The sequence below is a fragment of the Akebia trifoliata genome, chromosome 7 (assembly GCF_017979445.1).
Source record: "Akebia trifoliata isolate Shusen 1 chromosome 7, ASM1797944v1, whole genome shotgun sequence".
NCBI lineage: Eukaryota > Viridiplantae > Streptophyta > Magnoliopsida > Ranunculales > Lardizabalaceae > Akebia > Akebia trifoliata.
In genome coordinates this window covers 24,136,650-24,208,738 of record NC_141381.1, presented here as the reverse complement: position 1 = coordinate 24,208,738, position 72,089 = coordinate 24,136,650, and the positions used below count along the sequence as shown (strand labels likewise).

Below are 72,089 nucleotides of genomic sequence, written 5' to 3'. Positions count from 1 at the left end.
CACTGATTCAAAGTTTTCCAAGAGGAAACTTCAAAGAAGTCAGTCCTTATCCATGTACTTCAAGAACTTATAAATCAACTACTTGTGGGGTTCAATTTTAGGTATACAGCTTATACTCTAAATAAAAAACTCTCCCTCTTTGTTCTTTAATAATGGAGAAGATCAAGAATTTTTTCTTGAAATCAAAGCAATTGACCATCCCCTATTTTAAGCGACCATGCCTCCGAAAAACACAGGCACCGTTAGATGCCGAAACCTCGATTGATCATCTTGATGCCCTCCCACGACTTTCTTCTTCTCCTACTCATATTTCTCCTACTATGGTTAAGTGGGTCATGGTTCATTCTCGTTTTTCATGGTTTGAGATACTCATAGCTATGTCATTCAGCATTCCGATTGCACTTTTGAGTGTCTCTTATGAATTTGTTGGGGGCATTCTTGTTCCTGCTAAACTCTTCACTTCCAATCCGAAGCTCTTTCTTGTCTTCATTATCTTTGATGCTTTAGCTTTCGTAGCTTCGGTTATCGGATTTTGGCTCAATAATGTCCATAAGAGGATCAGTAAATATCTGTTTCTATCTGCGTTCCTTCTTTTGATGATTGCGTTCTGTGTGTACATGTGGGTTCTCCTCCCAAGTTACTTCAATTGGTTTCCACTTCTGTTATTCTTCACAGTTTTGCTTGTGTTAGTCTACGTGTATGTGCGTAAGGGAAATGATGATTATCTCGAGGATCATCACTTGGATTCGCTAATTTCATTGCCTTAACTACTAACCACTGATCAGGTAAATCTGATATTTCACTGCCACAAAAACAACTACTAGGGTAAAATTTGAATTTCTATTTTAGAGTAACTATTTGGTTGTTGTATCGTGGGGTTGGTTCTAGTACCTTAGCTACTACGTACATTAATTCCAAGTTAAATTTGATTTTTTTTTTTTTACTATAGAAAATTATTAGATTGTACTGTTACTTAGATAAATTTAAATTTACATTAAAGAACAATTATTTTAAATTACACGTAAATCTTTTATTTTAGAAATTATGGCACTAACCTTTGAAAAATATCACCAACCTTGGTTTAAAATCTCTTCTTGAGAGATTTACACGTAAATCTTTTATTTTAGAAATTAAAATATCACTAACCTTTGAAAGATTTACGTGTATTTAAAAAATAACCACCGGAACTTCAATACAAGATATCTATTGGCTCAAGAAGAGATTTAAACCAAGGTTGGTGAAGTTCCGGTAGTTATTTTTAAAATACACGTAAATCTTTTATTTCTTGATTGCGTTTCATCACTTACAACCCTAGATCTAGCGTTCTATGCTCACACAATCAAAACTATTTAAGAAAAAAACCAATTTTTTGGGATCAATGTTTTGCTCCGTTTTCAATCAAATTAAGAATGTGTCAGCTGGATGTTTACAAGACGCACTGTAGCAAACTACTGATTCTTAGGTAAATCTGCTTCTTTTTTTTTCAGTTTAGAACAACCATTTGATTTATAAATGCTACATTATTATTTAAATTTAATTAGCTAAAAATGCATTGTTTTTTATTAGAATAACTATTTGATTGATGTTTTATCTAATGTTTAGGTGATTGGAAAGATGGATAACTGTGATGAAGCGCAAGAACTTTGGATTATGGGTACGATGCTAAAGGTTGGAGATGGTGGATTTGGATTTGTATTTGGTTAGGTTATGGTTACTTAGCGACTTGCTCGTTCCTTTTTGTGGTCTGCTGCTTTTGAAAAGATGTTGGCCTTTTACTTTAGTTTTCCTATACATTTAAATAAATAAAGCGTGTTATGTGGGTGATTTTGACTACAATAAGATAAAAATAGATTTTCTCTGTACTTGTCTGTCTTTGCAATTTTTGGACTAGTCAACCATACCTTGGTGGTGGAATCGATTATGAACTGATCCATATCTTAGATGTCGAAGTAGATCCAGTTCCATATACTAAAAATGAAATTGGAATACATATATATATGGTCAGGTTTGGTAGCCAATGTTAGGAAGCCAACATATTTGTCCTATGTGGCTTAAAAGTTTCAGATTGAGCTGATTTTTGATGAGAATGATCTCTATGGTGAGGAGATCATTCTCACCAAAAATCAGCCCAGTCTGAATTTTCTAAGTCCATCAAAAGTAGTTTAAAATTGTGAACCGTCGATTTTTTTACTAAAAAATCTGTAAATCACTTTTTATGGGCTAAGAAATTTCAGATTTGACTGCATTTTTGTGAAGATGATCTTCTCGCCATTGAAATTATCTTCACAAAAAATAAGCTCAATCCAAAACTTTTAAGCTACATAGGACAAATGTGTTGGCTCCCTAACGTTGACTGTCAAAGTTGACCTATATATATAGGGGAGCGTTCACAGGTCCTAAAGAGAGAACATTTTTCAAAACTTCTAACCTTAATTTACAAGTTGAAGAATTGTGGACCGTCTTTTGTAAATTACTTTTGATCGGGTTATAAGTTTCAGAATGATCTGATTTCTTCTCATCATAGAGACCATCATCACAAAAAATCAATCAATTCTGAAATTTCTAACCCATGCTTTGAAAAATGTTTGGCTCTTTTTAGGGCCTCTGAACGCCACTCATATATATATATATATATATATATATGGGTGGCGTTCGATAGCCAATATTAGGGAGCCAACATGTCTATCCTATATAACTTAAAAATATCGGATTGGGTTGATTTTTTGTGAAGATGATCTCTTTGATGAGAAGATCATCCTCACAAAAAATAAGCCCAATCTAAAATTTCCAAGTCCATAAAAAATGATTTAGAAATTATGGACGATTTCTTATCAAAAATTTGTAAAACCATTTTTTTTGGACTTAGAAGTTTCAGATTAGGCTGATTTAATTTGAGGATGATCTCCTCACGATAGAGATCATCCTCACAAAAAATCAGTTCAATCCAAAACTTTTAAGTCATATAGGACAACGTTGGTCGTCGATCGCCACCTTATATATGTAGGGGTAGAGTTTGGTGGTCAACATTAAGAGCCAAAATTTGTCCTATATTACCAAAAATTTTAGATTGGGCCTATTTTTTTTGTGAAGATGATCTCTATGGTTGAGGAGATTATCCTTACAAAAATCAGTTCAATCTACAAGTACTAACCCCATCAAAAGGGGCGTACAAAATAATAGTAAAAAATTGATGGTCCACAATTCTAAACCAATTTTGATATGGTTGGAAGTTTCTGATTGGGCTGATTTTTTGTGATGATGATCTCTCCACCTTAATGTTGGTTGTTGAACGTGGCCCATATATATATTAAAAGCCTTCATCATTGCCGCAAATTATATATATAATATATAAATAACGGAAGGGGAAGAAACCCATTCTCTTGTAAAGGAAGCTCAAAGCAATATCATTGGGTAGGATTGCAATGAAGAAGGGGAAGATGGGAAATTTAATTTGATCCACTATCAAGAATAAACAAAAAAAAAAAAAAAATCGAGGAGAAATTTTTTTTTTGTGATCCTACCTAGGTTGCCCAATTAGTGAAAAATCTAGATTAAGAAGACAATCATTTCTATTTGATTGAGATCCTCGAAGATTTTTAGTTTTCTTTGCGGTGAGCCTATTAAATTTCAATCCTGGTGTTTTTTCATTTTCTCTCTGCCTAGTTTGGAGTGATCCTTGGATATTCTAAAGTCCATGCATGGCTTGTTTGCAGTGCTTTGTTGGGCCATGTCCTTATATTTTATATTTTTTGTTTGTATTAATTTAAATCATTTGTTTGCTTTAAATTTTTTTTTTTGTTTGTATTAATTTAAATCATTTGTTTGCTTTAAAAAAAATTAAAAAGAAAAGGAAAGATTAAAAAAGTTCATTAGAAAGTAATTATTTTGAAATTGGATACAAGTACATAAATCATCAATAATTATCAAAATCTATATAATAAAACATGATGGTTGTCCCACCCCTTTGTCTCATTTCCTTCATAAATGTTATGGGTTGGGATTTTATTTCAAGGAAATTTTTTATTTTTATCGTCTTTCATCTTCTCTCCTTTTTAAGAATACCCTTTCAATTTTAATATCTTTCCTTTTCTACACCTCCCTTCCCTCTCCTCTACCGATACGAGCAAACTCTAGTAAAAGGGTTTTGGTAATGTGTGCACACATTAAAAATGCATCAAATACACCTTGGGAACAAGTACTTAGGGGTATTTTTGATCAAATTTTGTAGGGCATTTTCAATATGAAAATCAGATCGCAAGATGTATTTAATGCAATTTAACGTGTCCCCATTAACAAAATCCTCAGTAAAAATAGAAGACAACCTTACTTAACTTTAAGTTTTCCAAGTTTATTGAAAATATCAAATCATGACAACCACCTTTGCTAATTTCATCATTAATATCATTCCACCGTCTTGATATAAAGACCCCAATTAGGGATGATGATAGATGAATCACAATATCACTTTTTCCATTTCACCATATGCAGCTAATGTGCTAGATTGCCGTTACCGCCATAATCTGGCTGTTAATTGACTTAATTACTTTTTTTTCTAACAAACTCTTCCAAATCCAAAATCAAAAAGGCAAAGTCTTTCTAATTGACTGGAATCTTAGACTTTAAGATCATAAGTCTTGTCTTTGTGAACCCACTTTTGTATTCCCATGGATCCATTGTGTCTAGTATGACTTCTCTTTATATCTTCGTCTCCACGCACATGTTTTATGCGCTCTTCTCTCCCCTCCCCCTCACAATCATAATGATAATAAAATAATTTTTTTTTGGGACAGCCAGGTCCACACGTGATTCGAGCAGCGGATTTTCTATTTTCATAAACAAAAGTAACTTCAATATCTATTGAGCGCTAATATTTTCCACATCATTATGTTATTAATAAATATGATAAATTATTTTATTATATGACGTGATTTTAGAATGAAATCGCTTATGATATTTATTCACTATATAATGATGTGCTAATAGCATACTGTTAAATTTTATGCATTTAAAATCTTAAATATAACTTTAATAAACTGTGATTTTTTTCAATAAAATTTAATCTATCATATACTTCAAGCATACTATTCATTTAATCCAAAACGAGTTGATAGTACTTACCTTGTGCCATCATAAAAGTTGTTGATTCAAAATCGTTGGAGGTGTGACTTTCAATCCACGTGTTCCTCAAAATTTTTGAAATCCCAATCAAATTGATCATTGTATTTTAGACTCATCTTCTCCTTTCTCTCTCTATATGGAACGGATTGGGTACTAGTGATTGATGGTTATCACCGATATTAGAATTCTCTTCTTGTGTATATTTTCCACACTTCTATTCGTTCTCTATTACTTGTCAAAATGGGGTCGCCGATCCTCTTTTATAAATGAAGGTTGATGGCCTAGAGTTATTCTTTTAGTGAAATTCCTATTCATTAAAGTCTCTTATTAATTTTAAAGAATACTAACTAATTCTAACGATATTGAAATTCTTTTAATATTGATATCTTTTATATATAGAATTCTTGTGTAATTAAACCACAAAATCATGAGGTTAATGGGTCATACGATATAAAGTTCTAACACAGAACCCTATCTATTTCATGTTGGCAATCTAGATGTTCAAATTATAATCACTTGTTATTAATTAGATTTTAGAAACTAAGAAGGCATATAATTAGCATAAAAATCCATTCGAGAACATGGTAAAAGTTGACCAACTAATTAAGGAAAACAATCTGTAAACACTACTAGAAAATTGACTTAGACCGACGGATAGATCCGTCGCTAAATCTGCATAATTCTGTCGTAAAATAATATACCGACAGAGAGGTTTTTCGTCAGCACTTGTCGGAGTTGATAGTGTCGGTAATTGTTTTAGCGACGGCATATTAAAATTTCCGTCGCTATATCCATTATTTTCTGGAAAAAAATTCTTGTGGAAATTTTGTTTTCATTTGTTATTTACATCTTTACCGACAGACTTTCTAAGTCCGTCGGTATATGCTATTTTGTTAAAAAAAAACATTTACTAAAGCTAGCCCAGCCCATATATCAATTATATCAACTTACCACCCCCACACTGTAAATTGCTGAACCCCCCACACATCATAAATTTACAAAAGCCAGCCACCCCCCACCCCCACACTGTAATTGGCTTTCAGGCTCAGGTATCATATTTGTATGAGACATTGCTGCTGGTTCTGGTAGTGGTACCATAGGGTTATTGCTGAGAGGAACTCCAAAGAGCTTACAGTTACCATCACCTTTGGACTTTACGGCCTCGTATTGCTGGAACATGGTTGGTTGTGGTCTTACTCCTACCAGATGATGGAGTGTCTCTGAGTGAGACGGTGAGAGCAGAGGCATCAACCAGTTTCCTTGATGTTGTTGCTCCACCCTAAGACTACTCTGCATCATAGGGTAACCACTCTGCCCACCACATCTACTGGTGCCTAGTTTTTGATAAGATATCTCGCCAGAATGTGTGCCCAGTTCTCTGATCCAAATCTTCTTTGACTAGAAACCATTTCCATCTTCTCATCATCTTGAGATGGAGGCCATGAGATGGACTTTTGAGCAATGTCGGACTCATTGTGTTCAGCATAAGAGCCTCTCAAGATCAAGGATGAAAACCCATTTGCTGAAGAAGGTTCCACAGTGACCTTAGTTGAGCCTAAGTAAATCAATGTAGAATATACTTAGCCTCTAAAAGCTACCAACCAATTACAGTATGATAGTTTAAAAATTGCATATGGATGTAATAGATTGAATATATCTTAGTTCAAGATACAATACCACCAACAAAATGGTAAGTTGATTCATCAGAAAATTGATAAATTATATTTATAGCTATGATTGACAATTCAATCTAAGGGACCAAATATGTAAATTTTCTATGTGTGAACTGCTGAAAGCAGAGTTACCGTTACATAGAATTAAATGTTTCATGAATTACCATACAGAACAGAAGGCATGTGTTCCACACAAAACAACAAAAAATATTAAATAAAATAATTTACGTCGAGTGTCATACCCTTCCCAACCCCTTGAAGGGCACTTATGGGCTGCCAAAGAGCTGAAAATGTGATGCCAATGCTAAACTAATGGACTGTGCTTCCAGCCATCCATATCATGAAGCCCATCATGAACAAATTCTTGAAAGGGGCTTGGGCACTTCCCAAGCTTTCTATTCATGCGGAAAACAAAAACATGTTAACTACTTGTACTTTAGGTTACACAGAATAACATATATTTTGTTAAAACTCATTTAACAAAATATAGCCGAATAGGCGGATCTGAAGAATATCACATGCACAAAATTAAAAGAAAAGATGTGTGAAAGCAGTTGATCACTACCTACCTATATAAGCATGAGTGGCATATACAAAAAACTAAATGATATGGTTTGCAGAGTTCTTCGAAATTGAGGGTCAATGTAGAACTGTTCTTAACATCAAGGAGAGCATGCACATCATAGCATGTTCAAATAAAATAGAAAATTCCACAAAATAGAAACTAATCTCATTAGGAGATACACTTCAGTGTCATATTTCAGTTGACAATCATGGCACAGGTAGTTCCATTTGGTTGGAGTCCACATAACTTCACCATCTAAATTTACAAATGTAGCTATCGAAAGGAAAAAAGAAAAGAGAAAAATTTATAAACATAGATACCATGCTTCTGATCAACAAACCTCCTCTAGAGGATTCCTTTTTCCTCATCATATCATGCGTTGAGTTTGAATAAACCTGGAAGAGCAATGAAAGCATCAGCATGTTTCGCCATTTCCAACTTCCTTCATGCATATCTGCAACTGTCTTCACTTCTCCAATGGTTTCTCCTGAAATCTGGATTTTGAATTCAGTTTATTAATTATATATAACTCAGAAAACAAGTGAAAGTGGGGATAACACAGTACCTCCAATAAAGACTTTATTGATGATGATGATCGTCCAATTAATAGATCATTTCCTCTACTTTAGGACTGTTGTCAATGACCTTTAAGGCTTAACCTCAATTGTCATAACTAACAGTCCCAAGTGACAAATTGATATAGGAAGTGAAATTCGTGCACACATACACACATACATACCTTCAAATCATGAATCTCCATTCTGCCAACAGCAGGCCAACTGGCTGCTGGACGCTTTTCTACTATGACTTCTGGGGCTTCAGGAGGAATGTGCATGTATTGGTTTAGCCTTTCGACAGAAATGATGCATCATTTATGCTGTCACCTACCTTCAAGGGGACACTAGATGTGTCAGTGAGACAAACATATTCATTTTCTCAGTTCTTAAAATGATAAGAGAACTGTTTTGATCCCCTTTTTCAACTTATAGAATATCTAAAGGCTACATTTTCCAAATACCAATTGCACCAGAGAAAAAAGGAGCAAAAAAGCACATGCTAATGACTCATGGAATAAAATATTTAATTGATAAATACAATGTAAAGTGGAATGAAAAGAGAAAGAAAGCCTCCAACTTCCAAGCAAATAAATTACACAGTCCCTCTTGCCAAGAAACAATCTAACAATGTCATATAACGCCTGCACCATGAAGCCCAAATGACACCTCAACCCTCTAGAAGTCATGGTTTAAAAAAATGAAAAATAAAAAATTCCCTGGTCAGACTTCAAAAATGGACAGACTTTGCACTCCCAGATTGTTAACAAATATCAAGTATTTTTCATAAATGTCAATTGTATGAAGAAACCAAAATCGGTCTAACGATTTGCCCAAGTCAAAGAGGTCCTAACTCACATTGGAAAGTGCACCCAACTCGTCCACCATGGGAAGAACCGTGCCGCCATGGGAAGAACTGCACTGGCAAATAGACAATGACACATTTCTAAATTAATTCGAGAACAATTACATCTCATTTCTAACCCTTCACTAGTACGTAGATTTGAAGACCTTTCAAAGTATAATTACAATTGCATTTCCATGTAGTTGTAATTATACTACTGAAGAACAGACCAAAAAAATAATAAGAATTTACAGAAGCCAGGTCCAAATTCAAAAAAATAATAAGAATTTAATGAAGCCTTGATCATCACTAAATGGGCATCACTCACTAATTCAACTTGGTAGTTAAAAAGTGATCCATCATGCTTTTCTCTCTCTATTGTTTCGATAATTTGAGTTGGAAAATTTTCTTTTTCCTAATATAAAGGTTCAGCTTTACTTACATTCCCTAATCTGTAAAGGTTGGATCAAGAATTTCATGAAGATGCATTAAAGACAAATAGAAAAAAGTGAAAAATTATTTAACAAGAACAAAGATCCTTTTTTTTTCTTCTTTTCTTGGAAGATGTAACAAGAACAAAGATCTAATCAAGAATAAAAGGTAAATTCACTAATCTAAGTAAATGTTTCACACCATTTTGAAGATCGATTCACAGGATGACGTGATAATTTTTCTAGAGTTTGATGTCCTCACTAGTCACTCCACTGGAAAACAAAGATGCTGATAGGTTTATAATAAAATCTATCTTCAGAACACAATAAAATCTCAAATCCATTTTCTCAAGCATGTATTTTTCTTTTTTTTTTTCATTTGCGTGAAACAAAACTAAATTTTAACTCTCATTCACACAACGTTTGGTTCACAAGATATAGTTTTCTGAAAATAGTTTCACGAAAAAAAATAAAATTTAGATTAAATTTCATTTTCCACGAGAGTATTTTCCAGAAAATTACATGCTGCAAACGTAATAGCACCTTTCTATAAAAAAAAACCAGAATTTCTTTAAAGAATAAACATTTTTCCAGAAAATTACATGATTTGAACCAAATAAAATTAGAATTTTCCCCCAAACTACTGCTACACATTCAAGATCGAATCCAAAACAAAAACATTCAATCAGAAACAACAATGCTGAAATTAAAACACCAAATAAATCTATAAAAACCTACTTTTAAGACCAGGTCTACAAATCACCATCATGAAAACGAAAAAAATACAAAAACAAAAATCCAACCTAGCGAGAATGGCTGCAAGTCGGATCTAAGATTCTGTGAGGATAAAAATCTCTCTGAATCAGAGACTCTTGATCACCACCACCTCATTTCCTTCTCCGTAAGAAGAAATGCAGAAACACAGATACGGAGAAGAAAGATTCTAAAGAAAGAACGAGAACGAAAATGAAACGAGAGTGAGTGACGAAGGAAACTTTCATAGTGTGAAATTCTTTCTTTCCAAATAATATGTTCATGGATTTACCTTGGTTTGATAGATGATAAACCCTACACCTCTAGTCGAAAATCATAAATTGTTGAACGAATCGATCTTTTTGTCCCTAATCAGCTCGATCTCTTCGGATCGTCCCTAATCAGCTATTTCTTCGGATCAGATCGATCTCTTCGGATCAAAAACGGAGATTGAGAGTTCATTTTCGACAGAGAGGCAGAGAGAAATATACGTTCTTCTCTCAAATTCGACAGAGAGGCAGAGAGCTCGTTTGGTTGGAGGGAAAACAAACTAAGAAAACAAAAGGAGAGGGAAAAAAAAACTAAAGAAAATGAAAGTAGAGGGGAAAAAAAACGAGAAAATAAACTCTATACCGACGACATGTTTTTATCCGTTGCTATATAAGTCCTCTGCACCGACGGATAAAATTTTACCGTCGCTATATATCAATTTTCCTATAGTGAAACCCTTCAGACTTAAAGACTAGAGCTCAAGGATTGAAAATACAAGATGGATTACTCCAATAGAACTCGAACCAATATCCCACTACAAAACACCCCCCTCCCCCAGGTTCTTAAAAAAAATATATGCCCATTAGGAACGGTTTTAAGCCGTTCCTAATGAAGTATAAAAACGGTTTTGGGACTGTTTCTTATAGGGGCGTTGTTAAATACTTCAAAAGTTTTAAATTATTGATAATTGGAATGATATAAAACCGTTCCTAATTTACAATTTTGGAACGGCTATAAGTCGTTTTTTATTCACACAATAAAATGGCTTAAAACCGTTGCATTCCTTAAGACAAGCCCAAATACTGGAACGGCTTTTAACCCTTCCTAGTTTTAAACCCATTGAACCACAAATATACATATGGGAAATGTTTAGCACCAAACATTTTTGGCAAAACATTTTTCAAAACATGGGTTAGAAGTTTTGGAATGGGCTGATTTTTTGTGAGGATGATCTCTACGGTGAGGAGATCATCATCACCAAAAATCAGCCCATTCCAAAACTTATAACCCCATCAAAAATGATTTACAAAAAATGGACGGTCCACGAATTTTCAACTTGTGAACATAGGGCTAGAAGTTTTGGAATGAGCTGATTTTTGGTATCATCCTCACCAAAAATCAGCCCATTCCAAAACTTCTAGCCCATGTAGGACAAAAATGGTTGGCTAAAATGTTGGCCAAAATGTTTGGTGATGATATATATAAGCATATCCTATTGCTCATAAAAAAGGTGTTACAAACAACAATATATGAATAAAAATTACATTTTTATATTGTTAAAATCATTTGTTCCAAACCATTAAGATTCTCAATCTCCCAAACTAGAAACACAACTCTCTTTAACATGTTATTTACAACAAAAAAAATAATAAACATCCTTGGGAAATTAAATTTTCAAGGCCTGGTTTCTAGAAGCTTGATTCCATGATTTGGTTGGCCGTCATCATCAGAATTTGCTTTCTTCATAAATATTCAATAGAGAACCTAATCACCCATTTGATTTGGAATCCTGCAAAAAAAAAAAAAAAAAAAGATAAATGAATCAAATAAAATGACATAATGAAAAACAACTCTATATAGGTGTTACTAAAAATCTTCCATTAATTCAAAAATAAGAAATGGATTTTCTTCGTATCTACAACCTGATTGGTTTTAGAATCTGTAATTGTCTGGTCTGACCTAATAGCCATCCAATAATTAAAAGTTGACACTCTATCGGGTCAGACCTCCTTAGTACTGAAAAAGTACTTCACTTTCTTCAAATCACCTAAACATAAATGAAACACTCCTAATGAAGTTCATAAACTATTGAGAAATATTCTAGGGATTCCCACTTATCAGGCAAAGCCCAATAACATCATCTTGGAGTTGTTGTTGTCGATGGTATGAGTGGGAAGCTTATGTCGTCATTGTTCGATACAGTACTACCTAATCAATTGCTATTGTTGGTATTGCTACTATTATTGTCATTGCTACCTATCATAATTAAAATAGTCATGACAGATGATAGACTTATGGTGTTCTACATCTACAGAGAGTGTTGATGTTGTTATGTAATAGTAAGAGGAGAAAATGAATATGGGTTGTTATACTACCACCACTGCAATCATTTAAAACACAGAATTGAGATTTATCTCCAGTCATATATCTAAAGCAATCACTATCAAAATTTCATTTAGACGATTCAGAAGTTTTAAGAGCAGTTTGCATAACAAGACATTTCAAAATTTCCTTTTTTAACCCATTTCTTAGACAACCATTTGTGATTCATTTCTTTTAGGGGTTATAGTTCTTATTGAATTTTTCTAATTTAGCTTTTGAAGTTCTTTTCTTATGATTCTTGATTTTTTGTTTAATTCTTGTATTCTTCGATGCATTTTTTTATTTTTCAAAATTTTTTCTCTTTGAATTCTGAGATCATTTCCTTTCTTTCTACAATTCAAATTGCATATGATCAGTTATTCTACAATAATGACAAATGATATCAATTGAAATTACTATAATGAGGGGGGGGGGGGTAAATAGGTTTTTTTTACCAATATTTAAAATATTAAAACACTTAATGTCTCATTCAAGCAATCATACCATACATTTAATAAGATTTTCTAGAATTAAAAATAGAGTAAAACTTAGAAGAAAAAAAAAGTCAAACCATAAAAGAGAAACGGATTTTATAGTGGTTCGGTGACCTCAGTCCCTACTCCACTATCAGAAAGCTCAGTAACTTGAGCTGGGTTCTTTTATTCAATGCTTTCGGATTACAAACACTTACAAAGAAGAGCAAGCACATCGCAACGACACAATGCTTGGGACTTACACCCGAGCCATTTTGAGACTTCTCAATAAGAAATCTCTGTAAAAAACTAAAGATGAAATAGAACAACTCTTTAACTCAGAATGTTACTAAATAGATCAGAGGAGTAGAAATAAAACTCAAGAGCTATCTCTGATATAAATTATACTTTTCTTGATGATCTTCTCTTGAAAAAAACACTTCTATTATAGAAGAAAAAATAGATTATGGTTAAAGAAAAATCCTAATAAATAATGATAAAACTTTAAAAAGAGTCAAGAAATCTAATAACAACCAAGGACTAAGTCTTTCTTGAAAAAATAATGTTAGAAACAAAATTTGAAGGAATTGCATAAGCTGAGATTCAAGCACTCGATCAGCCAAACAAGTCTCGGTTGATAGAGTGACCAAAGTCAGGAGCTATGAGACTTTTGGGTTCGATCGACCAAATAGTCTTGGTCGCCTGAATGAGTATAAACAAAGGTCCAAGAGTTTGAGCTCGATAGACTGGAAGGAGTCAGTTGCTTGAGTGAGTAGAAATAAAGGTTTGCAAGTTTTGGGTTCGATCGCCCGAATGAGTAGAAAATAAAGGGTAAAAGAGATTCGGGTTCAGTCAATCATAAATAGATTGGTTGGCCGACCAAGGACACTCACACACACTCTTACCTTTTTTCTTTTTTTCTTTTCAGCATGTGTAGATCTCAATTGGTCTTTCATTCTTCTTTTCAACCTCTTTAAAATTGAGCTTCAACGAATTTGACTTCGACACAATTCTTCAAGCTTGAGACTTCCCAACACGATCTTAACAAGATTGATTACATATAAATTAAAAAATATTTTCAAGAAAACATTTACAAAAGAATATAATTCATGGATGAGGACAAATACTTCTACAGGTGTAATAAGTAAAAGTTGGGGTGTCAATAGCAACTATCTTTAATTATGATTTTGAGCGATGACTCACTCAACTTAGGAGCACTGAGCGACCAATAGTGAAGCACATCCACTCATGATATTTAGGGTAATCGTATTCATCCATTGCTACTCATATAAAAAGGATATATGAAACAGATCTAAGAGACTGGCATAGAGGGTGCATTACTGCATATGCAAGCCCCACAAAAGGCCTCATTTACCACTATAGATCCTCTCTATTATTAGACACTATCCATAAGCACGTTCTATGTTTTAGAAAAATTTTCATTATTAATTGATCCAATTACAATTAACAAATGGATTTAACTAATTGTTCCAAATCCAATTTTGATAGTTTCATAGACTTTTGATGGACATCAACTATCAATTTTTATCTAGGGCCCATTACAAGGTAGGTTTGTTGACTCAATGATAGACTAACCCAAATTTATTGGGTTTATGGCCCTATAAGTGGATGGATCTATCACTTGGACTTGTTTGGTTCACACGTTTTATCTGCAAAAACCCAAACCAAGCTATAAGAAGCTTATTCATAGACAATAGGTCCATTTTGCGTTGTTGGGCCAATTAATGAATAATAGGGACCATTTTGCAATTTTGGCAGGGATGAGTGATGCTATAGCCCCTACTAAAGTTTTTTTTTTTAATAAAAAAATAAAAAAATAAAAAAAAATAAAAATTGATATACCCCTTAACGCTTTTTCAAGGCAAAATATAAGAGACCCTCTGTTTTCACGCACTGTTTGACTTCGACCATCACTGTTGATAGTGGACGTGCAAACGGCAAACTCGTTCACAGAAAAAAAAAAAAAAAAAACAAAACAAAACCATCCTTCTCTCTGAAATTACTAAAATACCTGTATGTTAGTAAACGAGAGATTTAAGTTTTTCTTGCAATTTTATTATAAAAAGTCCCTTACTTTATCAAGTTTGTCACTTAACAAACCTTACTTCTATGAATCAGGCTAATGTGACTAACTTAGTAAGATTGAAAATCTTACTAAGACTCATTGGGCCCACATGAATTATTAAATTGTTAATCCCACAGCCTTCTAGATTTCATGGAAAAACTCAGATTCAAAGAAAAAATAATAATAAAAAAATTATTTTTGAGTTTGATCCAACATATTGAACTCCCAAATTTAAAACTAAAATTCAATAGTGAATTTTTTTTTTTTTGAAATGTTTTTTAAAGTTCTTAGAATTTTGTCCTTTATAACCTTGTGACATCAGATCATGTTTTTAGTTGTCACAAATTGATGCGGTTGTATCCACTCCATGGTATGTTAAGTAACAAATTGACCATATCAATTTGACTTCTAAGATGTGGATCCTTACTCTAAGGTTTGCTGGGTAGCAAACTTGATGAAGTAAGTCTTTGGAGGGTAACAAACTTTGAAAAGCAATGTTCCTTTGGAGTTGTCAGAACTCCAAAGGAGTTTTTGTAATAAAAATGCGACAATTAGGTCTGTCGGGTAAATCTCTCTTATTAAATTCTTGAATGACTTTTACCTCCTCGAAGATATCAGTTGAAAAAGTACCCTTTCCTTGTCAATTTGCAAAAATATCTCTTCATAGGCTATTCACGTGTAGTGTCATACCATTTGTAACAATAGAATGAACGGCTTAGATCTTTATATAATACCAATTGTTGGTTTACGTAAAGTATTTAAAGATCTTTATTTTGACTCGTTTGTGATCTATTATGATTTGTCAAATATTTTGAAAATATCGAATCAAAAGAGTTTGGCTGAAAATTTTAAATTATTGATAAAGTCATCGAATGTTAAACATTTTAACTGTTAAAGATGATTGTTTTGAAGTCTTACCATGTGTTTGGTATTTTTATGGATGTTCATTAATTTAATAATTTGACTTGGAATCTATCATAAGTCATAGGATTGTAACAAATCGTAACAATTCATTAGTTTCTCTATTCATTCAAATTAGTTGTTCCTTAGAGTTAAGAAGCAGTTTCAAATTGTCCTATATTTTAGAATCTCAAATAAATGTTTGTTATCCAGTATGTGTATTTAACTACTGCTGAATGTATATGAAAAAGAATAGAATTGATTTTCTCAATCTTTTATGGTATCAGAGCTATCACAAGTAGTATAAGCTGATCCAATTTTTTTCCCCTTTTCTTCAACACTCATGGCCACTGAATCTGACCATGCAACCATCCTCAATACTAATGAACCACACCAAACTCTCATCAACATCAACATTGCTGCTCAAGCCACTCTCAAACTCACTTTTACCAATTATCTCTCTTGGAAATTGCAGTTTCAAACACTTTTCATTGGCTATGACCTTCTTGACTATATTGATAGCTCCAAATCATGTCCACCAGCCACCTCCAATACAACCAGACCCAATCCCAGTCACACTCTATGGACCTGACATGACCAGTTGATCCTCAATGCTATCATTGGCTCCATCTCACTCACCATTATTCCCTTTATAGCTCAAGCCAAAACCTCTAGACAAGCCTGGACAATTCTAAAAAACACCTATGCTAAGCCCTCTCGTGACCGCATCAAACAAATCAAAAACCAACTCAAAAACATCACCAAAGGTTCCCTTGGCATCACTGAGTTTATGCAAACTATCAAAACTCGAGCAGATGATCTTACTCTTCTTGAAGCCTCAATTGATGAAGAAGAAATCATAGACAAAATCCTAGATGGTCTTAGTGATGATTACAAAGAATTAGTCTGCGTTGTCCAAGCAAGAGATACATTCATCACCTTTGAAGAACTTCACGAAAAACTCCTCAATTTTGAAGCCTCTCTTCAAACAATCCCACCCGAGCCACACCATTTTCCAGCTACTGCAAATCCCACATACCGAACCAATAAACAAAAATTGGCGTTCTTTTCAATCACAAGGCACTACCACCACCAACTGGCGTCCATCCTTCAACTCAACCAACCACCCACCTGTTGCAACCAAAGCAGGACCTCATTCCAACTAGCCTACCTCTGATGTTAAAATCAGGCTCTTCTTTGTCTGATCACATAGAGTACAGGACATTTGTTGGCAGCTTTCAATATCTCTTGATTACACGACCAGACCTTGCATTTGTGGTTAACAAGCTCTCTCAGTACATACATATTCCAACAATCGACCATTGGAGCTTTGTTAAACGTCTATTACGTTATTTCTGTGGCACTATTAATGAAGGCCTCCAAATACATCGCTACTCCCCATTGAACTTACACGCCTATTCAGACGTAGATTGGGCAGGTGGCAAGGATGATTTTTCATTTACCAGTGCTTATGTCATCTATCTTGATCACAATCCAGTCTCCTAGAGTTCTAAGCAGCAGAAAACTGTTGCAAGATCTTCCACTAAAGCTGAATACAAGTCAGTAGCTAATGCAGCTGCTGAGCTCAACTGGCTGTGTTATCTCACTAACTGATCTTGGTGTTCAACTACCTTGCTGTCCTGTCTTATACTGTGACAATGTTGGTGTTACTTAACTTTGCTCCAATCCTATGTTTTGCCATCGATTTTCACTTTATTAGGGACCAAGTACAAAATGGTGTCCTTCGTGTTGGTCATGTATCTTTAGTAGATCAAATTGCCAATGCACTCACCAAGCCTCTTCACTGTGCCCGCTTTCTTGATCTCAAATCCAAGATTGGACTTCTATCTCGAGCTCCATCTTGAGGGGGCATATTATAAGTCATAGGATTGTAACAAATTGTAACAGCTCATTAGTTTATCTATTTTTTGATTCATTCAAATGAGTTATTCCTTAGAGTTAGGAAGCAGTTTCAAATTGTCCTATATTTTAGGATCTCAAACAAATGTTTGTTATCCAGTATGTGTATTTAACTATTGTTGAATGTATATGAAAAAAAAAATAGAATTGATTTTCTCAGTCTTTTAGAATCATGATAGATTTTTTTTTATAGATCGGCAATGAATTTTTATACAATAGCCTATGATAATTAATGTGTAGTCTAGTCATCTTGGTCTTTCTAGGCACGTAAGCCATAAGCTTCACTTGCTCCTCCTTGGCGTGTAAAATATTTCCTTGGACAGCTAAATATTAGGGTCATGATGGTGTTTGAATATCAGACAATTCGTGTTGGAGAATAAAAACCATTTGTTGTAATAAGCCCAACATTAGCATAGAATGAAATCAAGATCATTGATCGACCATTGTTAACACTTAGACCCCTCTTACAAAATATTCTGGCTCTACCCCTGGCTATTGGGACCCTAACTTTTACTTATTACATACCAATTAAACATAAAGAATCTAAGTGAAGAGTTGAGAATAAGTAAAAGTTGAGGTGCCAATATAAGCTCTCTTGTTTTTCTTTTTTGTTAGATTTCTATATTTATGACTTAAAGATTTTGAGTATAATTGTAAATAGATATTGAAATAGTTTAACGAGTGTTAAAATGTTGACAAAATAATTTGAACAAAACCTTTGTAAGGTTTGAATGGTGTGTTTTAATCTTTAATTGAGCTGGGCATGATAAATACTTTAAGAAATTGAGATGTTATAAGTAAAAGTTGTGATGCCAATAGTAAACTCTTTTTTAATCTTTTACATTAGAACAGCTAATCTTTTTTTCTTGCATATCACCTGAGAATCAGTATTTCCTTGAATGAGGATTAATTTAAGACCTTGTATCTCCATCAATATTCAAATATCAAGAACAAAATATGATTTTTGGGAAGTAAAACACAATCAATTTCTTAAAGAATAAAAGAAAGATATTTTACTAGATGTCAAAGATGAGATTGAACTGTTGAAGAGCTTGAAAATAAGTGATTTTTAAGAATAAAAAAATCAAGGTTTTTGTTTTTGTTTGCTAGAGGTTGAAAATAATGGTGTTTAGGTCTTTTTCATTAGTCTTCCATAGTAGATCAAGATCAAGAGACAGTTCTAAAACAGGCAAATATTTAGAGAGCTATTGTTGGCATACAACTTTTCTTATTATTACATCCCAAATTCTTAAATTATTTATGGATATTTAAAAAAAAATGCTCAACGTATATCAAAATTTTGGTTTTTGTATATTGTTAATTTTAATTCTCAAAACATGTTTTTCTAATAAATTTTGTTGAAAAATTACTAATAAGATAATTGATATGACAAAATCATTAGTATTTTATCAACAAATTCATTGATTGATTATAAACATGACGAATTCATTAAAAAAACATGCTTTAGGAATTAAAATGAACAATATTCCAGACTCAAAATTTCTTCATAATCAGCCCATGAAATGGAGATTATATTTTCTTGTTATTATAGAGAGATTCTATTGCCACATTAACTTTTGCAAACGCCACACCAATTCAAATGCAAATAACAAGGGATTAACAGGTATCTTGGAGTGGCATTACTAAAGGCTGGGGTGCCAATAGTATATCTCAATATTTATGTAGAAAAAAACCCATGTGGGAAAAGACTTTTTTAAAATGGGAAACAGTTCAGTGGCCCTTCACTTTCTATCTTTTCAGTCTCTTTCTATGTCTCTACTTTCTACAATTTTCTCACTTCTTCCTTAGAAATTAAGTTATGAAACATCTCCTTTCTGCTTTGTAAATAGTCTTCCTCTTCATCTTCCCATTTCAGACATTTTCTTCTCAAACAGAGAGAGAGAGAGACAGTGAGTGATGTCGGACTGGGGCCCAGTGTTCGTAGCGGTCGTCCTATTCGTGCTATTATCGCCAGGTCTACTGATTCAAGTACCGGGTCGGAGTCGATTCGTAGAGTTCGGAAACTTTCAAACCAGTGGTGTTTCGATTCTGGTTCACTCCATTCTCTACTTTGCCCTCATCTGCATCTTCTTGTTAGTAATTCGGGTTCACGTTTACTTCAATTAATAAATCAATAATGGAGGAGTTTGTTAAGTCTAGGGTTTCAAATTTTCTCTTCTTTATTTGTATTCAAGTTCCAATTCTCATTTTAGTTTTAATTTTATGAACTAAGATTGCGTTTGTGTTCTATGATTTGTGGGTACAATTACAATACTTAAAAGTTTCAATTCTAGGGTTCTTGCGTTCAATTTCTAGATTTCTGCAATTACAATACTTAAAAGTTTCAATTCTAGGGTTCTTGCGTTCAATTTCTAGATTTCTGCAATTATGCTTACATGGGTCTCAAAATGGTTTGTGCCTTTTAGTTACTGGTCTTGTTAACAACAGGCTGGAGTGACCTCAAGATTGACCTCATTTCACACTTTTCTGATATGGAGGTGCGCACAGAACCACAGATGCTTTTTACTCATACCTCAATGAAAATTATCTATGGTTCCTACACACTTCCACATCAGAAAAAGTTTGAAATGGGGTCAATCTTGAGGTCACTTAAGCATTATTCATGTAAAATACATCACCTACATGAAAACAGTGAGGGTATTTATTTTCTTTGTTCTCAAGTATGGGTGGTGATTATTAAATTTTCTCTGGATGTATTAGTCACATTTACTTGATGTTCTGGATTTATTATGAAGGTGTGTTCTCTGCAATTTTCCATTCTTGTATTTTTGTTTCAATGATTTTGTAGTATTTCAAATTGAGATGATTCCATTTCCAGTTGATCATTTGATTTATAATGGTTTGGAACATTTGTCAGGTTGTAGAATGCCTACAAAATAAGGACTTAAGAGAGTTTTTTTTTTTTATTCTGAACTTTCCGTTGATTTCTAATTAAGATTCATGGAAATATGGAATAGGTTTATCTTTTTGTGTAGGCGAGCCGGTTGGCAGAATATGACAAAGATTGTAAGGTATAATACTGTTCTTAATGAAAAGATGAGATATTGCATATTCTTAGGTGTTACGGGCTTATTATGCAATCATTTAGATGGTTATGGATCTTGAGTCATTAAGTGTTGATGGCTTCATCGTCCTACTTAATCATTTTCATAGTATTTCCGATTTGTGTAAGAAATCAACAAAATGTTGTTGCTTTTTATGTGATGGATGCCTATGTTAGCTAAAAAAGATGATATTTAGTCCTGTTTTATGGCTCAAGAGATTTATTGAGAAACAGAACATAGAGGGATGAATTTTTGGAATATAGTGTTGTAATCGATATGTTCCAAGTTATATTCCTTAAAATCATGAGTTTCAAGTGGTATTTTATTTATTTTCTTTGGATTTGTGACAATTTGGTGACTCCTTTCTTGAAGTTTCGGAGAATGACAACAGGGGATCAATTTCAATGTTAATATCTCTAGCATGCAGTACTAAAACTTGATCGGATTGAGTATTGTGGATGGAAACAATCATTATCACAAGACATTGAACAGACCCAATTCATGAGTCCTCCCTTAAGGTCTCTTAGTTCAAAAATCGGTTGAATGATTAGACTCTTTTGCATCTTCTTCACTATACAGAAAATCTAATCTTTTCCCGGGAAAAAAAAATCTAGGGACGAGGTCTTTCAGATAATCTGATTATGTTGTGTTTCTTGTTGGAGCATTGTGTTATAGTAGTTCTAGAGAATCTTTAGTCCCCAGATGAGAATGGAGATTGGTGTTCGTGAGGTTTAATTCTGGAAGATTGTTTTTTGGGTTTGCCTTGGAGCTATATCCAGCAAAGTATGTACTTCAAGTATTTATATGATGTAAAGTAAATTTTATTTTAAATAAATCAGTCTCATGTGCTCCTATTTCTCGATTTTTTTCTTAAAATGGAGTTGTGTTGTAAATATAATGTGTTTGATCAGATTTGTTGAGTCTTGAAAGCCATGTTCTGGGATGGAGCCATTTTGTTTTGGGGTTTGAGAGCCATTTTGTATTCTCCATGAAAGATGGTTTTGCACCCTATGTTTCCTTTTATTCAATTAGAGCAGATTTGTTGGCGTGACCTACTGTTGTACAATGCAATTAGCCAATTCATGTTTGTGTCTAAAATAAAACATCTTTTTGGCCATTTATGGATGCCCAAGCAAGTGGAGAAGATCATTAGATGGAATGGAACACCTTGGAAGAACTTCAGAAGAAAAAAGAGGAAAAAAACTGCACTGGTTGCTCTAAAGATAGAGAGATCGCTCTGATTTCATAGAAATGAAGACGATGTATCTGATTAATGCATATTATTGTAAACTATAGATACAAATTTTTGCCATGAACCTAGTTCTCCTTTACTTGGCACTCAATCAAGCTATTCTCCACGATCTAGTTCATGTCAACCTTTCCCTAAGAGGTACTCCAATTCATCCAAGGACCCATACTCAAGTTAGGTCAGGGGATTAACTTGTGGCAGCTGAGTGTCGCTTGGGTGCTAAATATTTTATCTGGATTGGTAATATATGATTAGTATAATTGTTGCTCCAAGGTGAAGATAGTAATTTAAGGGCCACTAGATAAGTTTTTACAAAATTAGTTTCTGGGTTGGCACCGAAGAAGTAATGTCACTCGATTATTATCAAATTGACCGCACTCTTTTTCTGTCCGTGAGGATCCCATTGGAACACCTTCTACTTGGGACCCAAACCAAACCCATTAAACCTCCGATTAGAAATACTACACCATGTCTGTCTCATCATATAATTTTCTCCAAAAGGAATAATTTTTCTTTGTTAGCTGGAAAATATTCTCCTACCTGTTGGGCCTGAAAAATCTTAAATGTTATTCTCTCACGATTACCCTTACCATTACATTAAAAGTTAATTATTCTCTTTTTGACATTTTCCTATAAGAGTAATTAAACAAGGGCAAATATTTTCTCTGCAATGAAACACAAGAAAATATAATAGGAATCAACATTGCAAAATGAACAACTTTATTATGGAACAAACTTGAAAATGAGCCTTTCACTTGAGGGTCTCAAGATAAAACACAATGACAACCCCCTTATATGAATGAATTAATTGAAATATCTCAACCTTAATGAATTATAAAAAAAAAAAAAAAAGCAAATCTAGAATAAAACAGAGAAATTCAAACATGCTCATTATTTTTTTCTTTTTGGAAAAGAAGAAGAAGAAGATCAATCGGCATGTATGTGCACCCCGACCGCTATGACCAAGATAGTGAGTATACCAAAGAATATAATGGAGTGAACCAAAATGGCAATTCCACTGGTTGCCATGTTGCCAAACTCGACCACTCTTGTTCTGGCTGGCAACTGAAACAGAAGTCCCGGAGATAGAAGAATGAACAACACTAAAGCGACAACGACAGGTCCCCAGTCGGCAGCCATCTCTCTCTCTCTCTATTCTCTTCTTTGTATTTTTCTCTTTCAATGTTAAAAAACTAAAATGAATAACAAGCTCTATATAGAAGTATGTAGAGTAATGTGTAGGACAATTTTTTTGTTTTTCTTGGAAGGAAAAGGAGAGGAGGATTCCAAACTTGGAGACTACGAAGGCAATGGTCTTACTCAAAGAAATAAAAAAGGGTGAGGTTTCATGGGATTCTTGATTTGGAGACAAGAGGAAGCCATGGAGGTGGAGCTTTTGGAAAATGCATAATAGAAGGAAAAGCCTCATGAGGACATTAAAGGTGAAAAAAAAGTAATATGAGGTAAGTGGGTTAGGAATGCTTGCTAATGTGGGTTTACTTATTAAAGAAAACTAAACGTGTGTGGGGATGTAAAGGAGATGATTATGTACTTATATTCCCAAAGAATGTCTCCTACCCAAGTAAGCATATACTTGATTTTTGATTTAATAAACACTAATGCTTGGGTGACATTGGATTTACTGCAATTTTTATGTTTCTGATGTGGAGGTGCGCACTTAACCGTATATACTTTTTACTCATGTCTCAATGAAACACATCTACAGTTATATGCACATACCACGACAAAAATGTAAATATTGCAGCAAATCCCAATGTCACCCTAGCACGACTCTTTAATATAATACTCATCCAGTCTCCTAAGCTTTACTCAAAAAAATAATAACAATCCATTCTCTTCTAGTGAAATATTTTATGAGTCATGGTAATCTATGCTCTTTTTTGTACGCTCCCCTCACGGAACCGTAGGTCTTTGCTTCGGGATACACAAGGATAAATATTTATGATTAAGTGAACTGCCAGGTCAGAGTGTAAAAAAAAATGTCAAATCATCACGATTCATATTTTATTGATGGAATACTTTGTATCATGATATGATGTGATTTCTCCATATGAAATCACTTTCACGTGAGATAGTGAGAGTAAATTTAAACTCACTCTTAATAACCAAAAAAAAAAAAAAAACAGCTTTGGACAGAGTGGTTTGGAGGATCAGGATTGATTTAAAGTGACCTCAAGTCTTCTGGATACAGTTATGTTGTTGTAGAATATCATATAATGCATTAGAATAAAGATAGGATTGAATATGATTGTATTAAATTAGGCCACTTTTCCTTATATTAGAGTTCTATTGTTTCCCGTTAAGATTGTTTTCTAACTTTTGTATAAATTTAATTAGGATTTGTTATAATTCAACTTGAGAGAATCAATTTAATTCCCTCTTCACTACTTTTTATTTTATTTATTTATTGAATCAATGTACATAAAGTTTGTAAGATTGCAAATAAGGGATTACATATAGATGATGAAGAAGATATTATTAGTTTCTTAAAATCTCCACTCTTGGATCTGTATTTATTGTTGATCATACATTGTATAAATAAGAAATCATAAATCAAGATAAATTCCCAATCATTTATGGATTTTATTAACGTGAGTGCACATGTTAAAGTGCAACACTTTGGAAATTGGAATCTTAAGGTATTTTGGTATTCAAAAAAAGGTAAGGGCATCTTAGGTACAAAATCTAATTTTCAAAGTGTATTTGTTGCATTTCAACATGTGCCCTTGGGGAAAAAGTGCAGTAAATACACTTTGGGATCTGATTATTATATGAAATTGCCCTCAAAATTTTTTTTGACCAAAAATGCCCTCAGGTGCTTTTTCTATTTTTCTATTTGATGCATTTTGGCATGTGCCCTTGAGGGTATTTTTTATAAATAAAAAAATTTGAGAGCATTTTCGATATAAAATACAAATTCCAAAATGTATTTAATGCATCTAAACGTGTGCCCTTAGGGCACAAGTTAACAAACCCATGTATTTATTAGACTTTGTCGAGTACTTGGCTCCGTAAGTGTTGAAGTCATGTCAAATGTTTGATCTCTAGACTAAGATTTGTTGGAACCACATCTTATGTCCTACAATCCGCTCCTAGTGTGCAGTGATAATTATCATTATCAGGTATCAATTAAAATCTTATATACATTAACAATATAATTTAATAATTTATATTTTTTAAATTAAATTTGAGGGACAAACTGTCAAATTAATGGGTGATTTGTACCCCTCAAAGTTTAGCCTTATATTTGATAGACTCCTATGTTTTCAAATTGACTGATATGAGCCCACGTACATCTCTTAAAATAATATCAATCCCCTCATCTTTATCCTCTAACCTATGGCCATTTATTTTTCTCTAAAAACTGTCATCTTCAAACTCTTGAATATCTAATGACTTTGACCCCTATAGTTTGCATAAATCCATTTTGACCTTCTAATGTTTTGATAATTGTGCTTACTTCTTCTTTTACTGATAGTGTTAAAATTTAGATGTTATTTTACTACTTTATTCTCTTATTTTATATTTTAAAAAATAAGTTTTAAAAAAACATGCCCCCATCTAAGCATATATTGAACCCATTTTTTCACAAGCATATTTTTATTTATAAAAAGGAATAACATTTTAAAAAGGGTAAAATAGTCTTGATTAAAAGGAGCTTAACAGTTAGGTTGACGAAAATGTGACCGAAGGGGGTAAATGAACCCCTTAGATAATTACAAAGGAGGTGAGTACAATTATCAAAATATTAGGGGGTCAAACTGAAATTATGCCAAACTACAGGGAGTCAAAATGTAAGTTACCCTTTAACCTATTCAACCTCAAATAGAAAATCCTTTATTTATTTATTTTTTAACCAGAAAAGATCTATCATCGTACTTTCCAAAAAGTATCTCACGTTCTTGATGATTCAAAACCAAAGGAACAAAATTATCAAAATGTTGAGATGGGGGTGTTAGGGGAGGGGGTTTACTCTCGATGTTGAAGGGGTGTGTGTAAAATATACAACATACATAAAGGTGTATCTCTAAAAAAAAAAAAAAAAAAGGGCCCATCAATGGATGGATTAAAGTCTAATTGGATGAAACCAAATCCAGTGTTGAAGAGACGGGTTAAAACTTCTACCTTAAGAGTCTTAGACTAAACCCCTTTGGGCTTAAGCCCAATATTGGCCCTAACAGGCTTGGGGTAGATTTACTTTTCTAATTGATTTTACTTTTAAAGACTGGATTAGGGTTCATCCAATTTTGATGTTAATCCATGCATACTTTTCTTCACAGTAGAGTGGACCTTCATCATCCAATTTTGACGTTATTTATAATGTACTTTAGTTATTTTTATTACAAAATCATACATCTAATTATATATAAGGCTTGGACGTTGTTAGGCCTTACCTAGCCCACCCAAATTTAAAATTAATTTGATTTCTTTTTTCAAGATAATCCAAAGCCCTTATTGTATGGTCAAATTATTCTAAACCTTTTTTATGTTTTTGTTTTAAACCGATGTAGTCGGGCCTCTTAGAGTACTTCATTAACCACAATCACGTCCTCCCAACACCAAGTAATTTTTAGGATAAATCCCTAGGGGTGGCCCCTAAAGAGAGATTTGAACGTGGTCTTGACCATCTCCTTGTATATCCCACTTTTCATCCAAACATTCATATGTAATCCTTGATGCGAATTATTAAAGGGATATCTGTATACATGACACACATTCATATCCAACCCAATTTCAAGTAAATAAAATAGAGAGTTTTTACTGCCACACCAACTTTTACTAAGAGCACTTCAAGATGTGTGCTTATTCCATATGAATTTGGGTGCTCTTAGAAAAAGTTGGTGTAGCAATAAAATCTTTTTAAAAATATTTTGATGTACTTTATTCAGAGAGTTGTGTTGGAATGACCTCAAGCTGGAACCTCATATCGCACCTCTTGACATGAAAGTGTATGGGAACCACATGCTTTTTTACTCATATCTCGATGAAAAGCATCTATGGTTCTCATACATTTTTATGTCAAGAAAGTCACTTAAGCATTATTCTTATTCAAATTCTTAATCTGTTGGATGAGTAATACTCTAACTTGAATAATTAGGGTTGAGTTCGGGTAAGTGGATATTATTTAACTCATTATGAGCCCCATTGATAAGCTCCCTAGTCAATATTGGTTAAAGTCAGGATATGAATTCAAAATCCTAATCCACCTATTAATATTATTAAGTTAATGTGTAGGAATCTATACTGGTGTCCTACAACCTAACCAAGGTCATGTGACACCCCATTTTATGCTACATGGCAATTTTTGAGACCCTCTGATCGTGCAAATATGTTGTTCATCCCTCGATGAATTTACACATAAGATCAGTTTGATTGGTGATGTGTATCCATTGATTATAACATTGTTTTGAGAATGATTTTTAATAATTGAATTTAAAATCTTTTGCAAGAATTTAGGTTTAATGGATACAAATTATTAAATAGTAATATTTTTGGTACGTAGGTTCACGAAGGGATGAGCCACACATATCCATAAGGTCAGTGGGTACCCCCAAGATCACGTGACATAAGGAGTGGATCCTTAGAGTAAGTTAATTTAATTCAATTCTTTAATTAATAAAATTGTATCTATATTTCCGTCTATATGATTCCATGTATCGTTGGACACGTTAATACAATGCTCCATATCAATCCTCCAAAAACGGTAAGATTCCAGGGTACGTATGTGAGTTGAGGGCGAATAAGACATTGCCACGTTCACTAAATGTTAAAATTTAAGTCAGTAGAGGACGTAGGTAGAGGCACGTTTTCTATGCATTTGAAGTAGGTGTCAGCTCAGAGACAGAGTATCGATTCTGATGTCCATTAAACTTACATTTATTTGTTATTACTCTTTTCCCAAAGCCATACCCATTCTGAGTCTTCTTCTCCTTCTTTTCCAAATCCATTCAACTAAATTGAGAGAAAGAAAGAAGGAAAGAAAGAAATGGCGGATTGGGGACCAGTGTTGATAGCAGTGGTGTTGTTCGTGGTGTTAACTCCAGGGTTGTTGTTCCAGCTACCAGGGAAGAACAGAGTTGTGGAGTTTGGAAACATGCAGACAAGTGGGGCTTCTATTCTTGTTCACACCATCATATATTTTGGTCTTGTAACTATCTTTCTCATTGCCATTGATGTTCATATCTACACTGGATGATTCCACCCCCTTCCCTTCCCTTCCCCTCCCCTCCCCTCCCCTCCCCATGTTTTTATTTACCATGCATCTTTGTTCCTTTTGTTTTCTTTATTTGCTAATAAATTAATGAAGGAAAAAAAAGGGACTAGTGTTTTTGTTCCTTTGATGAGAGTGATGTGATGTGATCATCATTGTTTTTTTTTTTTTTTTTTAAAAATCTTTACTACTTGTGATTTTTTATGTTTTTAATATAATTTATTATTATCTTGAGAGAGAGAGAGAGAGAGAGAGAGATCTGCAAACCCTAAATTCTGAGACGAGATCAACAAATCCTAAACTTCTATAACATCAGGCGTCTGATTACCCTTTTTTATTATTTTCTTCAGCACAATAAATTTCATCTCCTTCTCTTTAGTTTGGAATTGGGGTTCTAAAAATCATTGGATTTGATTTATTTAGGGATTACAATCATTAAATACTTTTGAAAATTGAAAATTATAGAGAAGGCTACCCAATTAAATTATTTTTGTTTGTCAAAGAAGAAAGCGAAAAAACTATGAAGCCGGAGGGGTGGGTGCAGGATGGACGATTTCAAAGCGGACTCCCCATTCATCGGATAGAGAATATCGCCGAGATTTCGTATCAGCTGCCGAACTTATTCAAATTCCAACAGCTTGGACTCGGATCGTGGGGATCACTGGAATACATTTTGAAGAAATCCTTTCCATTGTATTTATTACACGAGGAATTTTCAAGGAGCTATTTCAAAGTTTGACGAAAATGTAGGGGCCTGAAATAAATTCAAAATGCCATGTTTCTTATAGCGAGGACAGGTTCCTTTGAAATTTGAAGCGGGCTGCTCGCTTCAAAGTCAAACACGAAGAAAGTATCAAATTGAGAGCTGCTATTGCCACACACCAACTTTTACTAATGCCACACTTACTTCTTAGGTAAATCGCCATGTTAACTATCATCAAATATTTAAAGGATTTTGTTAACGTGTGTCCTACAATGCATTAAATACACATTGGAATCAGATTTTTGTACCGAAATTATCCTAAAAAATTTAGTTTTTTTTATCAAAAATATCCCAAGGTGGCGTTGGTTCAATGGCAATTTCGGACTGGACCGATAAGTTGTCAATGCTTGGAGGTTGTGAGATCGATACTCAATATGAGCATTAATTCCTCAAGGGCTATCTGCAAGGGCGCACCCTCACTTACCTAGTGCGTGTGATGTGTGGGCATTGCACATGCCCCGAGATTAATCCTTGGACAAGACTATGGTCTATGGACTAGACAAAGCCTAAATACGGGCCTGGTCCGCTATTTATAGGGATACACGGTTATAAAAAAAAAAACCCTTTAAATAATATCAATAAAGTGGAATACTGGTGTTTGGTTATATGGTGTTTGCGAAACCCTTGGGTATTTTTTTTGGATAACTAGGTATCCTTATAGACAGGGGATTGGGCCGATACCTTGGTTTTACCTAGTCCATAGACCATGTGCCCAAGGACTAGTCTCGGGACATGTGGAAAGCCTGCACATCACATGTACTAGGTAAGTGAGGGGGTGTCCTTGTGGCTGCCCCTGAGCAATTAATGCTCATATTGGGTATTAAACTCACGACCTACGAGATTAACCACTTATCGGTCTGAAATGGCCATTAAGCCAACCCCGTGGGGTTTTGTGAAAGAATAATGCTGAAGTGACCTCAAGTTGGAACCTCAGATTGCACTTCATGATGTGAAAGTGGATAGGAACCATAAATGCTTTTTCACTCCTATCCCGATGAAAAGCATTTATGGTTCCTATCCACTTTCATATCATGAAGTGCGATATGAGATTCCAGCTTGAGGTCACTCCAACACGACTCTTTGCAACCCTTGGTTTGTAGAAATAAAGCAAAGGTGTAATGATTTTCTAATTCAACTCTGATAGACTAACTCAAAAACTAACTTACGTGACTTGTGTAAGAACATTAGATTTTTCTCTCATAATACACAACTGCACATGGTTCTTGCACATGCAACGTCAGTGAGTTGTTGAGTTATTCTGTCAGGTTGAGTTAGAAAATCAACCTCAAAGCAAAGCTAATGACATTGGTGATAGAGTGCTGATTTCTAACTCAACTTGATATAATAACTCAAAATTCATTGACAATCGTAGATTATTTCTCTCGAGATACACAACTGTACATGTTTTATGGGGATGTGCAGTTGTGTATCTGGAGGAAATAATCTACGATTCTAGAACATGCCACATCAATAAGTTCTTAAGTTAGTCTGTCAGAGTTGTGTTAGAAAATCATTACAGTTGGTTATACTATGGTGTTAGAGTACATGTTGGTTTGAGTTTTCATCATCCAAACTAACTCTAATAACTATTCCATATCAAAATCATCGTTTTACAATCCGCAAAATAATCAAATCATAATTTCCATACTTTTTTTAAGATTCTTGAATCCAATCCAACTTAAAAGATTACATTGCATCTTTTGCAATCAATATAATGATTAATAAATCTATACAATAAATTTCCCTTATTTATGAACTTTGATTTAGACTCACCTTCTTCTCTCTTTTTAGTGGAATTAGGGTAGTGTTATTCAATTCAAGGACAAACTTACACTTGGGGCAATGGTTCCCACAAAAATTTTCATAGTCTTATAAGAATTTATACGTTATTGTGATATATAAAAAAATCCACCGCTATTGCTTCCATAAAAAAAATTTCTACTCTTAGTTGCCCCCATGTGGGCAAAATCTTTGCTTTGCCCTTGTTAGTGATGGTGAAAACTAATTTCTCAATGACCTATTATCAGTAAAATTTTATAGAGAATTGGTGTGGAAACCATTTAGAATCATGCCTTCATAAGGGAGTGTCATTCCCCTTTATAGATGAGAGCAGGAGGGTCTAGAGTTTCTCTAATAGAGAGTTTCCTACCCATCAATGTTACTCTCTAATTTCTTTTGGGTATGTTTGATTGGATGGAAAGTCACTTTCTATAGAATTTGAAATCCATAAAAAAAATATAGTGGAAAATGGGTATGGTTGGAAAATCAAGTTTCATTGTTTTATTGGATTTAGACAAAATCAAGGGGAAATTTTTTGAGGAGAGAGAGAGAGAGAGAGAGAGAGAGAGAGAGAGAGAGGAGGAGAAGGAGGTTGGCGACAGCAACGGGGAGAGAGATGGTCAAATGCAGTGATGGCTATGGAGGTGGTGGAAAAGAAGAAGAGGTGAGATTAGGGTTTTGATTTGGAGATAGAAATTGTGGGTGGATTTCATTTTCTCATAGTTGTAGCCGGGAAAATGAAATCTGCACTTTGCTGGATTTTTGGAAGGGAATGAAAATCATTTTCCACCTTATTTTCCATATGCAATCACACAATCTTAAAGAGAAATTCTCTTTTAGAATTCTAATGAGAATATGAGATTAAGGATTTTTTATTTATTACGGGCTTTCTTTTTATTTGATGGTACAAATTTGTACAAACATAAGAATCCTTGGGATTCGTTGGGCCTGTGCAGTACAAGGTGATTGGACAATACGACATATTTTATTTGGGGTCAAAAGGCTTATGGTAAGGGCCGATATGAAACACTAATGCTGGAGTGACACAAACAGGACACAGGAATGACACAAATGATGTGGTGGTGCGCAAATAACCGTAGCATGACTCTATGAATTATGGCTAAGCTATCTCTCAAATTTACATATAATAATATCAAGCAGGCATTCAATGGGTCAGGTTTTGAGTTCTCAATGTATATTTTTAAGAACAGATAGATACTTGTGTTCAGGGTGGGATAGTCACTTCTCTTGAGGAAATCAAAAGAGATCGGTAGTGAATTTTTTTTTTTCTTCCAACTTATTTAGGAGGATATTGAATAATCAATGAGGTAGCTGGAATTAGCTAAATTTAATTTGAGTCTTTGCTTATTTACTTTCTCTTTACAACAAACATTGGTTTATGTTTCCTATTGTTTCTCAATCTCAACCACAAATAAAAGACTATACTTCTCATTTAAAAGTTATAAGGTATTTGCAATGCTGGTTTTGATTATAAGGATTTCGAGCCCAAAATTGAAGTTGAAAAGGGTTAGAACAAACATTTTATTAGGTTTTGGTTATATATGGATCCGAATCAAAACTAATCTGCCACGCCCCTATAATTTAGATCATAGTTCGCGACTCAACCTGGCAGTCCACGAAGTTGAGTCAAGTCAACAAGTCACAAGTTGACTTGGATGAGTAAAGAATACAATTTATGAATATACTTATTTTATTTTTTATTTTTATATTTTATATTTTTTAAATTTTAGAATTTAAAACGTTTGAATAACTTAATGGAGCTTTTGTTCTGACTCTAACATTTTCAGGCTGACCATGCAGAGTAGATGTCTGTTGATTGGATTACATTTTCATTCTCATGTCTATAACTTTATAGGATTTTCATTGACCCATATGTGTAGCTTGGTTACTATGCCAATTAGTATTATCAAATGACATGATCCATCCGTGTAACAGTCTCCTCCTACTCACCACTACCAAACAGCCAATGATGAATAATATTGTGTATCAAAACAAGCTTAACAGATGGAATCATACTAACAAGTTCATTGGATTTAGTTTGTGAATAAGGAATTGTTGCATTAAAACAAAGTCAAGTCGCCCCATCCACAAACAAAAAGGTGCCCACACATAGACCAAGAACGACGAGATTTAATTACAGTACTCCAAAGCAAAAGGAGTTTTTTTTTTTTTTAATAGAAATGTCAGACACCAAAACAAAACTAAAATGTACTACTTATAAATGGCATACATACCATTTCCATAACCATGCGTGCATACGAATTGATGGCCGAGCTCCGCTAAATCTCCTTTCGTCAACCTATCCATCCTTGCATGTAATTATTCATACTTGGCCCAGCTGCAGCCACAGTTATTTGATCCGGCTGGTACCTGTATAATTGCACTCACGCACCCACATTATAAGCTATCCATCATTTTCTTCCACTTTCTTCTTTTCGGACAATAAGCCAAGTTTATAAATTGTTTCCATCTAATGGGCTTGCCATGGAGGGATTTTCCGAATCGTTTAAAAAATTCGTCAAATTTTGTGACTTATTATAATTAAGGTCCTTCACACGAGGTTAAAATGAAGAAATGAGGTGAACCTGCTTCTTTGCAACTATCCAAGAATTTTCCACATTGGAATCTTCCTATTATTATAATCAAAAGTGAAATGGAGCAGAAAGTCCTAGGCAATTAAATAAATTGAGCCAGAGCATAAAAATTCAAACATACAACAACTATGACGTAGGAGATTGAGGCTAGTATTTTTCAGGAGAAAAGAAAAAAAGTAGAAGAAGAAGAAGAAGAAGAAGAAGAGAACAGGATGACTTTTAACATTTTAGGATTACAAATAAATGTTTTGCTAAAAGTACTGTATCAGTATCATGGATCTAAAACATGTTATTTGAACTTGTTAAGAGTGAACCAGCATAAAAATCAGACCTGTTTTGGATTTTAAGAATCCTTGGGTAGGAGCCCCATTCGAAGGGACTGTTTGTGAAGTTTATTATTAAAAAAAAATGCTATAAGTCACTAATCAGGCTGGTAGCACATAGATTCCCCGAGAAGTGTGTCAATAATCTATTCTTGGTGGCAGTGGGACCAATTGAGTGTGCAATATATGTCGCATTCAAAGCTTTGATTAATCCAAGTTTAGAAAAATAGGAGAAGAAATTGAGACCATGAGAAGAGCTTTGAAGACTAAAGAGAGAGCATACCCGATGTGTAGGGTGGGTTCACACTCTATGTGCTGGAAGAACCCTTCACCCTGTGCTGGAGCCTGCTGTCGACCAAAGTTCACAACCTGCACATTTGGGTCCCATTGGTGTGGATTTGGTTGGCTTCCTTCCTCTAACTGCAAACAATTACACCATCTTATATTCCTGCTTTGAAAACTTTTGGGACTTTAAGGCTTAATCATACACCAAATCCTATACATAGACATAATTCATTGATAGCCTATGTTTATTATTGTTTTGGAATAAATTATGAATTTTTGAACTAATTATAGTTATTTATATGTAATAAGTCAAAGTTGCGATATTCAAAAGGATGAACCAAGACAATTGAAGACATTGATTACAATTCAAGACAATACCACAGATTGAAGACCAAAGTCAATGGACCCACAAGCATCACGGTGCTTTGAACACTTTGGGCGGCGCGATGATGTCGGCAAGATTTTCCTCAAGATTTGTGCACTGTTAAGGTGGCATTATTTGTAATGTAACAAGTTAGGGTTTAAAATTCTTGTAAAACACGAAAGTGTTCTGAATCCTAAAGAAACCCTAATCTGGTCTCTATAAATAAAAAATCAAACCAGAGCAAAATTATATCCTTTCCTCTAAGATTATCTTCCCTAGTTCTCCTATATTTTTTTTAGTTTTTAGGTTTATTTTCTATTCAAGCTTTGTAAATAGAAGGAATACTCTACTAGTTTCAAGTCAAGATTAATAGAAGATCATCACTTATTTATTTATTTTGTTTTGATTATTTTTGCCATGTCTGTGGCTAGACTTCTGTTAGAAAGGTCGATGAAGTCCAATCAAGATCATCTTAGATAATTATTTATTTTAATCATGCTTCAATATTTTATTATGATACTAAGTTCTTAAGTAGTGATCATTGAATAGAGTGTTTATTCTCATGATTTTGATAGTTTAATTTTAGATAAGTTCAAGTTAAACTATACTTTGTTAGAAATTCAATATTTTACCTTTGATTTTGTCTTATTAAATATTATCATAGAATTTATGATTAATAGTTGGATTAACAGATTTCATCTTCTGATCTAATAACATTAGTTTTATTAATTGGATTGAGATAATAAGTAAACAAATAAATTTATAAGGTGACTTGTTTTAGTAGATTTAACTCATCTAATTCTTTACATTGTGATTTTCATTCCTACTTATCTTAGAATAATTTTAATTCAATTTCCTTTAATACTTCAAATCGTGATTGTTTTTAAGTAAAAAATTATTAGATTAACGTTGTCTTTGTGGGTTGACCTTTGTTTACCAAGGTTTTTATTTATTTTGTTCTCTTATATTTCTATTGATAATCTGCACCGAACACTACATAGTAGCATCTTAGGTAGAAATCTGAGGTGGTGCTATTGCACCACGTGATGAGCTTTTTATGTCAAACTCAGTTGATAAGTCAAAGCCCATTACGGAAAAGAAATACGACTCCAAATTCTATAATTAAATCAGGTTAAATTTTATAGTGTAATTTTTTTAAAAAAAATATATTAAGATCGGTTAGACAGACCCCTAACCAAAAGAAAAATGATTACAATCTCTCATAAATATGCCTATTGGCATTCTTACATACAATGTTTGTTAGGTCACTTGGGAGGTCTATGGGATCCAAGACTATTCTACCTAACGATGTTAGATAGGAGGCTAAAAAATCAGCAGCTTGATTACATTGTCTAAAGCAGAAGCTGAAGTCGATCATTTGGAATTGAGCCACTCTAGTCCAAGTCTTTCTTCTCTCCAAGACATTTTTCTCACCCCATTGATGCAATCTATTGACACTTTAGAGTCTACTTTGACCATGGAATTGAGCCACTCTAATCCAAGTGTTTCTTCTCTCCAAGGAACATATGTTTAATTTGATTGCCATTATCATCCCCTTTAACATAGCTTGCAACTCATGGAAAAGGACAGACTTCCCTTGGAAATATTTAGAAAAGGCCTTGATTGTGCTACCTCTGCTATCTCTTATAATTGCACCATTTCCTCCAATGTTACCTCTAAGAGACCCATCAGAGTTCAGAACATGGAAGTTCTGCGGAGGTTTGTTCCATATGCATCTTACTCGCACATTTATTTCGAACTTAGGGAATAGGTTCCAAGAGGCCATAAAATCTATTGTTGAGGCATTGTCTTCAGAACTGGCATCTAGACTTTGGAATCTTAGTTGGACTTCTCCAATGATTAAGGATTCCAGAAGGTCTAGGGGATTGTAGTTGTTCCGAAACAATCATCTGAATCTCTCAACACAAATATGGTGTATAAAGGCATTAAAGGTGAGCTTTTTAACCAAGGATTTGAGAAACTTTTCCTTGAAATTCTTGCACCCAATCTACTTCTGAGTTACAATTTCTGTTCGAGTGATTGATGTTGGATCTTCTTAGAATTCTCTACAACATATCATAAGAAAAATCACATCCAAGGAAGATGTGGTCCTCATATTCAGTAGAATTCTTGCAGAACTAGCAGCTTGAATTCTGGATGATACCCCTTGCCATCAACTTGTATTGGGTTTTGAGGCTCTCATTAAGTCCCAACCATGAGGTAGCTTTGTAACGTTTAATGTTATTTGAGAACCAAACCAGGTTGTGCCATTTCACCAGGGATTGGTAGGTTGTAAAGTTTTGTAGGCTGACTTCAATATGAAGGTTCTTTTAGGCTCAAGATTCCAAATAACTTTATCCTTCTTAGAACTATCGAGGTTTAATGATCTGATCTCACTATCCCCCCAAACTAGCTACAAGGTGCACAAGTAAGAGCCACTGATCTAATCTAATAAGGTTGCTCACCTTGGATTCTCTGTGTAATCTTGGGTTGTTGGTTGCCCCTTGTTGATAGTTGTTCAACAACACTCCCTCCGAAGTCCAAAGATCATGCTAGACGTATGTGTCTCTTCCATTTCCAATTTTGTATGTTATAAGGCTTTGGATGGTATCCCTCAATTGAAGAACTTTCCTCCACATCCAATAGGCGTTTGAGGAGATCGGCATTGTCTAGAAATGGCTTCTTTTTATCATAATTTTTTTTAATCCAAGCCACCCATATGATGCTCCTATAAGAGGCAATGTCCTAGACCTTTGAACGAAGACAAAATCATGAATGTCAAGTTAAAAAAAAATATGGGTGGTTTTTCGTTTCAAGGGTCGGCCTAATTATGATTGTCATTTTACTAGAATCCATCAATAAAAAACTGTCAAACGAACACCAATTTCTGGCTTATGTACTTCTGTAACGAACAAACTTCTGTTGGATGTGGCGTTAGAGCTGTTGTCTTCAGTTGTTGAACAATCTTTCTCTATTTGGTTCCCTTCTTGTCTTGAGTTGGTATGTCCTTGCCCATGGTTCTTGTAATAATGTTTTTAGGTTACTTTAATCCAGTCGGTCTTGTTCCTCTAGTTTGCTTCCACTCCTTTTAAGGTTATTTATTTTGCGATATGTTTTGATACATCTTCAATTGTTACTTTGTTCACTGGGAGGCTATGCTTTTCTGGGTTTCCAAAGGTGTAGCAAGTAGAAAATTTAGGGGGCATCTAGTCGTATTCTATGAAGACCATAGCATGGACCTCATCTTTAACTTAAAAAAAAAAATCTTGTTAGGTAGATTATTTGAAGCTTCCATTTCCACACAGACACTAGCATATGACATTCTAAATAACCCTTCAGTTGCACTATCTATGAAAATGGGTTTACCTATCGAGCTAGTGAAGAAGCCGGGTATCTAGATACCAAAACTAGTTAGGGAGATCATAGAGCTTGATCCCGATAGGAACAACTACTGATTCCATTTTTTCTAATTCTATTATAGTTATCTACTCCTTGAGCACCATTAGTCTTTCTGCTACAAACCATGGTCCCTCTTTGTAAGGCTCTTTTCTTATCTTTTTCTTCCCAAAATTTCAAGAAATATAACTTGTTTCCTTTTGAGAATATCTCCAAGCTGCCTCACATTTTTTTTACCGCATTCTTGACAACAACATAAGAAAATTTTTGTCCTAGAAAATGACCCACAAGGCTTCCTTATTTTTTTCCTTTCCCTTTTTTGGACTTTTTTTGGGCATGAAATAAATTTCTTCTTCCCTTACAGAACCTGTACGTGATAAGTTAGTTTTCCTTGTCCCCTAACTGAAGCTCTGGTGTTTGACCCCACCAGGCATGCCTGGGAGAGGTTTGCTTTGAGCTTCTGGCCTAGGTCTGGTTCCTCTTCTCTAGGACATTCATTGGGTTTCTAGGAGAATGACCGTGCCCCCCTCTACCTCTTCCCCTATAGGAGCCCTTGCCTCTAGTTAGTCCTCTTTTTCCTTTGCTTATTCTTGGTAGCAAGTTGACACCTTCGAAGGTTGTCTAGTGTTGGCCATCATCCCCTGTGCAAGTTCCCTCTTTTGTTCGCACTTGCTTAATGTCGTAAGTGTCTTCATGAAGATCCTTCTCCACCTCGCCATATTTGATCGAATCTCCCATCATCTTCTTCACCGAATCAAACACCAAACCCTATCTCACCCCTTTCTCAAGATATGCATGTTGTTAGGGCTGTCAATGGATCTATCAAACCTGAAATTCGTTCTAGTAACTTCGGACCTAGATTGAGGATTGGGGTTTCGATCAGGACCCGATCTGAAAAAGATTCTAATCTAATAACCTATTGACTTCTGGATCAACCATGCCCCAATCTGATATCTTCCCATTATGAAGCAGTATAAAATAATAATTTATGTCTTGTTTAATTATATGAAGTTCATTTAGATTTTGTACAGCAAACTGGGTTTAATCCAGTCTGGACTCGATCCAATCCAATTACCATTGGATAGAGCTCCGATTCTAATATTGAGATCTGATACAAATCCGACCCTAGAAAAAACCTGATCTAATGCTTTCTCGACCAGTTTCAGGTATGTTACGATCCTCGGATTGGTACCAAATGGACCTGAATCCGATCCATTGACAGTCCCCTAGGTCTAATACTCAATCCACAGCACGAAGTAGTGTCATGGAAGTGTTGAAAGTAATTGTTTATTTGATTGTGGGGAAAATATTTGCGTGACAAATCTTTTGCTTGGTAAATGATTTGTTAGGTATTTAATTTCTTAGAAAATCATTTTACTCGTGCTTGTATACACCAAGGAAAATCAAGTTAATTTTTTTATTTAAATATAACATCAATAAACATTCCATAATCAATTAAAAATGTGTTCTTAACAACAAATAAACCTCTTAGGGTTTTTTTTTTTAATTTATATTAATTTTATTTAAATATATTATTTTTAATAATTAAATAATTTCATTTTTGACTTGAAAACTTCTACGCATTTTTTAACCCTCTAAAATGAAACCAAGAAATTTGAAATAAGAATTTCCTCAAATTAGTGAGAAGGTGTAGATAATATTAAGTACCCTTCTTCTCAAGGCCTTGTTAGCTTCGCTAAGCATTTGTTCCTATAGATGAAAATTAAAGACAAATGATTAGTGGGAGAAAAAACTGAATATTTTTCAAGAGAAACAAAGATTTGGTATCGTTTCCTTACCCTTCTTTGATAATCAGAGAGCTGATCAAGCATGTACTGAGTCTGTGAAGGAAACCAAACTAGGGCATGAGAAACTTACAAGATCAACCACATTAGTTTTAACTACTCATTTTTTAAAACAAGTCAACAAGAGAGTTATTTTGGCTATAAAAACAAGATCAACCACATTAGTTTTAACTACTCATTTTTTAAAACAAGTCAACAAGAGAGTTATTTTGGCTATAAAAACAAGATCAACCACATCACTGTGGCTAGACAATAACCTTCAATCAAGAATACGGGGATTAGACATAAAAACATAGAATAAAGAGGCATTTCAAGAAAATTAGGCAATATATGTAGAAGAAAAATTATCAATAGCTTCAGGCCAATTGAGGTCATCTTTTCTCGTTTCGGCTCATCATCAAGGTTCATTGTGGTGTCGCCTTGACTTATGGACCTCGGAATATCCTCATAAACCTTGATGATGTCTTTAAATGGTTGATGGATGACCCACTTAGTAAGAAAAGGAGAATTCAATATTAGTATATATACCCGAGTCGATCGAATCTGCTTGAGTGACATATCAAGTTGCCTCTCGAGGGTTTCAAGCTCCTTTCCGCTTAGAGGTCCCAAATCTTCACCCAGAAGGTTCCTAGGGTAATAACAGTTAAAGGTATTTAATTTTGTGCCTTCAATTTTTCTCTAAGTATAATGTGTATTCATAATACAAATATTGATCATGTTTGATTACATAAAATCATAGAATTGTGAGGCTTACCTTTGGGATCGTTGTAGGCCCTCGACTCGTGCTTTAAGTTTCAAGTACTCCTGGTGGCTACTATGCTCCTGCAATCAGATGAGAGAAGAAAGTTTTTGGAGTGTAGAAATTTATTATATCAGTCATAAGAGAACACAACACAACGTGACCAAATATAAAGATATTGAAGATTAACTTACTAAATAAGAGAATGGTAAAAAAAATTATTAAAAGAGGAAGAAGAAGAACAAAATTAATTCTCTCGCCCTAAGAAGCTGATCAGAAAATTTATTTATTTTTGGGTGAAAAAATTAGAACCAAACCGACCATAACATGGAATTGATCAGAGGAAGACGTCAAGATGAATCAGCTAAAAGACTAGGATAAATAAAATTTGAAACAATCACATTCGAGGAAATGTAAGAGTTTCTCCAATAAGTTATAAACTCGGAGAAAGTTGATTGTGATGGTTTCAGCATGTGTTTAAAAAGGCCGCTTACAATCTCATAAGTTTCTAAAAGAAGGAGGAAGACCTTAAAGAACGTGAATGAGGATAGTGAAAACATAAATGAGCAATCTTTCAATAACCTAATACATGATTCTACCTTTCAAAAGAAAAAAAAAATACATGATTCTGGATAGAGTGGAATGGACGAACAAGATTTATTTCTCATATTCCAAATCTTTGAAATGAGGCTTTGTGGATGATGAAATGAAGTTAAGGTTTGATAAAATAAGGAACTTTAGGCATTGGGGACTGATATAGGATACATCCACGGTGAAAGTTTCAAAATTTTCACTATATTTAAGAATAATTACAAGCCTTACTTATATAACCATAGGTTTCAATATAATCCAAAAGATCTCTTGGTTACCTAAATCCATAAACAAAACAGACTCTCCCTTTGATTACCTAAGCTGTAACTACAAGGGTCAAGCAGGGATAAATTTTTTTTTTTCTCTTTCACTCCTCAGCTTGAGCAAGAGTTAAAAAAAATCAGCCCATTCTATCAATATAAACTTAGTAATAAATCATGACCTCACATGATTGAGGCAGGATCATTCCACATGGTTTTGGCAAGTTCTCAAACACACTTTTGGCGTGGTTTGTTAGAAAAATGATAGGTCCGACAATCTTGGAAGAAGAGAAAAGAGATCGTAGAAGAAATTGCGAATTGAATATGAATGACTTATCAGTTTAGATGAATGACTGAGACAGGGATTGCATCCACTTTCCTTAAAGTCGAATTCGTTGCCTCTAGAATGATCTCATTGGTGCAATAGGACTTCCAGCGCCCAACTTTTAGGATTCAACAGTCTAATTGTTTTCCCATAAACAGTGCACTCAAATTTGATGGTGTACAATGACTCAAACAATTCTCACTTGTCGTCTGTTGTTGAAGATTGAATGGTAATTGAAGACAAGATGAATTCTGAAATTATTTTTAAGGAAAATTCAACCTCTGTGGGTTGAAGCATCCAACTTATATAGATACTCAATGGTCACTTTTAACCATTGCAAAATGTCTGTTGGGCATCAAACCCATTCAAAGTAAGACAAAATTAAAAGGTGACTGCTGGGTTGTTGGTTTCAGGAAGAGAACCCAACGGTTGGTAATTGAGGCCAACGACTCTATTTTCAAAAGACACATAAAGCTTTGAATCAAAACATGTTAACCGACACAGTTACAAAACCGGTACGGTCACATAAAATTAGAAGGTTACAACAATCCCCAACATGATTTGAAGTCTTAAAAGAGAAGAAAGGAATATCGAGACGACATGAAATAATAAGTGCTTAATATCGGTGTCTTTTGGACTTAAACCAATACTTAGTATAGAAAAGGTAGGTCCTACAAGAAAATGGTATAACTAAGTTATTTAAACCAATTCCCTTTAATGTAGTTCGGCTACACAAGTCTAACACACTTTTCTTTCAAAGAAGATTGAGTTCTCATGAGTTAGCAATGCTCTACAGTGTTTTACCTAACAACACTCATAGGGAGTGGCCACACCCTCACATTCATATAGATAAGTAAATCCATCCAGTGTGCACTGGGATTAAGCACAATACCTTAAGGAGGCTATGGATTTTTTAACAGCAATAACTTATTGGCACAACCCAGCATCTTAGCCTGAATTGTGGGACTCAAAGAAGTGATAAGGTTCAAAACTCCCACAATTCATGCTACAATAGTGGAGAGATGTTGAAGGATGAAGGGGTATCAATGGCAACAACTTCAACCCAAAATGGTAGTTTGACTAGCTAAGGAAATCTCAACAAATTGATTGAGCAAATCTTGGATTCTAAACAGAGAATATCTTGGGATATTCTCTAAGAGCATATTTTGGATCATATCTATGGCAACAACTTCAACCCGAAATGGTAGCTTGACTACCTAAGGAAATCTCAACAAATTGATTGAGCAAATCTTGATTCTAAACAAGAGCATATCTTGGATCAATCACTTCTCTGAGTCCCACAATTCAGGTTGAGATGCTGGGTTGTGCCAATATAACTCACCTTCTCATTATCACAGTAAGCACTCTACTACATCATAGGCAGGGATACAAGATTTTAAATCCTAGTGCTATTAGCAAATAGCTCAGTGACTTGTTTTTACCCATTAAACCTATTTCTTGGGATCTCCATTCTCATAGGTTGGATTCCCATCACAGGCCACTTATTTCTTTCAAACTAAAGTCCTATTCCCCTCGATGTGCTCCGCACTAACTCTCTAGTTAGTGGCTTCGTCAAAGGATTGCCTAGGTTCTTATCTGTTTTCAAAAAACTAAGGGTTATTAGCCTATCCATCAATAATTGTCGAACAATATTATGTCTTAGACGAATATGTCTACTCTTCCCATTATAAGAGTGAGTTTTAGCTCAAGCTATCGTAGCCTGATTGTCACAATGTATAGAAATAGGTGGCATAGGTTTTTCCCACAGTGGAATGCCCCCATCAAAAAAATTTCGACCACTTTGATTCTCTACCTACCTTTTCTAAGGTAATAAACTCGGACTCCATAGTAGATCAAGCCATTAAAGTTTTCTTGGAAGACTTCAAAGTGACTGCCCCACCACTGAGAGTGAATATATAACCACTCGTAAATTTATAATCATCTGCTTCTGAAATCCAAGGAGCATCACTATATCCTTCAAGTACTCTAGGATATCCACAATAATGAAGACCCAAATCCATAGTCCCTCTCAAATATTTGAGAATCTTAACTAAAGCAGACCAATGATCCCTATTAGGATTATTAGTAAATCAACTCATTTTTGCAATCGCAAATGCAATGTTAGGTCTAGTACAATTCATTAAATACATTTGACTTACAATTATCCTAGCATATTCTTTCTGTGAAACACTTTCACTTTTGTTTACAACTAATTTGATATTAGGATCAAAGGGAGTCCTTTTTGGAATATTATCAAAGTGACCAAATCTCTTTAACAAATTTTCTATGTAATGGGATTGAGATAAAATAAATCCTTCATTACACCTAGATATTTTTATGACTAACAACACATCCACTTCTCCTAAGTCTTTCATTTCGAAATTTAACTTTGAAAAGTCCTTAGTTGTCTCAAAAATTTTAAACTAGTACCCATTATCAACATAACATCTACATATAAACCAATGATAACACCCAATTTATCATTAAATTTACTATATACACATCTTTCACAATCATTAATAATAAAATCATTTGAAATTAAAACTGAATCAAATTTTTGATGTCATTGTCTTGGTGCTTGTTTTAGTCCATATAAAGATTTAACAAGCCTACAAAGTTATTTTCTTTTCTTGGAACAATAAACCCTTCGGATTGTCCCATATAAACTTCTTCTTCTTATGTTGATATGAACAATCAATTCTTCAAGAGTCTTATCCTTCTTCTTTTGTCTTAGATTGGTCTTGTACTCATTCCAACTAATGGTAATTTCTCAATAAGAGATCCAACAACAAAAGGTTCTGGTAGATTAATTCCTTCATATGTCAATTCATGAACAAGATTTTGATATTCATTAACTTGTTCAGAAATTGGCTTATCATCTAAAATAGCAAATTCTAAGAATCCTTCTATTGCATACTTTTTTGATCCGGCATTTTCAATCTCATATTTCTTTTCTAATGCATCCCATAGTTCTTTAGCACTAGCATAGAAGGAATAGATATCATAAAGGCTATTGGCAAGAGAATTCTTGATATACTATCTGCTTTTTTCCATGTGGCTAGGCTTTCTTGATTCTCTTTGTTTGGTTGAGGTTCGGTCAAGACAAAAACTATGTTAAGAGTTTCCAAGAAAAAAAACATTTTTTGCCTCCATCTTCAGAAAAACTTTCCGTTAAAAGGTTCAGGTTTTAGAAATTCAGGTCTCACATGTTCAATTTTAAAGTCCATTTTCCAAGATTTTAATTTCTATGAGTTTGACTTTAAGCTTGTTGTAAAAATGATAGGTTCGATGATCTTGGAAGAAGAGAAAAGAGATCGTAGAAGAAATTGTGAATTAAATGTATATAAAGAAAGTATGAACGACTTATCAGTTTAGATGAATGACTGAGGCATAGATTGCATCCACTTTCCTTAAAGTAGAATTCACTGCCTCTAGAATGATCGCATTGGTGCAATAGGACGTCCGGCACCCAACTTTTAGGATTCAACAGTCTAATTGTTTTCCCATAAACTGTGCACTCAAATTTGATGGGTGTACAACGAACTCAAACAATTCTCACTTGTCGTCTGTTGTTGAAGATTGAATGGTAATTGAAGACAAGATAAATTCTGAAATTCTTTTCAGGGAAAATTCTGTGTCTCAATGGGTTGAAGCATCCAACTTATATAGATACTCAATGGTCACTTTTAACCATTGCAAAATGTCTGTTGGGCATCAAACCCATTCAAAGTGACTGTTGGGTTGGTTTCAGGAAGAGAACTCAACAGTTGGTAATTGAGGCCAACGGCTCATAAAGCTTTGAATCAAAACATGTTAACCAACACAGTTACAAAACCAACACGGTCACAAAAAATTAAAAGGTTACAACATGGTTCACACAGTTTAGCAAGTCTCCTTAATGACCTTTTTCGTAAAAGGAAGAAAATATGTATTATGTTGTTCTTTTTCTTGTAAGGCTTTATTTTAAAGTTTCCTAAAACAATAAGAAAACTGTCTTATATACAGTCAAGAAACATCTACGTCTCTAACAGTTGAGAGAGCTCAAATTTGGGTTGTTTTATAAAGATAATGAAAACTTAGCTTACAAATAGGGACAATGTGGAGATCTGGCTGAACTCCTTAACTACAGAATTTTAATACACTCTTAAAGGGAGAACCAAATGATTTCCTTCGCTATTTAAGAAGAAAATCTTACATATTCACCAAACTATTTTGATTTACCTCTAAAATGGATTTCTATATAAAGTCCTTATCTCATGGTCCATTGTAGCCATGGCTTTGTCCAATTGAATCATACCCATTAGTTTACTAATGAGGGTAAATAACTATTTCCTTAGTCGAATTTGATGAAATTACAATTCCGGCTGACTGTTCATTTTAATTCCCAAAACATGAATGTGCGAGATCACAGATTTTTCAAGCGACAATCTCTCAGGTTTAAAGTGACAATTTTGCTGGTTTTTTTTCCTCGAAATGGCAATCTCACTGGTTTATATAGTGACGATCTTGCTAAAAGTGGTAAACCTGCGAGATTGTCACTTCAATCTGCGAGATTTTAACGTTCACATTTTGGTAATTAAAATTAATAGTGACTCAGAATCGTAATTTTGTCAAAAGTTGATCACATTCTCGTAAAAGTTCCTACTAATAATAAAGTAACCTTAAACATTAAAACCTTTAAAGTTTACTTCAATAAGCCAAAAATCTACATTCGGAGGTATTACTTTGGGGCAGTAAAGGATTTCTATTTTGATAATGGATGAAAAATTATCTGTTCAAACAATTTCTAAGGAATAAAGGAGCCACTTGTTAGTTACAATACATATATGAGGATTACATAAATTTTAATTAATTAATTACGGATGTGAAGATCATAAAATTGTATATTCATGAGTTGGCATGTTGGTGCAGACACTAAAATTTTTATTGGAGAAAATTAAATAAATCAGGAAATAAAAATCAGATTACCAACAACAACAACAACTTGATATGGTTTCAAAATCAAAAGTTTTCAAAATATTAGATTAACTTAATAATTTGTTTACACAAACGGATAAAATTTTCCAGTTCGAATTGTAAATTTACCTTTAAATTTCTTTGGTTTTTTACTAGAATGAATGCAGTGGTATTAAAGGTAAATTTACACTTTGAACCATACAATTTTATCTGTTTATGTAACAATATTATTTACTTCACGGGGTAAATTCTAACGTTTTGTAAATATTTTGAAACCATATCTGATTATCTACTTTCATGTATTTCACTGAAAATTTAGTATTCCAAGTGGTTTATTGAAAGAAAGATGAATTCTTGACTGAAGTAGACTAAAGAAGTAAAATTGAAATATTGCATAGTAAAGAAAAGATTAACAGTAAACATAAACTCTAAATGAAAATAGAGGAAATAGTGCTTACCAGGGCCTCCCTTGTGGATACATTCGGCTCTGGTGCTCCAAAGTTGCATTTCTGATATCGTTCAAGAGTCTTGAACATGCTAGAAATTAACAAAGAGAAAAATATCAAATGAAAACAAAGCATCTATAATGTTGGATACTCATAAAAAAAAGAAGGGATATTTACGAAAAAATAATAAACTTTCGACAAATTTACGATTCCAGATCCCTGTTCATTTTAATTACCAAACCATGAACGACAACGAATCTTGATGTTTTTAAAGTGACTATTTCACATGTATAAAGGGACATTTTCTCAGGTTTAAAATAGGCACTTTAAAACCACCGAATTTGTTACCATTCTGAAATTTTTTTTTTTTTAACGAAAACATGATTATTCATGCTTTGGTAATTAAAATGAACAGTTAGCCAGAATCGTAAATTACTCATTTTCAGCTCACGAAATGGTAATTCACCCCATAAAAAATCCTAGAATATGTAGTTGGTTAGAATCAACGACGATTGTTCAGAAAGAAAAATGCCTTCATCAATAGAAATGAGTGAAAAAAAGAATGTGTTTGAGTGGTATTTGATAAAACTCAAGATGATGTGAATACTAGGATGTTGTGTTCTCAAGTAAGAATCATATAAATAGAATAAAAGAGATTAGTTACAACTAAGTTGCATAACTTAATAACTACGCTGACTACATCATATAGTCCTCATTAACATGAAATATGATTCAATGCATCTCCATACACCTTATACTATAGATCATACATTGATGATATCCTCCAACAGTCACATATGTTCCTTTGAATAAGGAATGTATGATTGATTACATGATATCAATGCACTTGATGCTCCATTAAATAGAAAATTGAGAAGTTCTATAACCACCTAAACCTATGTTTCTTAAACTAATCATCCTTATCTTGAGTTTTAACATTTTATATTATAATTCTCATTTACTAAATGTTACCAATCTCTATTATTATTTTGTAATTGTATGTTCTTTTGAAAATGGAACATGAGGTTAGTTACATTTAATATCAAGCATGCTATAATTGACGTAGAGGTCGATATTGGTGAGAAAACATCCATCGTGTTGTCGGGGGACACTATATCTGTGAAGTGTATCTTTGTCACCTCACTCTCTTCGTCAATTGAAGCCAGTGGCCCACTAGATCTGGTCTGGCATGATCGCTCCCAAAAGCAAATTGATTGGATCATGTGATTTGATTATTTTTCTATATAAATTATGAATGATGAAAGTGAAGAATTGAAGGTCATCAGATGGACTACGTTTATGATGTTGAGGGAGAATAAATTATGAAATAAAAGAGTACAATTATTGACCAAGGGAATGAGAAGATACTAGACAATGAAAGAAGAATGTAGTGAAATATGATAGGGCAACAATTATCATGACCAGCCAAATTGCAAGAGAGGAGTTGATCATGGCTCTGATAGCATGGAAAAACTCAAGATGATGAGAATATCTGGATGTTGTGCTTTTCGGTAAGAATCCATAAAATTGGAAAAGAAATTATTTACAAGTTACTTGCTACTAACTACCCTAACTACACCATCTAATCCTATATGATTTGATGCATCTCCAGATACCTTAATACTATAGATCATAAAGTAATACTTTAGAGAGTAACATTATTTTATTAATTAGATTAATTTTCCTAATTCTTAAGTATTAGAATATTTGTATTAAATGTAAGTTGCTGAGGGTTGAGTAGAAATTTCTGTAATTGGTCCTTTTATGATCATTTTGAAAAGTTGATGTTAAAGTTATAGAAGTATGCTATCCAAAAGCTGTTAAATAGCATCTGTACACATGGTGATTATTCACACTGCCATGTGTCTGATCTCAACACAAGAGGTGTCAACGGCAGCAGTACACATGGTGCTCATTCAAGCTGCCACATGTCTCATCTAACCACAACAAAACAATCTCTACCTGAAGCTCAACAGCATTGACTCATTCAATTAATTCAAATTGTTGTTACCTACTCATTCAAATTGTAGCTAGAAAATCCCTTTATTCTGTAAATATTCTCCTCCCTATTAGGAGGATAACAGTTGTAATTCTTCTCTTTAAATAGTGACAAACATACTCTCACAACTCACCTTGAGTTGGAGAGATTTACAAAAAAGCCTTTTAATTTATAAAAGTCCTTATGGTATCAGACCTTGCACCAAGGAGACGGTAAGTCTGAGTTTTTTTAGCTATTCTTTTGAACAACCAAGTTCCATTAATGGCTGCCTCAAAATATCCATATCCTTTCAAAATAAATGTGGGTAACTTCGTGTCAATGTGATTGACGCACTCAAACTTTCTATTGTGGAAGACACAAATAACAAGGCTCATTGAGAGCCAAGACATGATAGGGTTTATCAATGGAAAAAAATATTATTTCTATGATGTGATATTAGAGAAAATAAACAAAAAATGATGTGAAATAAAACAATAAAATAAATTATAAATACCGTAAAATACTATGTTAATGTTGAAATGAGCGAGGCTTGTATTGGACATAATAGTCTTAAGACAAAATTCGCTCTTGTGATGTGCTAACAATTTTTGGACGTCAGTCTTGTAGTATACAACATTACACATGTGTACAAGGCAACACTCCTAGTATACATGTACAATTGAACTTGTATTGTGAATTGTACTTTCAAGGACACACAGAAAAAATTCTTGAAAACAGAAGGGCACTATGCAAATAAGAACTCAAAAATTGAATGAATGCAAAAGAGGGACCAAATGAGAATTTATATAATTAGAAATGTCTCTTTGGACAGTAACCAAGATTGTTGAAAAGTATGTTTGGGTTGTGACTGTTTGAACAGACACACATGTCTGTAGAGTTGTAACATCATTTGTGTCTCTTAGAAATTTTTAGCAAAAGTGAGTCTTTCATACGCACCCACGTGAGTACTAAGGTTTTTCGGACCAATGGATTCAAATGCCTTTTAGAACCCATGGGCCCTCACGTGCGTGTTGGCTTGACCCATATCTTTCTCATACTTACTATACTATATGAGAACTTCTATATAAGAGTTACACTCTTTAATTGTTTCTATCAGATGTGGGACTAAAATTTTACACTACAACTTACAAGCAAACCTCTTAACTCTTACTTTTACTTCAACTTCCATTCAAACATTAGGATAAATCCCACATTAATCCAACAAAAAATTCCCATCCTTAAACAGAACGTCATGAACATAGACACTGAAGATGCAACTTAAAATCAAATGATTGATAATCCCGACTATGCTGCGTGGATTCGTTCATATTTTTTTCTACGTGGATGGATTATAGGACCTTACCAGAAGACGTTCTTGGAATTATCGTCGGACTTGAGACTGTATCCAAGGTATGGAATACTTTATTAGATTCCTTTGCTCAAGAATCCGAAGAAAGGGAATTATTTTTTTAATTTAACAATTACAACTACATTGAAAAGACAATTGATCTATTACCGAATATATTTAGACTTTTAAGAGTTGATGTGATGATTTAACAACCATTGGAAAGCCTGTAAGTAATCAAAACAAGTTCTTCTCACTTCTTAATGGTCTTGGGCCTGGGTATCAACTTTTTGTCACTACAATGTTAAGAATTTTCATAGCTCTGAAAATAGTATTGCAACAAATGCCAATGTTGACTTCTTTGGTCAACATTACCAATGTGGAAATAGACACTTCAACAAGAAAGGACATCTGGGTCAAGGATCCTTTACTTCAAAAGGCCACGGCTTTACCCAAGCTGGATAGAAGCTAAATCGTGGTGCATCTCAAGAATGTAAACTTCGATCAACTTCAACAGAAAAGCCTAATCACAATACTCAGTCCACACGTTCAGAGAGAGAGAATGGTGCTTTATGCCAGATTTGCTATAGACCAAATCATACGCAAGTATCCGTTGCTGGCACCCCTTCAACCAAATCTATCAACCTGAAGATGTTCCTCAAGCTCCTACTGCCATGTTGCTTTCAGATAGCCAGAATAATGCATGGTTTCCAGATACGGGTGCTTCCTCTCACATGACTGATGAAACTTGTAAGCTCGAAACTCTTATTCCATATCATGGTCTAGAAAAAATCATGGTTGGTAATGATGAAGTTTTAGACATTACGCATGTCAGTTCAACTTCTAGCAACATTGATAATGATCGGGTGAAGTTGAACAATGTTTTGGTAGTTCCAAATATTAATATCCATATATCTTTGAGTTCTCATCTACTAGATTTGTGATAAAGAACAAGGAAACAAGATCAATGATTGCATTGGGAAATATGTGTGGAGACCTATATGTTTTGCAACAAAGGGGGAAGATGGCTTTATTCTCTTCAAGATTTTGAGTAGCAAACAATCACACTTGGCATCAATGTCTTGGGCACCCACATGCACAAATCGCTGATTACCTAAGAAGGAATAAATTAATTTCTAGAAGTTTATAAAATAGGACACTTTTTAGTAGTTGTCATGTCAACGATTTCATTGCTATGTGGTTTTCATAGATGAATGTACTCAATTTACACGGTATTTTCCACTACGACATAAATCTTATTTTCTTCAATGTTTTATGGATTTTCACAAATTTATCCAAACACAATTTGAGAAACAAATAAAGATTTTCCAATCTGACAAAGGTGGTGAATTCAATGACAAGGATTTTGGCTCTTATTTGACAACTAATGGAATGAAACATAAATGGCATGTCCTAAGAACCCATAACATAATGGACTAACAGAGTAGAAACATAGGAATATCATGGAACTTGGGTAAACAATGATGTTTCATAGCAATATCCCCTGTTAGAAAGAACCTTAAGATCCGAAGTATAAATCAACAAGAACACAAGAATCTCACAAGACACAAGATTTACGTGGTTCGGTCAAAGCATCGACCTACGTCCATGGGTAAAAACGGCGATTTCACTATATTAACCAAAGAAGAACTGGGTTACAATTTCTCTATGCTTCTTGTATATCTCTCACACCTCTTTAGGGTTTCATCTCTTACTCTTTATATACTTAGGGTTACAAAGAGATTAAACGAGTCGGATTTAAAAAACAAACCAAATGGGCCCAATATTTTGCATATGGAAACCCCACACATTACTAATTAAACGGGTCAAATGGGTCGTTAATAGATCATCAAAAGATTCGGGTTGAATCCATGACAACTCTCCATATACAAAAATAGAAGACATACCCCAACATCCCCAAACGGTTTTGGGTGGAAGCATCTAGCATAGTTTGTGGTTGATTAATAGGCTTCCTTCTCGTGTGTTGAACATGAAATCCCCATTTGAAAAATTATTTGGTAAGAAACCATATTATGGGTCACTAAGAGTTACGGGTTGTAGATATTTTCCGTATCTACGGGATTATGATAAAACAAAGATTTATCCATAATCACTTCCTTGCATCTTTCTTGGCTATAATGAGCAACACAAAGGCTATCGTTCTTATTATCCACCAATGGTGTGAGTATTCGTTTCATGTCATGTGGTTTTTGATGAAAGCACTTGTCCATTTACAAATCCAAGGGCTCTTTTTTCTTCCACTAATCCTAATAAGGAGATACCAAGTTTTGTGGAATGGTTTTTAGAGGTACCAGAAGAGGCATCACCATCATTTATAGTTCATTTTTCTTTTATAGATATGGTGGATCATGATGTTGCTTTGTCATCTCATCCGAATCACATTCAAAACACTTACGATGTTAACCTCCCATCTATTCAACCTTTGTCAATGAGATCTTGTGAAACTGTCGCATATGATTGATTGATTGCTTAATGCTTCACAATGCTCCTCCCCAACTAATGATGGTTCATTATCTACAAATGGGGCAATGGATACTTCATAAGTAGTCCATTAACCACCTGTTGATCCATCCACTATCATAATCACCTCAGCACAACCATCTCATTCTATGGAAACACGCATGAAAATTGTTGTTAAGCCAAATTCGAAATACTTCTTAGCTTCAATTGAGATACATCCTGAACCAAAATCAGTTAAGCTTGCTCTAAAACATCATGGTTGGCTATCTGTTATGAAAGAAAAATTTAGGCCCTTCATCAAAATGGTATTTGGGAATTAATCAAATGTAACCTACTATGAACATTATAAGGTGCAAATGGGTCTTTAAAATCAAACTTCACTTAAATTGATCACTAGAGTGTCTGAAGACACGATTGGTCAGAAAAGGGTTCAATCAAGTTCCAGGAGTTGAATTTTCTAAAACTTTTTCTCCTGTCATTAAACAAGCAACAATATGTATGATAATTATTGTGGCCCTAGCCCACAATTGGGATATTTGTCAACTATACGTTAAAAATACTTTTCTACATGGTGTTCATGGAGCAACCACCCGGGTTAACAGACCCCAATCGACCAGATTATATTTGCAGCCTCAAGTGGGCCTTATATGGGCTTTGTCAGGCTCCACGTGTTTGGTTTGACCATTTTAGCACCTTCTTACTTAGGTGCTGTTTGTTAAACTAAAAAAATAAGTGTTGAGTAGCATTAAGCACTGAAACTTATAAGCGCTGAATTTAAGTGCTGAAAAATTTATTTGTTTAGAAGCTGAATCATGTTTGTTACACATTGTTAAAGCTGGTAAATTGTCTTTGTTACCCTTACAATCATATTATACATTGTTTGCATGTTTCAAATGCCTATTTCTTATCAAACACAATAAAATATATTATTTCTTATAAAATTAAAATACAATTCATTTTTAAATAATAAATAATACTCAAATCTTCAATTTATAAATAATAATTTCTATTTATAAAAGCTCACAAATTTCAAATTAAAAATAATAATATCATACAAGTCACCAAAATTTGAAATTAACATTAAAAGAACTTACTTTTGGATGAATAATTTTCGATGGAAATGAAGGATGTGAAATTATAAAAGCACCCTATGAATTAATAAGGGCAACCCACACCATAACCAATTTTTTTATTTTATATCGGTTAAAATTTTTGGAATGAGCAAATTTTTATTGAGGATAGTCTATATGATCTAGAGATCATCCTCACCAAAAATCAGTTAATTTTGAAACTTTTAACCTGTCAAAAATAATTTTTTTTAAAAAAAAGGGACGATTTACGATTCTTGAACTTGTTTTGATAGGGTTAGAAGTTTCTGGATGGGCTGATTTTTGGTGAGGATGATCTCCTCATTGTAGAGATCATCCCCATAAAAAATCAACTTATTCCAAAACTTTTAACCCATATAAGACCAAATAATTTAGGCATGGTGTGGGTTTATTAATTTGTGGGGTGCTTATATACTTATCCATGGGATATAAGAGGTAATTTCCTTTTAAGTATAAGGCATACTTATCCGTGCTCAAAAAAATGAAGGGCATACTTGTCCGTGTTAAAAAAAGCAAAGTGCTTACTGCTTCAACACTTTTTTTCAGCATCAAAATGGTGCTGAATTTTTTTCACTTATTTTCAGCAATAAGCGCTGAAAATATAGAGTAAACAAACGCGCTATTTTGACAAAAAGTGCTGAATTTATTTTTTTTTCAACAATAAGCGCTGAAAAATATCGCAAACAAACACTTCCTTAGGATGGAATTCTTTTGTAGCTTAGCTGATTCATCATTATTTATCTGCTAACATACTCGTGGAACAATTCTTTTATTATTATATGTCGATGCTATCATCTTGATAGGTGATAATCCTAGTTTTCTTAATGAACTTGTGACTCGTTTCCATCAAGAGTTTTCCATGAAAGACCATGACTATTTGCATTACTTCTTGGGTGTGCAAGTTCATTAATTTTCTAGTGGATCATTATTGAATCAAGCTAAGTATGCTTATAACCTTCTGGAACAAGCACAAATGCAAGATTGCAAGGTATGTCCACACCAATGACAGCCAAAATTCTATCGTTGCCTACTAGTAATGATGATCTATTTCATGATCCTGATTTCTGTAGAAGTATTGTTGGTGCATTGCAATTCTTAACCTTTACACGTCTGGACATTTCCTTCAATGTAAATTATGTTTGCCAATTTATGCAGAATCACACCAATTTCCATTTCTAGCTTGTCAAACGAATACTTCGTTATATTCACAAAACGATCATCTATGGTGTTTGATTTCAATCTCATAATCCATTAGTTCTCTATGGATTTTCTGTTGGTGATTAGGCGGGGTGTTCTTTCACTCGTCGATCAACTACAAGTTTCTATACATATCTGGGATGTAATTGCATCTCATGGAATGTTAAGAAGCAATCGACGGTAGCTCGTTCAAGCACAGAGTCCAGATATTGTGCCCTTGCATCATCGTTGTAGAACTCATATGTCTTTCTTTTGTTTTGCACTATATTGGTCTTCGTCTAGTCCAACCACCTACATTGTTTGTGACAACACATCGCTCTTACACATGACTGCCAACCCCGTAGTTCATACTAGGATGAAGCACATAGAGATTGACTATCATTTTGTTAGGGGAAAATGGCACTAGGTTCCTTAGTCACCCATTTTATCTCATCTGACAATTAGGTTATCGGCATTGTTACTAATGCATTACCATGATGTTCCTTTGAAGACTTACAAGTCAAACTAGGGCTTTGGTTTGCACAACAATCTAATTTGAGGGGGACTATAGAAGCATGCAACCCAAAAGGAGTTAATAGCAATTATACACATGGTGATTATTCACACTGCCACGTGTCCGATCTCAACACAAGAGGTGTCAAGAGCAACAGTACACATGGTGCTCATTCAAGCTACCACATGTCTCATCTAACCACAACACAACAATCTTTACCTGAAGCACAACATCATTGACTCATTCAATACTCGAAATCTCACGAAGTGTAGCCCAAGCTTAATGGGTTGCTATTTGATTGTATCTCCGATACTTAGAGAGGGTGGTTAGAGAGGCCGTTCGCGGAAGAGGAAGTTTTTGCAACTCTTTTTAATTTGTGTTGGGATAAAGCGTTAGGGCTGGATGGGTTCACTCTGGGGTTCTTTAAAACTTATTGTTTTTGTGCCAAAGTAGGTTAGGGTGGAAGATATTGTGGATCTTAGACCTATAAGCTTGGTGGATGCTATTTATATAATCATTTCTAAGATGTTGGCTACGAGAATGAAAGAGTTGATGAATGTGGACATTGGTCTTAACCAATGGGCCTTTTTGTGGGGGAGATAGATCACAGATGGGGTTCTTATTGCTAACGAATACTTAGATTCAAGATTCAAATCTAAGTTGTCGGGTGTTGTATGTAAGATAGATTTGAAAAAAACTTATGTTCACTTTAGTTGGGGATGCTTGCGTTATTTGCTAGAATGAATGGGTGGGTTTTGGGCATAAGTGGATTTATTGAGTTATGAAATGTGTGTATTCTTCTTCTTTTTCCATCCTAGTTAACGGTTGCCTGAAAGATTTTTCCAAGTGTTCTTGGGGCTTGCGTTAGGGGGACTTGCTCTCTCCTTTTTCGATCTTGGTGGTGGTTGAGGCCTTGGGGACGATGATTGGCAAGGCGATGGATAATGGTGATTTGAGTGGTTTCTGTTCTAGTGCGAGGGGGCTGTTGGTTACGCAGTTGCAATTTGCAGATGACACGTTGGTCTTTTTGGATGACGACAGTAATCAAGTTAGATTCCTTAGAAGTTTATTATGTTGCTTTGAACTTATTATGGGGCTACCAATGAACTTACATAAGAGTTGAGTGTATCCAGTGAGTCAAGTGGTGGATGTAGATTTTCTTGCAAATTCATTGGGGTGCCTAGTGGGTTCTTTTCTATCATCTTACTTGGGATTACCGTTGGGAACCCCTTATAAGTATAAAAGTATTTGGGAACCGGTGATTGAGAAGATTTCAAGAAGGTTCAACACATGGCAAGCTAGGTACCTTTCCAAATGTGGTAAGCTTATTTTGATCAGAAGTGTTTTGTTTAGTATACCCATTTGCATTATATCATTGTTCTCGATTCCCAAAAGTGTGGAGTTGAAGATGGATAAACTCTTTAGAGATTTTTTGTGGCATGACAAAGAAGGGGATAATAAGCTTCACTTGGTTAGCTAGAAAAATGTGTGTATGCTTAAGAATTTGGGGGATCTTGAGTTAAGAAATTTGGGGTCCTTAAATGGTGTATTGTTAGGGAAATGGCTATGGTGGTTCGAAGTAGACAAGGAAGGGTTATGGCGTAAAGTGATAACGACAAAATTAGGGGAAGACTCCTTCGGATAGGAGAGTAGTGTAGCTAAAAACCCAAATGGTTGTGGTGTTTGAAAATGTATTCTTAAGGTTCTTCCCAAATTCAAAAAGAGGGTGGCTTTTAAGGGTAGGAGGGGTTATAAAGTCAGATTTTGAGAGGATTCTTGGTGGAGTGTGGGTCCTTTGAAGGAAAGTTTCCCATATTTGTTTGCCATCCCAAGGAAAAAAAAAATCTTTCGATTACAAGTTTTCGCGAGAGGGATGTTGGAGGCTCTATTTTGGACTTAGGGTGTAGGAGGTAGTTGAATGATTGGGAGTTATTGGAGGTTTCTTGTTAATGTTACTGGAGGGATGGATGAGGAAGATTCAATAATTTGGGTTACTAATAATAATGGGTTGTTTTCTATGAGAGAGTTCTATAATGATTTAAATAGGAGTGGGGATTTTGCTTTTTCCCAAGAGACGGTTTGGGAGCCTAGAGTGCCTTCTATTTCTGCGGTCCGAACTATTTTTGTACGTGTGTGGGTAATGAGGAGTCGACTAATCATTTTCTTTTGCATTGCCTAGTGGCAAAGGATATTTGGGATCATTTCTTATACTTATTCGGTGTGGAGTGTTGTATGATGGGTTCAATAAGAGATCTTTTGATGGGGTGGTACCAGTTGGAGAAGAGCTTTCTTCTCTCCAAGAGGTTGCTTTGGACTTTAACGTCGTTCGCGATTACATGGGATCTTTGGAAGGAAAGAAATGCTAGAACGTTTGAAAGGAAGTCTATTTCATGCCAAGAGTTATTTTTGTAGATCCTTGGATTCCTTTATTTTTGGTGTAAGATCTTTAAGGAGTTTAAAGGGGTTTTCTTTGAGGACTTCCTAGACTGATAGGATTGCCTTTATATTTTGTCGGAGCCGTAGTTCCGGGTTGTTTCTTTTTCTTGTTTTTATCTTTGTTTTTCCCTTTGGTAGGTTATCTCAATCTACCACTTGTATTTATTTCCTTTAATCTATCAAAAAAAAGAATACGTTAAGATTTAACCTCGAGATTCACATAATTGAGGGAGTTAAGGATCTAAAGGTTTCATCTTTAATTCGCATCATTAAGTAAATTGAGAATTTGGGATCTTGCTTCAATCAAAAACAATGCCTTAGTTTATTGAACCTAAATAAATAGGATGACCCAAAGCTTTTGCGGATGTTTTTACTTAGAAAATTGTTATTTTTTTGGGAATGGGAGTTAGATAGGAAATTTTAATGTCTTTGTAATTTACCTATGTATTAGGTTAGTTTATTAATTTGATTAGTTTACTTACTTTTAGGTATTATGATATTTGTATTAAATATGGGTGGTTGGGAGTTGAGTAGAAATCCAATGTATAGGAAACCCTAGGTACATTTTAACAAGTTAACGTTGAAGTTCATATTACCTTGAGATATTTCTCTCCCTTCAATTTGTGCATTAAATACGTAGACTTGCAAGCTACAATAGCTACTAGCTATGCAGTTGTTACACCCATTCAGACTGTGGTTCAAGTCACATATATTTGAAAGGCTTTGGGATATCTAGCGAATGTCGCATTTCTTGAGTTGTTGAAGATTATTAGTTTGGGAGTCGTCAGGAAAATTTCGAGAAACTTGTTGATTGATCCTATGCACCTTTCAAATTTCCGATTCACTTCTTGCATCAATGTTGCATAGCACTGATAAAAGGAAATTAAAGAATTACAAAATGAGCAATTTAAAACAACTTTAATATCTTTTCCAATCATGGAAGTAGTAATAATAACTAACAAAACATCTAAACCCTAACATTACATGTCCTCCAATTATATCTTCTTATCTTTCTACTCTAACAATCCATCCTTTCCTCAAGGGAGACTTATTTAATAACCCGATATATTTTTGCTATAGCCTATGCCTCTTCTTCTCCTTTTGAATAAAACTATTCCTTCAGGTAATGGTTCAGTTATTATCATTAGCAATGATATGAGTCCAATCCTAAAGGTGATATTTGGCTCATGAAACTCACTAGGATAAAGCAGTACTATTGAGCTGGACAAATTAACAAATGACGACAAGTAAACCTCTCTAGACCTAACAAATGTGTGACGATCTGATGCAATGGGACTTGATTATGCAAGATTCCACCAAGTGTACAACTGGTATCCAATTCTCAATTTTATTTTCTAAATCATTCACACTACCAATCTCTTCCCACTAATAAAATTATTGATAAGATAGAAATAGGAAAAAATAGTTGACATTTCTTGATTCGACATAACTGGATGCGATTTCAAAATATTTACAAAAACGTTAGAATTTATCCGGTGAGATGATTTCACATAACCGAGGGTATTATTACCATCAAATATGTTCTCATCTGCAGAAGGTCTTTAAACCAGTTGCTTTCCTCTTTTGTAATACTATGAGAGGATAGGCCATTCTAAAAAGATCTAATCGGCTCTTCCTAGGATTATAGTTACAATAAAAATTCACACCAATTCCCTAATAATGCCCTCTTCCTTAATAACATCTCCATAAAATTATAAACCTAGAGATTATGTCTATTTTTGTGTTCTGGTATTTTTACTTCCTTTTCCATCATTTAACCCTTGACTTTTATCTCCAATTAATTGTCTTGGTGATCACAAATTTCTGTAATCCCCATTGAGATTCATTAGTCTATTCCTTTCCTTAGTTGTCGAGTGAGTCTCTTCTTTTCAATCTGCCATTGTAATTTTTTCCAACAAAATAAATTTTCAATTCTATTCTACTAAGCTCTTACTTTATTTTGAGGATTTTAGTGTTTCAAGGTTCTAAAAATAATAAGTTAGCATTTTTGACTTCATCTTTTCAAAATAAGCATTTTACCCTTTTTTTTTTATAAACCAGCAATAATACTAAAAAGGGGATTACAAAAGTCGGGTATTTGGAAGACCCAAGAGGTCTCCAATAAAAGCCTGCCTTACCAAAGGAAGATTATTTACAAGGTCAAAAGACTCAGAAGAACGAGATGAAGAGGCATAGACCGCTAGCGCATCAGCTACATTATTCCCTTCTCTAAAGACATGCCTTATGTCCCATTCAATCTCATTGAGTAAGAGTAGACACTTAGCCACAATGTGCTCATGAAACCAAGGGAATCTCCTACCTTTGACAACTCCAACGAGAAGGGACGAATATGATTCAATTAACAACTTCTTTCTATTGAGGTTAATGAGCTGCACCCCATGCAACATTGTAAGGAATTCAGCAAGGGAATTTATTCCTTGGCCTAAGAAAACACAGCATGCTTTTATCAAGCATCCTTCATGATCACGAATTACACATCCTGTTCTAGCTGCACCCGAGTTTCCCAAACTTGAACCATCCACATTTAGTGTAACCCAGCCGGCAGGTGGCCTGTTCCACTTAACAGAGAGGATCTTAGATAAACCATTGAAAACCTGAGGATTTTTTAATTCAAAAGGCCAAGCATCAATCTTTCTTTTAACTCCAACCATTGATCTAAAAACACCATAAAAAATTGCAGAGTTTCTAGTAATCCAAATCTCCCACGTGATGATCCAAGGAGTTATAGCTTCCCTATAGTTGGAGGCATTTTTTGTCCATAAGAGCATAAAGGAGAAAGTCGCTCTCCTAGTAGGAAGAAGACCTTGATCCCTATAGAATAAACCCCATATTGTGATACTAAAAGGGCATTTGAAGAATAAATGGTTCAACGTCTCCTCCGCAGATTTGCAGAGGGGGCATTGAGAGGCTAAAACGCGATCTCTACACTTCCGAAGACCATCAACCGGAACTACTTTGTGAAATAATTTCCAGTTAAAAACTATAATTTTTTATGGAATCTTCAAGCTCCAAAGCACCCTCCAAGAGTCAGCTTTTTGACCTTGGATTCTTATACAATTCCAAGCCGTTGAAGAGGAAAAGAGACTGGATGTAGTATGAAGCCAAATCGGTATGTCGGATATGTTTTTCTCAATGATTAGATCTGAAGTAAAACGAGCCACCTCAGGGCTGCATAAGAGAGAAATTTTTTCCAAATCAAATCCACCATGAGCAGACCAAACTTCCTTAAGCGAAGCTTTATCCGAGTAACAAGAGAAATGTTCTACTAAAGCTCCTGATCCTCACCAGTTGTGAAACATGAAGGAGATCTTAGTACCATCACCCACTAAGAATTTTGAGTTTTTAGGAAGAGAGGGCATTTGATACACCATAGACTTACAAATCATGGAAGATTTCTGATTAGAAGCGGCTTGATATAAGCTTTTATTATTCAGATACCTACCACGCAAGAACTCAGACCATAATGCCTTCTCTGTTAACATCTTCCAGCATAATTTCAGTATACCTACTTTGTGGATATCTACTAGGCGCCGAATACCTAAACCCCCTTACTCTTTTGGCTTTGCCACCTTCTCCCAATTAAGAAGATGCAATTTTTTGTTTTCTCCAATGCTACCCCACAGGAATTTGGCAAAATATTTTTCAATCAAATCAGTGACATGTTTTGGGATCAGGAGGGTGGATAAAAGGTAGATAGGGATTGAACCGAGAACATGCTTTAGGAGGGTGAGAGAAGTTTCAACTTCCAACCAGCTGTCTTTTTGATAATTTTCTCAATGAGCTCATTACAACTTTCCCTAGTCAATCTTGAAGAGACCAAAGGGACACCCAGATAAGAAGATGGAAGAGAACCTTCTCCAAAGCCGAGGATAGCCCGAACAGAACGTCTTCTAGAAGTCAAAGAATCATGGGCTAAGTAGAATTTACTTTTATCAACATTAATGGCTTGCCCAGATATCCTTTGATATTCAACTAAGAATAAATGCAGATTAACAAGAGATTTCTTTGAGGCTTTGGAGAAGATGAATATGTCATCCGCGAATAAAAGATGAGAAGGAATAGCCATTCTGCTTGATCAAGCAAACCTCTCCACTAGACCCATGTCCATAATCTTGTTAATACCCCTGCTCAATACCTCCTCGGCTAAAATGAAAAGAGCTGTGGACAAAGGGTCACCTTGCCTGAGACCTTTAGAAGCACTGAAGTAGCCAAAGGAGATTCCATTAACTAACACCGAAAAATGAGGATTCGAGACACACCCTTTAATAAGCTTTACAAATCCCTCACAAAACCCGAATCTTTTAAGAACTTAAAAAACGAACACCCATTCCATTCGATCATAAGCCTTGGACATATCTATTTTAAGAGCCACATTACCCCCTCGAGATTTTTTGTTCAAGTCTCTCATAATCTCATGAGCTAAAATGACGTTATCATAAATGTTACGACCTTTTACAATCGCACTTTGCTCCTTTGAGATTAGATCGGGAAGGCATAATCCAATCCTATTAGCCACAATCTTTGACAAAATTTTGTAGAAAACATTACAAAGACTAATAGACCGAAATTGGGCAAAGGAAGTCGGAGTTTCAACTTTAGGGATGAGAGTAATGGAAGTTGAATTAATGGCTTTGGGAATCATACCTTCTTGGAAGAAGTTAATAGAAATAAGCATTTTACCCTTTCTAACATGTCAAATGACTTAAATTCCCTTCACTTTAAACTTTTCAACATTGGGTAAGTACAACTTTCTCTCTGATATTTCATGTCCAATGTTAGACTCTCTTACAAAAAAAATCTCATTCATCCCTTTTATCTTTTGAATTTTTTTACTTATCTACCGATCCTTTATTTTTTAGACAATTTTTACTCAGATTTTTCAACTTTTTCTCCAATAATAGTTTTTGTCAAACAATTTTTTTCTATAGAACATCTCTACGATATATTGCCGAAAATGTTATTGTTTTCATTGTCAGATCTAAAAAATAATTGTCTGAGTTTTGGTATACTAGTCCTTGTCCCTCGAAAGAAGATTGTTGGCCCAGAATAAAGGGTAAAAAAAAACTTTTTAATACCACATTTGTCAAATCCTTCATTTTTGGGCTCGCCTATATTATCAGGTCAATCACTAATTGACATCACTACCACTTTTTAGACATGCTTGTGATGATGGCTAAATTTGGATTTTTGACAAGGTTATAAATCAGGTTTTATAAGAAAGTCAAATAAATAGAAAAGTTCATGTGATCAGAATCATTAACAGAGCTTCTTGTAGAAGAGAGGACCTAAGGCGAATTTTATTATGATGAGATGATGGTTTGTATCATCATCCCATCTGAGAATTAAAAATGGGTCAGTTTGATTTGCCACCACGTTAGGTTTCTTTTCCTTTAAGTTTGTTAGTTTTTCTTTCATTTATGACTAGAGTCCAAACCCTAGAAAACTTTGTAAACATGATAGATGTGGAAAACTAACAATCTCAATCAAGGATAAAAAAAACACCATACTTAATGGTTCTAGGTTCATTGTAAGAGTCACCAACAAAATTGGACTATAGTGGTTGAAACCCATGTTGAAAAGCTAATCTCTAACAGGCCATGTTTTATAATAATTAAAAAAATGGAAAGATTTCCATATGGTGGGTGTTCTTTTGACGCAATCATAAACATTTGGTGAATCCGAAAGCCATCACTTAAGAGAAATGATTTAATTATAAAAAGAAGGAAAGATTCCCACGTGGTGGTTTAGAGTTTTTCCAACAAAACTTCAAGACCATACTACTTCATTGGATTACGGAACATACTCTTCTACTTTGGTCAGTCACACAAAGCTATAAAATAATAATAGAAAAACCATCTTAGGGTATGTTTGGTAACACTTTTGAAGTATGGACTCTAAAGTCTGAAATCTGAAATCTAAAATCTTATTTTGGAAAAGTTGTTTATTTATCATTTTTAAAAGCTTCTTGTTACAAATAGAATTTTAAAACATAATGGCCATTTTGACAATAATACCATTTTGTAATTCTAATAAATTGTTAACCAAAAAACATAACATGTTATGCATAATGAAACCATCCACACATTTAATTTTCATTTCTAACACATCAAACACCCTAAAAGTATTGCTTTCAATTTGAAGTCATACTTGAGAAATTATATTCCAACAAGATAATATTCAAACAATAAATAATCATTCATTTTCTAGTTGAAAAATATAAGATTTTAAGGTTCGTATAAAAATATAAGGTTTTCAAACACGAAACGAGAGAAATGGGAAAGACTTTGACAACACAGTTGTAGAGGAATGAGAGGTAGAAAATAAATTAGAGGTAAAAAAATTAAAAATAAGGGTTTTAAGATTCGTATAAAGAAATGATAAGTAATATAAATCAGGGTTTTGAGAAGAATATTTTAGAAATAAAAAAAGAAAAATTAGATTTCAGAAGTTTCATCCAGCATCCCTCCACTGCTAATTCAAAACTTCTGAATTTTTGTTTTGAAGTCTGAAATCTGAACTAAAACAAACGGAAATAAAACTTCTAAAGTCTAAATTTTAAAGGTGGACCACCTCCATTCAGACTTCAAAAGTGTTACCAAACACACACTTAATCTTAATAGTAACTCTTCAGCTCGATAGTTATCAATCTAACTTTCTAGTATGCAATTGCCATTGGACCAAGCATGAAAGTAACGATCTACTCAATTAATAGGAAATGATCTTCAATGGGTTAAACCCCTGCTCCGAAAGAGGTAGAAAGCAAACATTCCATTTTACCTTTGCCTCCAAGCGAGCCTTTTTTCTCTAAGTTGCCTTCCCATCACTTTCTCAAAGCTTAAAGTGCTAATCGAATGACTTGCTTCTGATTATTGGCTTGACTAAAACTAGAAGTCAATTGCGACCTGAAAAGAGTACCTAAAATGCTTATCGACCTCAATGCTAAGATTTCCATCCCCCTACTTTTAATAAATGCTCATACCTCTTAGCTGGCTATTTGCACCTGAAGTACACTATCTCTAGTAACTCTTTATATTTAGTCGAAAAGATTCCCACAAGGTGGGTTAGGAGTTTTACCTTCAAAACTTCAAGAGAAATGACTTAATGGTTTTTCACTTCGATGAATCTCAATTATCGCCTCAAAGTTAACACCTGCCGCATGGAAATCTATCCTTCTTTTTGATAATTCATTAAAAGTGGGCCTATTATAAATTGGCTTTTCAACATGGGGTTCAACTCTTATAGTCCAATTTTGTAGGTGACCTTTCGTGGGCCCAAGAATGTATGAACGTTTTGGGGTCACTCAGATACAATGAATCCGGAATCATCAAGTGTTGTTTTATATCCTTAATTAGAGTTGTTAGTTTTCCATATCTATCACTTTTACAAGGTTTTCTAAGATTTGGACTTTAGCTATAAATGGCAAAAAAAAAAAAAAAAAAAAAAGACTAACAAACCTTAAGGAAAGGAAAGATGAAATGGAGGCAGCCATTTTTAGTTTTCAATAAGGAATCGATGGTGTAGACTACCATCTCATCATAATAAAATAGGCCTTCAGTCCTCTCCTCTACAACAATATCTGTCAAAGATTCTAATCTAATGAACTTTTCTGTCTATTTGAATTTCTTATAAAACCTGGCTCATTACTTTGTCAAGCATCCGAAGTTAACCTTTATCATATGCTGACCCAAAATCTGGTAGTGATGTCAATCAATGATTGGCATGATAATGTGGACCCACCCAAAAAAGGATAATTTGATAATAAAAAAATGGTGTTTTTTAACCATTTATCTTGGGTCAACATTCAATTCTAGGGGACAAGGAGAGAAACAGACGCATTTTGTTATATCATAATAGTGACTGTTACACTATCGATACAATATCTTAGCTATTCACTAAAATTGTATAATCACACGCTACAAAAACAAAATTAAATTAATGTAGTAAGATCAAATACTATTTGTTTATAGTCAAAATTACGAACGTTAGTGGTTCCATTAAGATCTATTTTTTTATATTCTAAGACTAGAACAATAGGCATTATATTTGATTTGATATAACCCTCACTTGCATTTGACAAAGACCCATCAGTTTTTAATTTGGTACGATCCTCACCTGGGTATTTTCATCGAACGTGATCTAAAATTTGCGAACAACTCCATCCATCCAAAATTTGCATGGTGTTCATGCTGCAGGCAATGGTAGCATCAAATCTCCCTTTCAAATCTGACTGGACAGGAGAAGGTTGTGCTCATCTCGACATCGCCATTCAAATATTCTGTAATTCCTCTCTCAACAGATGTTGTAAATCGTTGCATTGAAGGCAACATACATCAACTCTCTTGTAGTTTGGTTCGTAGGGTTTAAGGAAGTTAAGCACTCCATTTCCGACAAGATCAGACTTGTCTCGACTCTTCCACTCTAAATCTTCCATGGACTTCAAGCCACAAATGACTATTATACCCACACTTGAAAAACAACTGGTCATTATGCTCACACTCTTTTAAGCAAAGAGCACAAATAAAAACCATGATGCATCCCCTTTTCCTCAAATATTCAATTGTTTGGAGGCTTTTCCCCATAGCTAACCAAGTAGCTAAAAGAGAATGTCGAGGAATGCTACTTTTTTTCTAACTATTTTGTGCCAAGGGAATTCTTCATTTTGCCTTCTTATAGCTTCCCACACCGACTTGTATGTCAACCTTCTCAAAGCTGTTAGGGTCCACAGTATCTTACCTTTTTCATTCGACCAAGGTGGGGTTCCTTACCTTAAATCAAATCTATTTCAAACGAAGATTTAGGCCGTTATTTTTAACTTTGTTTTCAGGCGAATGAACTTTATTTTGTTTTGTTAAGGTCTAGACTGTTGGATGATGAAATTACTATGTCAGACAATTATTTTTTAGCTCTAACAACAAAAACGATAATGCTTCCAACAATATATTGTAGAGATGTTGTTTAAAAAAAAAATTAACAGAAAACTATTATTAGAAAAGAAGCTGAAAAACCTGAGTAAAAATTATCCAAGAAATAAATATTCAGTGGATATGTTTAAAATCCAAAAGACAAAAGGGATGAATGAGATTTTTTTAGTAAGAGAGCGGAGAGCCTAACATTTGACAGGAAATAAGAGAGAGAGTTGTATCTTGCAACGTTGAAAAGCTTAAAGTGAAGGGTATTTAAGTCATTTTACCTGCCAGAAGGGTAAAATGCTGACTTTGAGAAGATAAGCCTGAAATGCCAACTTATGATTTTTAGAAGTTTGAAACACTAAAACCCCCTTTTATTTTTTAATAATTCAACTTGAGGTGTTGGGGGACTCATTGAATTTATCATACCAAAGAATTACATATGGTAAAGTACGTGCTTCATGCTTTCTAACAAATGGAATCCCATTTTGAATAATTCATACTTCATCTTCTCCATTGTGGGACAAATCCAATGACTTGGAAGAATAGCTTGATTTAAATGGTTGTTTTGGATGAACATATCCAAGGAGTGCAACATTCACCAGTAATCAAATTGAAAGTATTCTTATCTTTGTAAAATAAGAAAAACCTTTGTACAAAGCTATCATTCAATTCGATTGACATCGGGATAAGTAGAAAGATTATGAGTACAGGAGATGAAATTGGTATGTTGTGATCAACAAAACCAAATCGAAAATTAGTGCAAGAGGTCAAGGCACTAAATCTTAAGCTTGTATCCTTTTAGATGAACCTTCTATTTAAATCAAACGAGCTAGATACGAATTTTGTGACTCTCAAAACTTAAAATTTTGTCCCCATAAATGACTTATGTTTTTTCGTTTTATCTAGACCTTAAACACTATAAGTAAGAAGTATGTTTATACTAAATAAATTATAGCATGCATGTTTCTTTGTACACATAGTAAAGATCATTGTGGAAGGTCCAGTTATAAACCATGGATTATTTTTAGAGAAATAAATATAATGGGATCTCTCCTAAAATTTAATGTATCATTTTAAAACTTGTGATTTGTTAGGGTTGGGAACATGAAACCTACTAGGCTTTCATATAAAAGTATTTACACATAAGAAGATCATCTTTCCTTTATGATCATCCTTAAATTATTACAATTTCTTATAAATAATGTCTATTCAAGTAATTTGAAAGATTGAATTGAGAGTTTGCATGATTTTGGTTTTCCTTTTTTCTTGAATAGTTGTTTTGTTGACATAGTTACAAATTTTCATAGTTCGATCAAGTTTTCAATCAAACTGATTTGTTATTATTTGCTAGTGTTTCGATGGATTTGGTCATATTTTATTATTTTAAGATTTTTTGCTTCAATTTTTTTTAAAGTTAACAATTCACTAATCTCCAACTCCAACATGAGTGAAAAAATAACAAAATTCAGGCTCCAACAGCAGATCAAGAAGAAAGAAATCTATTTGTAGGATCTCTAATTCAAACTACTTTCAACAATCAAACAAGGTAGAGTTCCAAGGGATAGATTGCACCATCATACTAAGAGAAGATCATAAATACTAGTGAGAAAATATTACCTTAATCACATAGTTTATATATTTATAAAGCATCTAGAGCTATAGTTTATATATTTATAAAGCATTGAACAGAGGGAACTAGGGTTGTTAATAAATTGGAAAAGTGCCCTAAAAGATTTCTAGAAAGCGGATTCAAAATAGAGGGATGCTTGGCTAATTAATTAGATTTATATTTGGAGAAGAAGTAAACAAATCTAAGAGAAACAAGTCCTATTATAGTCAGATATAAGAAACTTATAAAAAGAACTCAAGCCAAGAAAACTGAATTATAGAAAATCATACATCATCTAGACAAAGAGAACCTTAAAGTGATCTAAATGTACTTTTATTTTCAGATCCAAACATCTTGAGAGAGGGGAGACAGAGAGAGAGAGAGATGCCTAGAAACCCTAAGCTCATAAATAACATACGAAGAAGATCTGAACATTTCTGATCATGTTAAGAACAAAAAATTCAGAGAGAAATCTTGGAAAGAGAGAGAGAAAAAGAACAAAATCAAAAGAAATTGATCCACAAAGAGCCGATAAAATCAGAGATAAAAAAAAATCCTGAAAAGAGTAATACGACCTGAAAGAGATGTCAGGATAAGAAATCCAGTACAAATCAATTCAAGTTCACCTCTAAAACCTTTAAAATTTGTCGAAATCTGTGTAGAAAACAGTCACATATCAGCCTCGGAAAAGTAGATGATCTTTTCCTGTAATCTCTCAAAATCTGCGAAATTAATTCGCTTTAAGACCTTAAGAGGGGCCCCATTATTAATTTTTAATTAAATAAAATGGATCTTTCAAAAGTCCGATCGCACAAATCTAATAATAATAAATTAATAAAAAGAACATTTCGTTCCAAAATATCTTTTAGAAAAAAAAAATACATATATATTCACCACAAAAGAACATAAGAAGAACCTTTAAGTACAACAGGATCCCTTAAAATCCAGGAAAAAAAGAAAAAGAAATCTACACTGAAAAAAACCAATAAAATCCAAAATTTCAAGAGATCATAAAAACTTGAAACGAAATTAGAACACAAATACATATAATACTTGTTACTAATCTGCATCTAAAACATTTCCGGTTACAGATCTACAAAAACACAAACTCACTAAAACAAAATCTACTAAAAACGCAACAATAGACACTAAAACGGAAAATTTAACCTCTCTAGAAGTTTTTCCATAACATCATCTACATAGAAACAGTAGAACTACCTCATCAAGATCTAAAAACAGAATCAAAATCGTAAGAAATCGAAAGAAAAACAATATATAGAAAGAAAAAAGACCCCTTTTTTTTTCTTACCTGGAGCTACTGCAGAACTCGTACAGTTTTCCTCTATTGGAGAAGATTATGAGAGCAACCTCGGCATCACAAAGAACGGAAAGCTCGTAAGCTTTCTTCAAAAGTCCATTTCTACGTTTGGCGAAGGTGACTTGCCTGTTAATCTTGTTCTCGATCCTCCTCAACTCAACTCTTCCTCTCCCCATTTCAGACCTAATTTTAGACACACAAACAAAAGAGAGAAGAAATCACAAACAGAGAAAAAAGCTTTTGCTTTTGTGAGCCTGGTGAGGTATTTATACTGTGAGAATAAAAGAGAGCTTGGAAGAAACCCCTCTTTTTTTTTTGCCCTAGTTTTATCGTAATTAGTTTTCTTTAATCTTAATTTGTTTATAAGTTTATTTATTTATTTTTTTCTCAACGCCTGTCACTTTCGGACATTAACGATGGCAATCAAAGATGAGGAGATAAAAGGAGGGAAAGATGTGAGAGGGTGAAGTTTAAGTGTGGATCGCATTTAATGTAAAGGTCCCAGAAAATGCTACGTGTCGTAAGATCAAGTGGAGAGACGCCTGATAATCCGTCCTGACTCGTCTTTTGAGCAATCATGTGACCTAACCTTAAGAAAAGTGAAAGCTTCGTATAATTGCATGTCTCTTACAATTACGAAAACACCCTTCAACAACCTGACTCAATTTTCTTCGTCTTTTGTGACAAAATAAGCTTTAAGAATCCTAAATTTTAAAATATGTACCTAGAATGTTTTGATACTCGTTTTCTGAAAATCTATACCAACAACGAGGCTTTGAAGTATTATTTAATTAAGTATCTAATAAGGGTGCAACTTGATTCAATTTGGTTCGGTTTAACGTCAAATTGAAAATGAATCAGCATAAATCAATTACACTAAATAAGAATTAGAACTAAATCAAATTTTATTGTGTAAGGGTTCGGTTCTATACAAACTTGATTCATGAACCAAATATATATATTTATTGTATAGAGGTTTGGTTCTATACAAACTTGATCCAAGAATTGAACCAAATTGATCGGTTCTTCATTTTCGTAACTTGAAATCGAATCGTAATTAATTCCAAACTAAATCAAATTAGTTCAAAACTATCGATTCGGTTCGATTCTCGATTTGAACTGGACCAAGTTGCAACCTTAGTATCTAAATATCTTAGGATATTCCTCCACATTTTAATGAATATATGGTCAATTCGTATCTTATAAAATTGTGAAATGGGCTCAAACCCATAGCTCAGTTGGTTTGAGACATTACAAAGCAACTTTGAGGTCATGAGTTTAATCCACCTTATCCATCCCAAAAAATAAATTGTGACATGCCCCGTGACCTCATGACCTCATTCTTCTATTATAGACTAATGAAAAATGATTATTTTATGAAGCTAAATCAAGATTTTTTAGGTCATTTACTTGTCTAAGAGAAGGGAAAGGTATAAGGGCATCTCACCCATATTCACCAAAATTGAAAGTGACAGGTGCTAGTTAGCTTAGTTGGTAACTTTTGTGGGTGATGATACCATATAACTGGGTTCAAACCCTCAACATCGAGTTATTCATCTCCTTAAAACAAGTTTACTTGTAGTATCACCAAAAAATTTAATTGTTAAAAAAAAAAAATGTAAAAGAGCCATACATATATGTAATGATTAATGAGAATTTTTATGTATTTTTCCAATAATGTTTCAAAAATGTCCTTGGAAGAATATTTTTTTTATATAAGTGGTCTCAACAAATTTATATTTGTTGCAAAGAGACCTTTTGTACCATATTTTCAAAAACATGGAATTTGAGGTCAATTTCCTCTCTTATTTTTTCTCCTTTTCTAGTCAATAAATTTATTTATGGATATTTTCTTAGCGACAATTACTCTCATCTAGCAAAATACAGAATTTTGCTCATCTTGAAAGATCTCTGAACTATATTGCCATGGAATGTTGGGTTCAATTATGTACTTGTATCTTGCAAGGCAATTTTTTTAAATTACCAACTACCAATCTAACACAACTCTCCTCCATTACCTAGTCTTGGAATCAACGATGTATTACACAACAGGAATTCTATCCAAGGACGCTATATCCTAATTCTGGATTTCAAGACAGACTACTTTTCCCCACCACAATGGAAAGCCAAAATTTCCCTATTTTTAGCGTGCGTGATGACATACTTCCTTAGAAAGTTGAATGGTAATAAAAGTCATATTATCAACACTAATATTTGAGATAAGACATATTCTCAAGTCTAAAACACTATATGTATGGGTCGGGTTATTTTGACAAAATCCCAGACAAAGTTTTGTCTTATATGACTATAGACTGATTTTTTTATGAGAAT

At 34.1% G+C, this 72,089-nt stretch overlaps 5 protein-coding genes and 1 long non-coding RNA gene across 9 annotated transcripts in view; 3 read left to right on the top strand and 3 right to left on the bottom strand.

Annotated features, from left to right (window-relative positions):
• Positions 1 to 1,862, top strand: part of LOC147398479 (uncharacterized) — an 11,555-nt gene extending 9,693 nt beyond the window's left edge. The window contains exon 3 of the long non-coding RNA XR_015179908.1: positions 1,603 to 1,862. This is a non-coding gene — a long non-coding RNA (uncharacterized LOC147398479). The remainder of the gene's footprint in view (positions 1 to 1,602) is intronic.
• A 4,256-nt stretch (positions 1,863 to 6,118) lies between these two features.
• On the bottom strand, positions 6,119 to 9,020 carry LOC147398478 (uncharacterized). 2 transcript variants are annotated; one of them, XR_015179907.1, is made up of 5 exons: positions 8,769 to 9,020; positions 8,096 to 8,244; positions 7,697 to 7,850; positions 7,034 to 7,186; positions 6,119 to 6,673 (listed from the first exon to the last, which is right to left on the bottom strand). XR_015179907.1 is itself a non-coding variant. In XM_086447690.1 (4 exons), exons 1-3 carry the CDS (start codon positions 8,189 to 8,191, stop codon positions 7,101 to 7,103), a joined length of 336 nt encoding a protein of 111 aa, XP_086303816.1. In that variant the 5' UTR covers positions 8,192 to 9,020; the 3' UTR covers positions 6,119 to 6,673; positions 7,034 to 7,100. The 2 variants fall into 2 exon arrangements, 1 of the variants encoding a protein (XP_086303816.1); XM_086447690.1 differs by having other exon boundaries at positions 8,096 to 9,020.
• A 10,385-nt stretch (positions 9,021 to 19,405) lies between these two features.
• Positions 19,406 to 19,978, top strand: LOC147398477 (uncharacterized). Its single transcript, XM_086447688.1, has one exon. The coding sequence runs from the start codon at positions 19,587 to 19,589 to the stop codon at positions 19,794 to 19,796; it is 210 nt and encodes a 69-aa protein (XP_086303814.1). The 5' UTR covers positions 19,406 to 19,586; the 3' UTR covers positions 19,797 to 19,978.
• Positions 19,979 to 22,535: 2,557 nt separating this feature from the next.
• LOC147398476 (uncharacterized) lies at positions 22,536 to 23,150 on the bottom strand. Its single transcript, XM_086447687.1, has one exon. It carries the CDS (start codon positions 23,121 to 23,123, stop codon positions 22,911 to 22,913), a length of 213 nt encoding a protein of 70 aa, XP_086303813.1. The 5' UTR covers positions 23,124 to 23,150; the 3' UTR covers positions 22,536 to 22,910.
• A 4,728-nt stretch (positions 23,151 to 27,878) lies between these two features.
• On the top strand, positions 27,879 to 28,348 carry LOC147398475 (uncharacterized). Its single transcript, XM_086447689.1, has one exon. The coding sequence runs from the start codon at positions 27,991 to 27,993 to the stop codon at positions 28,198 to 28,200; it is 210 nt and encodes a 69-aa protein (XP_086303815.1). The 5' UTR covers positions 27,879 to 27,990; the 3' UTR covers positions 28,201 to 28,348.
• A 4,440-nt stretch (positions 28,349 to 32,788) lies between these two features.
• SEP3 (K-box region and MADS-box transcription factor family protein) lies at positions 32,789 to 70,071 on the bottom strand. Of its 3 annotated transcripts, none has more exons than XM_086447683.1 (9): positions 69,750 to 70,071; positions 67,113 to 67,151; positions 46,875 to 46,953; positions 40,300 to 40,367; positions 40,074 to 40,173; positions 39,540 to 39,581; positions 39,409 to 39,450; positions 33,979 to 34,115; positions 32,789 to 33,148 (listed from the first exon to the last, which is right to left on the bottom strand). In XM_086447683.1, exons 1-9 carry the CDS (start codon positions 69,932 to 69,934, stop codon positions 33,073 to 33,075), a joined length of 768 nt encoding a protein of 255 aa, XP_086303809.1. In that variant the 5' UTR covers positions 69,935 to 70,071; the 3' UTR covers positions 32,789 to 33,072. The 3 variants fall into 3 exon arrangements, with proteins under 3 accessions (XP_086303809.1, XP_086303810.1, XP_086303811.1); XM_086447684.1 differs by lacking the exon at positions 67,113 to 67,151 and adding an exon at positions 50,204 to 50,239 and having other exon boundaries at positions 69,750 to 70,070; XM_086447685.1 differs by lacking the exon at positions 67,113 to 67,151 and having other exon boundaries at positions 69,750 to 70,065.
• Between the last annotated feature and the right edge of the window lie 2,018 nt (positions 70,072 to 72,089).

Coding starts and splice junctions, on each gene's coding strand:
- LOC147398478 (XM_086447690.1), bottom strand. CDS start 8,191: ATGCACATTCCTCCTGAAGCCCCAGAAGTCATAGTAGAAAAGCGTCCA. Junction 7,851..8,095: donor TGGAGATTCATGATTTGAAG/GTATGTATGTGT, acceptor TTCAAAATCCAG/ATTTCAGGAGAAACCATTGG. Junction 7,187..7,696: donor AAAGGAATCCTCTAGAGGAG/GTTTGTTGATCA, acceptor CCGCATGAATAG/AAAGCTTGGGAAGTGCCCAA.
- LOC147398477 (XM_086447688.1), top strand. CDS start 19,587: ATGTCGGACTGGGGCCCAGTGTTCGTAGCGGTCGTCCTATTCGTGCTA.
- LOC147398476 (XM_086447687.1), bottom strand. CDS start 23,123: ATGGCTGCCGACTGGGGACCTGTCGTTGTCGCTTTAGTGTTGTTCATT.
- LOC147398475 (XM_086447689.1), top strand. CDS start 27,991: ATGGCGGATTGGGGACCAGTGTTGATAGCAGTGGTGTTGTTCGTGGTG.
- SEP3 (XM_086447683.1), bottom strand. CDS start 69,934: ATGGGGAGAGGAAGAGTTGAGTTGAGGAGGATCGAGAACAAGATTAAC. Junction 67,152..69,749: donor GAGTTCTGCAGTAGCTCCAG/GTAAGAAAAAAA, acceptor TTGGCATTTCAG/GCTTATCTTCTCAAAGTCAG. Junction 39,451..39,539: donor TCTCTGATTATCAAAGAAGG/GTAAGGAAACGA, acceptor TTTCATCTATAG/GAACAAATGCTTAGCGAAGC.